The 72089-nt window shown below is 39.2% G+C and overlaps 4 protein-coding genes across 6 annotated transcripts in view; all 4 read left to right on the top strand.

Annotated features, from left to right (window-relative positions):
• Positions 1-17488: 17488 nt before the first annotated feature.
• Positions 17489-35155, top strand: hsd17b12a (hydroxysteroid (17-beta) dehydrogenase 12a). The gene is made up of 11 exons (XM_028585628.1): positions 17489-17989; positions 26946-26992; positions 27828-27903; positions 29322-29429; positions 30510-30574; positions 30775-30819; positions 31269-31303; positions 32085-32166; positions 32365-32430; positions 33171-33320; positions 33776-35155. The coding sequence occupies exons 1-11, from the start codon at positions 17812-17814 to the stop codon at positions 33914-33916; spliced, it is 993 nt and encodes a 330-aa protein (XP_028441429.1). The 5' UTR covers positions 17489-17811; the 3' UTR covers positions 33917-35155.
• Positions 35156-36116: 961 nt separating this feature from the next.
• alkbh3 (alkB homolog 3, alpha-ketoglutarate dependent dioxygenase) lies at positions 36117-48378 on the top strand. The gene is made up of 10 exons (XM_028585629.1): positions 36117-36242; positions 37276-37361; positions 37535-37644; positions 37749-37783; positions 37931-37978; positions 40209-40312; positions 42360-42448; positions 42690-42899; positions 43962-44060; positions 47102-48378. The coding sequence occupies exons 2-10, from the start codon at positions 37286-37288 to the stop codon at positions 47225-47227; spliced, it is 897 nt and encodes a 298-aa protein (XP_028441430.1). The 5' UTR covers positions 36117-36242; positions 37276-37285; the 3' UTR covers positions 47228-48378.
• Positions 48379-63222: 14844 nt separating this feature from the next.
• c8h11orf96 (chromosome 8 C11orf96 homolog) lies at positions 63223-64793 on the top strand. Its single transcript, XM_028585788.1, has one exon. The coding sequence runs from the start codon at positions 63627-63629 to the stop codon at positions 64005-64007; it is 381 nt and encodes a 126-aa protein (XP_028441589.1). The 5' UTR covers positions 63223-63626; the 3' UTR covers positions 64008-64793.
• A 5918-nt stretch (positions 64794-70711) lies between these two features.
• Positions 70712-72089, top strand: part of ticrr (TopBP1-interacting, checkpoint, and replication regulator) — a 16381-nt gene continuing 15003 nt past the window's right edge. For all 3 annotated transcript variants that reach the window (XM_028585982.1, XM_028585983.1, XM_028585981.1), the window contains exon 1: positions 70712-71839. In XM_028585982.1, the coding sequence (XP_028441783.1) occupies positions 71165-71839 (675 nt within the window). In that variant the 5' untranslated portion in view covers positions 70712-71164. The remainder of the gene's footprint in view (positions 71840-72089) is intronic.

The following is a 72089-nucleotide window of genomic DNA, read 5'->3' as shown; positions in this document are numbered from 1 at the left end:
TCACTTTGTCGTTAAGGTTAATGGACTTGCACACTTGCATATGTCAGGAATACACAATTTCACAAGTAAATTCTCAGTCGTATGCTGACGCACTCGTGCTGATACTTACTGACTCACTCTCACACTTTTTTCTTCTTCTTGATCTTTCTTTACTGTCTGTCTGTCTCACACACACACACACACACACACACACACACACACACACACACACACACATACACGCTAGCATGAGCACACACATACACACACACATAAAAAGACAAAATTTCATGTTTCACATTCATCATATTTGCACACGTCAGATGGCTGTGGGATTTGGGATATTTGTGATACGCTGTTGGTCAAAACATCACCACACAGGCGGCTCACATAAACACACACACACACACACACACACACACACACACACACACACACACATACACGCTAGCATGAGCACACACATACACACACACATAAAAAGACAAAATTTCATGTTTCACATTCATCATATTTGCACACGTCAGATGGCTGTGGGATTTGGGATATTTGTGATACGCTGTTGGTCAAAACATCACCACACAGGCGGCTCACATAAACACACACACACACACACACACACACACACACACACACACACACACAAACAAATGCACAAATACGTGTGAGAGTAATAATAGTTTCTACCTTTGCGGCTGTTACTTCTAGTTCAAGGACTCCTGAACTGTCGATGGGACAAAACAAGACTTCTAATTAAGTTGTTTCAATTGACTTTTAATTTAGTCAATTTAAACTATAAAGCAAATCAAAAACTGTACGGTATACCTTATATTATTTAAATTAATTTATATTTCTTTTCTCTTTTTATTTTTAAAATTTTTCAACATGAGCCCTTCATGAACAAGTTGAATCAAAAGTGATAACAAACTTGTTTCCTCACTTGGTCGTAAAGGTTAATGGACTTGCACACTTGCATATGTCAGGAATACACAATTTCACAAGTAAATTCTCAGTCGTATGCTGACTTACTGACTCACTCTCACACTTTTTACTTCTTCTTGATCTTTCTTTACTGTCTGTCACACACACACACACATACACACACACACACACTGTACAGTCGATTTTAACCCCAGTCTTGTTTGAACTTTTCATCATGTATTTGCCTCTCTCTTCCCCATTCCACGTAATAAATAATATTTATCTACATGAATGCAGATGCACACAAATGATCATTTTGAATTTCAAAATATACTGCAAACATGTAAAGTTACACTGCCATGTTTTATGAATCATTAACTCCAAAAAAATGTTTTCCTTTTCCAATTGGAACAGATCTGAATCCGACAAAACTCTTTTTTTCATTGATGAGATTTAAATTTTCCTCAGAGCATTTTGATTCTTCTCTTTAACATTTTGATAAATTCATGTGAAACCCTTTTACAATGCTGCATTCTGTACAAAATAACATTATTTTCATGATCCACAGGAATGAGTAATTCAGATTTGATGCAAATTCCAGAAGCAGCATCACATCTGTTTTAAGAGAAACAAGAATAAAGGAGTTACAACATAATGCAGATGCTTTAATCATGCACTGTAAAAACCAGTGAATGCGTGTGTTTTTAATTTAATAACGAAACTGAAAATCATGATGTCTGTTTCCCTCCATAATACTTTTTTTTTTTAAAACAATCATTCAAAACCAAACGTAAATGTAAATACATAGCTATTGTATTTGTTATCAGTAAGTAAGTATAAGTTAAGAGAATCAAAAACAAAAAATACACACAAATGTAAAAGCACAAAAATAAAATAATCCAACAACACAGACCAACCAAGATGCTTGAAAAGTGTTTTGACTTTTTATGAGTTGATCCTTATATACTCTTCATCCATAAACCTCATCCTACAACATTACATTTATCAGCTGCTTTACATCAGCACCTACAGCATAAGTTGTTGTCCACAACATACAGTTTATTTAACCCTCTTTTTATCACACACTTTGAAAAGTATATGTCTTCTTCTGATTAAAATTTAGATTGTACATCATGTAATGAAAGTTTTTAATTTCTGTATGAAATTACCTTGTAGTTATGATTTGGAAAAATGTTTTATACCTTTTTTACTTTAAAGTGCTTAACAGTTAAAAAAAACAACACACAAAAGAACGAGGAAATCTAGCCTTGTACATAGATTTGGTTTTATGTGTTGAGTTTATAAGATATCTGCCTCTAAAACTTGTGCCAACACCCCAATATAATGGATATGAGTGGAATTTTTTTTTAGGGCGCTAAAAATCATGTTTAAAAAACCCAAAGTCAGTGTGTCTTTCAATGTGTTTTTCTTGTGTTTCTGACACCACATGCAAACATTAGTGTTGTTGTGACCTCTAAAGTAGTACCTTTAAACTGACGATTGAAATTGAAAGCAAAATGTCAAATTTGATCCGAGCATGAAAACAAAAAACTAAAAGAATGAATCACACAAAAACATATGAGATGTGTGGAGAGAAAGGTACAAGAGGCAGCAGTATTACCGCATTAGAAAAGAAAAGAAAAAAAAATACAAACATGAAAACATAAAAAGTCACACAATTAAAACCTTTTAAACATAACTTGAATGTTTTGGGCTCAGTCCGAGCTGTTTTGCAGTATGGCTGTTGTTCATCGTCTGATAGCAATGACCTCTTCTGACATTTATTATGTGCTAACTAAACATTTTAGCATGTTGAAAACATGTCTTGTCTCAGTTGTCAGTAGTCAGTTGTTCCACACTTGGCAGCCAGGCATAAATCTGACTCCATTTTGTTGCCAGATGTTGAACTTTCAGACATGATTAGACAGGTCAGTATTGCAGTTGATAAGTCTCTCCTCCCTCCTTCAGCTCTTCTCTGCTAAAGTTTTTTCCAAACCTTTTATTTCACCTCTCACTGTGCTTCATCAACATCATCAGGTTTATTTTCTTGCTTCTTCGTCCTCTTAGTTTCTCTGAACAGTGTTCTCTGGCTGTCCGGCTATCAGCGTCCAGATGAGAGAAGATCTGAGTGGCCTCGAACATAGATGTCTTATCTTTATAGTTAAGGTTTTTGCATTTTTACAGCTCATATTTTGCTAAGAAGACGCTAAAATTGAACATTAGTATAAGATAAGACAGCAAAGCACAGTACATAAAGTCATAAAGTGTCAGGTGTATATAAAGGAAACTAAAAGAGAGTTTTTTTTTAAGTACTCATTGTGTGCCCCCACTTCTGAAGCCGAATGTATGCCCTTTTCCACCACTTACTTTAGATAGAGAAAAAAGATTTGAAGTGCCCAGTAATCCACTTAAATTGTCAGCTATTGTCAGACAAACTGGGAAAAGTAAAGCTAAAAGTAAAACAAAAATCAAATGCACAACCATTTCTAAGAATCAATTGTGTGTGTACCATGACCAAAGCCTAGATGAAGACACACAATTCATTAATTTTGCTCCTATTTTCTTACTCATTTACTCATTACTCATGTTCACTTCACAACGTCAGTAGAAAACAGGACATCAGAGTTAGAGTGAGAAAGGAAAAGAGAAAACATATGAACAGCATTCAGATATTTTAGGAAATTCTAGTAACTACAGAATGTCTTTTTTCCAGCTAAATAACGGTGTGCTTTTTGGGTTCACGCAATCAGTTCTAAAACAGCTTTATCAGCAAAAATGTTTCTCAACTGAAAGAGTCTGTAAACCAGCAACTGATTTTAAAACTGACTTGTACAGTGTGTGGCATCCCAAAACCAGATGCACAAATAAGAAATATGTTAGGGAGTGAAAGATATGAAGTAATTTTAACCAGACTGTGTTGATTAAATCATATTTTTACTATCACTGACACATTGCAGCTTTGTTAGTTTGTATCGTACAGTTAATTGACTTATGCCCAAATAATAATGTCCGCAGAGTTTCCACCTTTTCAACATATAACAACATATTTTCAAATTTAAATATAGTTTTGTTTGATTCCTGCAACCACACTCTGTAAGGTTTTAGATTCATTACAGTTAAGTGTGTGTGTGTGTGTGTGTGTGTGTGTGTGTGTGTGTGTGTGTGTGTGTGTGTGTGTGTGTGTGTGTGTGAATTTAGACACACCTAAAGGTATTGAAAGTTTGTGGACATTTTTACTTTTTTAAGACACATTTTCAAAGTCGTGCACGTTAACTCCAGAAACAGTTTGATTTGAAAATACAGTTTGCTGAAATGTTTGAATCAGATTGTTTCAACCTTTTTCTGGCCTGTTTTTGTGTTTTAGGTCCTTTTATCGTCTTGTTAGAGTGGTGCGAAAGAAAAGGGTGATGATCAGACAGGAAGCTGTTCTAGATTACAGCGAGCACATTATCTATTTCAAACCTATTCAATTACTGGTTTCAATGTAAAATGTATAAAGGAAATATCAATATATCAATATCACCACGTTTGCTCATCTGTGATCCACAATAAAATTGTTGTGATCAGGGCAGCGCTGCACTGACTTTGACACTCCAATCTTACAGCTGCTATTATGTTGGTGATGTACAGCAGCAGTTTAAAATAATTTAATGTATTTTCTTTCATTTGCAGCTTGATATAGAAGTCAGATGCATGCAGAGAGAAAAAGGAAAAAACTGTGAAACCAAACTTTGAAAAAACCTTAAAATCTAAATGATCTGCATACAAGTGGAAGCACTCAACCAGTATATACAGTGATATGATTACTATATGATTAAAAAAATTAACTTTTGATACAATTTTTGCTCAACAACAAACTCACACCAACTCAAACTGGGTGTGCATGACCTGGGTCTGCATGACCTGCTGCTGTACGCTTAGCACTCTTTCTTTTTTCTCCAAATCTAAATTGGTACGGTAAACAATTTGAATGGACTACTGTATGTGTGTGTGTGTGTGTGTGTGTGTGTGTGTGTGTGTGTGTGTGTGTGTTTGTTTTTAAATGATACAGAGAGGGAGAGAGACCCGGGGTATCGGTGTCTGTAAGGGTTCATGCACTTATAAACGTCTGGGTGAGTGTGTGAAGATGTTGCCAGGTGTTTTTCTTGCTTTTACAGCACATTATGTCTGTCACATTATGGGGCTTATTTTTGGACAAACCTCACATCATCGAGACTCTCTTTATTCATGGGAAGTCAAAAGTTCACTGTTAAAATACTCTCATATATGTCTCACCACTTTACATAGTTCTCTTCAAGTTGATTGTTCATCACTGATATTAGGTTTAATGATGTTCTTCTTCTTTATGCTTTTTTTTTTTTTTTTTTTACTTTAGCTAAAGCTTTGCAAATACTTTACTTGTAGAAAAAAGGGTATTTTCCTGGATACATTCTCAGAGTGAGTGCTGATTCTGTGTTTCCCATTAAATGCTTCAAATTTGTCTGATTGTGGGAATTTGATCAACAACTTTACATTTAGTCTTTTGACTAAAGAGAAATCTTAACAACATAAAGTTTAACTCTTCCAACAGGATCTGTTTAAACTTCTATTTCTTGGATGTTTTAAAGGGCTGGTACTGATGTTAGTATTTGTGGGTTAGAGCTGCTGATTGCTTAGATTTCCCTTTAAATGTGATTGTTTTGATGCCAACAAATGTCAAATATCAGTTTCCCCAAGTGTCCCTGTCTAACCTTGATGTTTATTCAGTCATTCAACAACAGCAGATACATCTTCATAAGTCACAAAAACCTTTTGAAACCTACACTGATGGCATTTTTGGATGTGCTTTAAAGTTTGTTTATTAAAATCAAAACCTTTAATTACTTTAACTGGCTGAGTCCTTACCTGCTCAACAAAAGCACTGAAAATTTGCCTGATTGTGAGCATTTTAATAATTATCAGTGTGTGTAAAAAACAAACAAAAAAAAGGGATAGATTTTCTAAAATGTTACAACTTTAAGTTTCAGAATTCAAATCTCTCTTCAGGACACATGAAAACAAAGAAAGAAAAAATTCTAACTCTACCTATAATACCTATTTAAAATTTTATTTCACAACTATTATGAGAAGAAGCAGTTTTAAAGACTAGTGATCTCATTTGTTTCATTGTCATCATCTAATGCACCAAAAACAATGTCAATCACAATCTTCCTGAAAGAAACCTTAGAAACTGCAGGTTGAGTCAGTTCAGACATCTCAAACGCAGCTTAATGACAAAAGCTACAAATGGAGGTAAAATCAGAGATTCTGCATTTTAAAGTGACCTCCCAGATATTTATTTAAACCTATATGTACAAGTTATCCTTCTAGATGCAGGTCGGCCATTTTGTTGTGACTACTCATTGGTTTGGCACTCAGACATGTGAGTTCTTCTGCTGAGAAATGATGAAATGAAATGAGAACTGAATGATAGCACCACTGTTGTTTACCACACACATGTTTTTCTCCATGTACGAGTGTTCTATTAGGCAAAACAGGTTACAAAAGCCTTCCTTTCATAAGCATTTCAGCCTCAGTGAAGCCTCCTCATGTCAGACAGAAAATGGCTGACTGTACAGCTGAAGGCAAAGTACTCCAGAGAGGCAGAGCAGCACTGCTGCATCTCACAGGCTGTTTGTTCAGAAGGCTGGTGCTGAAGAAGTGGTTGTCAAACTCTCAGAAATTTAAATTGATGGTATTTTAGACAATTCATGCTGTAAAAGAGAGGAATTAGACTAATGGAAACCCTTCATAACACAGATTATTCAACTTTGTTTTTTGTAAAATATAATTTGTGCAGTAATTTTTTTATCAATGCAATGCAAATATGTTTATCTAGCAGATTTTATTACACTATACTCAATGTGCTTTACGTCAAAATGCATAGAGCCGCAAGTAACAAGAGTATGTTAAATCAAATGTTACAAAAAAGAAAAAAATATGCAAGAAAAAACATCAACCCATTCGAAGACAGATACAAAGCTGTATCTGTTTTCGAATGAGTTGATGTTTTTTCTTGCATATTTTTTTCTTTATGCGAACAAAGACTCACAAATACACTTAGTCTGTTTTAAGTCTGATACAAATCTCTATGATCAAAGTATTAAAGAGAAAAACTATGGGACTAATATAAGAAATACATTTGTATATAAAAATTATTATAGACCACACCAACTATATTATAATTTAATGCTTAAAATATATTATATGTTATATGTGTGTTATATATATATTAATGTGAAAAATAAATTTTTCACCAAGTATGCATTTACCAGGAATTTGTTTTGGTGAAGGTGTCATGCACATCAAAATGAAGAAATAAGATTAGATAGCTGAAGAAGACACCAAAAAACCATACATTTGTAAATAAACATTATACGATACTATACTATAGAGAACTATACTATACTATACTATACTATACTATAAGTCCCATTTATTTTATTTATGTATGAGAGAAATAAAGAAAAAACAACACAGTTGTATATCTGTAGGTGTGTGTGTGTGTGTGTGTGTGTGTGTGTGTGTGTGTGTGTGTCGACTCATTCATTTTGTATTTCTGTGACATTACCTAACTTTATATTTTTTCTATGCATGTTAAACAGTGTGTGTTTTTTGACATACACTGTATAGACTCCATGTGATATATTCCTATTCATTTACTAATAATTTATTAATGTTTGTGAGTTTGTGAGTGTGTATCTCACCATAACGTCCCATGCAGAATTAGTCTTGCCAAAAAGGGGAACTGTGAGCAGTCTGTCCTGTGGGCCGTAGGGGTTGGCAAAAGCAGGACACATGCGGTTTGTGTACCGACCCCAAAAGAAGTTCTACCCCTGTTACCTGCACTCACACACAATGTTTCTCTAATAATTACAGTCCTAGCTCCATGCATGTGTTAAAAACTTGCTTCAGGATATGAAAAAAAACTCATTACTCACTGTTTGACTGCAGTATAGTATTTAACTTTGTGGATTTTTTCATGACAACTTAGTGTTGACTGGGTCATTTGTTGCACTCAGTTGTGTGTTAGTGTGCATGCATGCCACTTAAAAGTGTGTTCTCCATGATTTTTTTCTTGAATCTGTCATTTTTGTGTATTCTTAGGACCTCAATGATGATTGACGAATGAAGAAAATGGAAACTAACATAGCCGATGACACAGAAAGGAACAATAAAGGTTGGCAAGGAGAGGCAGCTGGACGGGCGGCCAGAGAGCTTGGATCAACCAACACCTTTTTTTCCAGCAGCACCACCCGAAACCCTGAGAGTCAAGCCCGTTTGAGTGAGACACACCCGTACCTCCCTGTCCTTAGGACCACAGAGAGTCGTCTAATCCCAGTATGGGAAGGTAAATGAGTTTGACTTTAAATATGAATGGGTCCTATTCAATAAACCTAATGATTTCAGATGAAAACAAAAGGGTATGCATACCGAAAAATTTGAAACATGACACCTTTTTTCAATGAACACAAGACTTAATTCAAGAACTTATTGTATGTGAGATGTAAGAGCTCCTGCAGGTGAAAAAAGTGGAGCAAAATTGACTTTATAAATGTCTAAAACTAGGCTTTACTTAATCTTTCAAAAAGTGTTAAATTAGGGCTAATATGATATATTACATTGATCTTTAGTTTGTCTTGTTGTGGTTCCTAACCAGTATCTCCTCCAGATGTTACTTGGAGACGGTTAACTGATGCCCTATGATCTAGGTATCAGACAGATTCCCATGTTCTACATACGCAGTTAAACATTAAGTTAAGGCCTGCTTAGGAAACATAAGTATGACTGGCTGGACAACCCACTTATTTCAGACAACTGTGTCCTAGTAAGTGTTCAGAACAAGTTTTAGGGGAGCTGGTAGTAGCTCAGAGAGCCTGAGAGAGACTCGAGCCAGTCGAAAAGAGTCCCACCTGGTTTAATGAGGCAGCATCGAGCCTCTTCTACCCTTTGTGTTAGTGGAGCAAATTCAAATAATTCAAAGCTGTAAAATAGTCAATTAAACGCAAACAATGAAAACTATACTCAGTTTCATTAAAATACTCTTAAACTGAGAAATATTTAAGCCAGACACGTCAACCTAAAAACCATACAATTTAATGCAAATACCCAAAACATGAAAATAGCTACTTAAAATCAAATATCTAAGACTAAGAATTCTTAATTCAATCCCAGCACTCTTTGGAAACATAGTTTATGGTGAAGGCCCCTACAGCAGCTCAGGCCGGATGCTGTGGTCTGCTGCTGCTGGGACAGAAAGAGCACAGGATGTCAACAGCAGGTACAGGCTGCCAGAGGTTGACACAGAGTTCTTATGTCAGATTCTTATGAGGCTCTTCTTCATTATTTGATTAATTGTCCATTTTCTGTATTAGTGAGGCCTTGAAGGGTTTGTCCATTTCCCACATAACTGGATCTCTAAACAGTCTGTGTATCTGCAGGTGGCCAAAAAGAGGAAAATAGATGGGAAAGAGCAGCAGAAAAAGGGGAATAGCTGGTCAAGTTCCAACAAGTACAGTACAGTGGCAAATCATTTCAGTTGTTAAAAAATTCGACCAACCAACCAGCTCATGTACCTGAATGCAGAAGCTTTTTGCTCGAGCTGAGCCTAAAAGCACACCTGCTTGTACCCATTTTTTAAACCACTTTTCAGACCTTGTCAGGATATTTGACATTTCAACCATTTAGCTGCAACTTGAAAGCATCAGAATAAGTGTGTTTTATGAATCACCACAATCACAAGGGTTCGGGAATCAAACAAGTGCAAGTTGATTAATTCTCGTTTAAGTTCTAGAGTGTTTTTAAAAAAAAAAGATGAGTCTTAGGATCAAACACAGCACACCTGATGTGACAAAAGGTGACATTATTGGCTTCTGGAGAAGTGTTTGCATTTGTTGTCACCACAACTTTGTTATAATATACATTAGCAAAAATGGTGCAGGGAATCATTAGGGGACCTTTGGGGGACTCTGGGAGATCCCTGCTGAAATGGGGAAGAGTTTTGTTTCCCAAATATTAAATCTGAGGTCTGTTTTCCTCAACTAACAACTTTTCTAAATAGGGTTATCTCATTTCTGTTGAGGGTTTGGGGCACAAAACTTTACTGGAGGACCCTGTTCTTAAAGATGAGAGAGCCTAAACCGTCCCAGAAAAAAAGCAACCTGTCTTACAGTAACAATGTAAACATCAGCTATCCTCACCCTAGAGTATTTATTGTTTTCACCTAAAATTGTAAAAAGAATGTCTCTTAACAAGAGTTTGTCTGATGAGGGTTTTGGACTGTCAGTCCCAGTATTAGTATTTCTGGATTAAATCAACTGATTGCTTACATGCAGTTGACAGTTTTTTTTTTAGATATACCTAGCTAAGACTAATGCAGTCAACAGTCAACAGATCAGCAATAAACCCAACCTCCATTAAGGTTATAATGTTCAGTGTTTGTCGATTAACTTTATGATCATTTAAGAGGATGTAGTTTGTGGTGCTGTTGAATTGTATTGTGTTATACAGAGAGGCCTTTATGATATTTAGCCTACCCTCAATGATATAAATGGGGTGGACAAAATAATAGAAACATCTGATAGTGATAGCCAGTTTTGCAGAGTGATACCTTAAAGCTGGTTCAGTAAAATCCTGTCCATCATATTTAAGACAGACGACATCAACAGGCTCATTCAGTTTTTATTTAAAGGCCAACATCAGGTGATATATGAGTCTAATCTGGATACTGTAGTCACTTTTCAGACATTTGATCCAACCAGTGCAGTTGTCCTAAATTATGTGTGTGTACAGTATTTGTCTGTGTGTTAGAAGCTTGTGTTTGCTGACTTGGAGGCATGGAGCCCACTACGGTGACTACAGTGAGGGTAGGTCACACAGTGTAATGGCGTTACAGGCTCCTGTTGATGTTATATAGGCTCCTATAGATTACATATCAAACTGTACATTAAATGTAGAATGTTATATTAAATGTAAACACACATGTAAAACCACAATTTTAACATGTTTAGCACATTATTTAAGTTAAAACTATATCAAACTTCCCAAGACATTTTTTTCTCTTTATTTGTGCTTTACCAGCTTTATCCTCTCTTGTCCGAGACGTGAAGGTGGACTCTCAAAACGTCCAATAGCTGTGTGTGTGTGTGTGTGTGTGTGTGTGTGTATCATCCTAAATAGATGAAATTGAGAGACACTTATTTAAACATACACTAACTATACATAAGATAACATACATAAGGAGGCATTTATATTTTAATATAATACATAATATTTAATGATTGAATACAGGTTTACAAAAGTAACTTTAGCTTTGTGTTATGTGCTGTTGTTAATTCTAACACCAAACTGAGACAAACATGACACTTAAATCTAAAAATTATTTTCCTTCTTTTCCTGTTTTATTTGATAACTGAGAGAACATTTTATAATGAAAATATTTCCCCTGCATTCTTAATAATCCCAGGTTTAGGCAGAATGACCCCCTCATTTTTAAATTTCAAGTAATTTTTTATGTTAATTTCAATGTGGATTTAGGAAAACAGATGTTTCATTCATTTTCATTTGAGATGATATTTGACAAATTCACACTTTATATGTTCAGGTATGCTTTTTGACGGAACTGTAATTCAAGGTCTAGTTGTATGAAAGATGCAAAAAGAGTAAATGTGGGAGTGTTATGTGGTGCTGTGTACAATTTGTGTGTGTGAAAGAGTGTTTGAGTGGATTTACATGTACATCTGTATGTCTACATGTTTGTGCAAGTTTATAAGTCTCATACGTGCACCATTGAGGTGTGTGTGTGTGTGTGTGTGTGTATGTGTATGTGTATGTGTATGTTGGACTTAAACATAGACCTATGTTGATTCCTTTTAACTTTTGGAATATGAAGGTGAGACTGATCAGACTGTTAAGACATCAGGAAACGTTAAATATGGTTTTTAGGGTTGTTTAGTTCTTTAATTCATGCTTGCATGTGTGTGTGTTATGAAAGTAAACCATGTAAAGCAGCTGTAACTGGACATAACATACACATGAACACAGGTATGTTACATGTTTCATGTTATATGTTATACAAAAACTAATCAAAGCAAACAACATATACTGTATAGTCTGTCAAACTGCACATATACACAAATTCTAAATATAGTCCGGTTTTATTTCAAACCTTAATTACTGAAAAATTTTAAAATATAGTTTGATGAAAAACCACAGCTAATATGAAAATATATCCATTGAGACTTGTTAGAGACCCACCAAAAGACTATCTTTTAAATTCCAACACTGTACAAATTAGGTTATTTCTCAGCTTTCATTTTATGAAAATGTATTTAGAAGTTGCCATTGAGTAAAAATTAAGAGTTTTATATTTTCAAAAGGCTGAAAATTGTCAAATAAAAACTCATATTTGGCTGGAAATGTGGCTGTCAAAATCAACTCAGACAACTTATATTGGCTGCAATGCCTCAGTTATATCTGTCAGTCATTTTTGTGACGTTACAGACATGAAAATATAAAATAATTGGTTCAAATGTTGGACTTTTTTTTAAATAGTACTGCTCTGTGAAATGAAGCTCATTTTGGTTCTCTGTAACCTTAGATGCAGCTGCTGTAATGATACTGTGGTTGTCAGATGAAATAGGACTATGGGTATGCATTAAATAAAAAAAACACAAACCTCAATTGTAAATGACTTTAGTAATATTGTTGAGAGGATGCACTGAAGCTATGTCGCTTGTCAGATACCTTTAAGCCTTTAACTATGACTCACTGGGCAGATTTTTATGAAAGAGCTGTCATTATTTAGAGTTAAGAAAGGTAAGTTAGATGGTGACATTATTTGGGGGTCCACTGTAAATCAAGCAGGATTTCTTCCTGTTAATGTTGCAACTATCACAGCTTTTGGAAGTAATTTGGCTGGGTGTGTTGTGTTGATGTTACTTCTCTTGAAATGTTGTTCTCTAAGCTGATACAAGCATGCTGTGTGACAGACGTTAACGGTGAATATAATCAGCTAAACGGGACCAGGAGTAGTTACTGCAGGGTGGACAGATGTGTGTGAATGACAGGGCAGGAGTGGGCTGCTCACTGATCGTTGTTAGGTATGTGTTTGATGCTCTTGCAGATGTGGAAACCCATGTGCAGGACAGAAGTCAATCATTTACATTTGAGAAGTTTTATAAGTGTAAAAGGAGGTTTGGTGTGTGTTCCGCTGTCCACTTCTACGGTGCTGAAATGTGCGTTTCAGCACCACAGAGATGGACAGCATCACACAAAAAGCAGATAATTAAACCACGTTAATTGACTTCCCCGTAAACCTGACAAAGTTTGTGTGTAAACTAGAATATTGGCAGCAAAACTTCAGTGTGTATTAACGTAATTAACAGCAGTTGCTGAAAACAGTCATGGCAGTTGGGATGTTTTTTTATTATCATTTTGTCCGTTTGAGCAATTATCAGCACAGAGGAAACATTAGTCCGAAACGCTGGTGTGACACTTTTTATATTCTTTTAATTTATAGCAATTTTTGCTCACCTTAAAAAATGTATTTCATCATGAGTAGGCCTACATTTAAATAAATATAATATTTAGATTAATGTATGGACAGACAAGTTAGCAGTAACGCAAAGAGCGGAGTAACTGATTTGTCATGTTGCAGTGTTAAAGTGGACGGTCTGATTTTTAAAGGGTGTGTGTGTTAGTGTTGACTCTGATGGAGTGGGAGAAAGAGTGTGTGTGTGTGTGTGTGTGTGTGTGTGTGTGTGTGTGTGTGTGTGTGTGAAAGGAGAGGGAAGAAACTTAAACAGCTTGGTGTTGCAGGATTTAGGGGAGGTGGTGTGTGTGAGTGTGTGTGTTCAGGGCTATCGATGCAAGGAAGGGTACATTTACTTTGTGTGTATAAAAAACAAGAAATGTGAAATTAGAGAGCAGTAGAAGCTACTTTTTTTGCCTCTTATGTGTAATTAATATTAGAAGAACCCCCCCCACCACCACCACCACCACCCCCGCCGAAAGAAAAAAGAGGCGGTGGACAAGCTAATATTCCAACATGTTTGTGTACTTTCTCTGTGTGCTTTGCCTGTTGGAATGCACAGAGACATGTAGAGATTTTCACAGGGAATTTTGCTCAATTAAATCCACATTTCCTCTCTTGTCCGAGACGTGAAGGTGGACTCTCAAAACGTCCAATAGCTGTGTGTGTGTGTGTGTGTGTGTGTGTGTGTGTGTGTGTGTGTGTGTGTGTGTGTGTGTGTGTGTGTGTGTGTGTGTGTGTGTGTGTGTGTGTGTGTGTGTGTGTGTGTTGGACTTAAACATAGACCTATGTTGATTCCTTTTAACTTTTGGAATATGAAGGTGAGACTGATCAGACTGTTCAGACATCAGGAAATGTTAAATATGGTGTTTAGGGTTGTTTAGTTCTTTAATTCATGCTTGCATGTGTGTGTGTTATGAAAGTTTACTGTATGGTAACACAATGCGTTTAAAAGGGTTTGTAATGTCTCTATGTTTTTTCTTGTTGCAGGTAAAAAAAGGATGTTGTGACAGCAGCCACCATGAAAAGCAGCTGTAACTGGACATAACATACACACGAACACAGGTATGTTACATGTTTCATGTTATATGTTATACAAAAACTAATCACAGCAAACAACATATACTGTATAGTCTGTCAAACTGCACATATACACAAATTCTAAATATAGTTCTGTTTTATTTCAAACCTTAATTACTGAAAAATTGTAAAATATAGTTTGATGAAAAACCACAGCTAATCTGAAAATATATCCATTGAGACTTGTTAGAGACCCACCAAAAGACTATCTTTTAAATTCCAACACTGTACAAATTAGGTTATTTCTCAGCTTTCATTTTATGAAAATGTATTTTGAAGTTGCCATTGAGTAAAAATTAAGAGTTTTATATTTTCAAAAGGCTGAAAATTGTCAAATAAAAACTCATATTTGGCTGGAATTGTGGCTGTCAAAATCAACTCAGACAACTTATATTGGCTGCAATGCCTCAGTTATATCTGTCAATCATTTTTGTGACGTTACAGACATGAAAATATAAAATAATTGGTTCAAATGTTGGACTTTTTTTTAAATAGTACTGCTCTGTGAAATAAATCAAGCAGGATTTCTTCCTGTTAATGTTGCAACTATCACAGCTTTTGGAAGTAATTTGGCTGGGTGTGTTGTGTTGATGTTACTTCTCTTGAAATGTTGTTCTCTAAGCTGATACAAGCATGCTGTGTGACAGACGTTAACGGTGAATATAATCAGCTAAACGGGACCAGGAGTAGTTACTGCAGGGTGGACAGATGTGTGTGAATGACAGGGCAGGAGTGGGCTGCTCACTGAACCACGTTAATTGACTGCCCTGTAAACTCTGACAAAGTTTGTGTGTAAACTATAATATTGGCAGCAAAACTTCAGTGTGTATTAACGTAATTAACAGCAGATGCTGAAAACAGTCATGGCAGTCGGGATGTTTTTTTATTATCGTTTTGTCCGTCCGAAACGCTGGTGTGACACTTTTTATATTCTTTTAATTTATAGCAATTTTTGCTCACCTTAAACGGTCGGATTTTTAAAGGGTGTGTGTGTTAATGGTGACTCTGATGGGGTGAGAGAAAGTGTGTGTGTGTGTGTGTGTGTGTGTGTGTGTGTGTGTGTGTGTGTGTGTGTGTGTGTGTGTGTGTGTGTGTGTGTGTGTGTGTGTGTGTGTGTGTGTGTGTTGAAATGAGAGGGAAGAAACTTAAACAGCTTGGTGTTGCCGGATTTAGGGGAGGTGGTGTGTGTGAGTGTGTGTGTGCTCAGGGCTATTGGAAGGGTAAATTTACTTTTTGTGTATAAAAAACAAGAAACGTGCAATTAGAGAGCAGTAGAAGCTACTCTAATATTCCAACATGTTTGTGTACTTTCTCTGTGTGCATTTCGTGTTGGAATGCTCAGAGACATGTAGAGAATTTCACAGGGAATTATGCTCAATTAAATCCACATTTCCTCTCTTGTTTTCAGCTGTTGGACTGCGAGGATACGACCGAGACGTGAAGGTGGACTCTCAATCGTCCAATAGCATTGTGTGTGTGTGTGTGTGTGTGTGTGTGTGTGTGTGTGTGTGTGTGTGTGTGTGTGTGTGTGTGTGTGTGTGTGTTTCATGTGTGAAATGTAATGATATTTAATGCTATCAGTTTAAACACACTTTGAGGCTACTCTCTTACAAAACCGATGTCGTTTTGATGACTGTTGCACTACACTTAAATGCTGTTTTTAATATTGAAATTGTTGGCAAATATTTGTGTGAAAAACATAGGTACATATTAGAGCCTGATACTTCATATATGTTTATTAAACTGGAGATCAATGTATAATAATGACTGTGCAATGATGTCAGAGTATACAATCGGTGCTGTAAAAGTATTTTTTGTAAAGATTATTTTGTGAAAGATGAAATTTTGTAAATATATTTTACCCTGCACATTATGACTATGACTGAGAGACAGCTGGCCAGAAATACATTTAATTTCACCCCGTTTGATAATTGTTACACAACGTGCTGCTCCTTCCTCTCGGTGTCACGTTGACTTCGATCCCTCCACTTGTGTCAAAGAATGCGAGCAGCTGCATGATGACTGTCAGCATGAAGAAACATTTTTATACTCTTGTCCCTCTGCTGAGTACATGTCAGGCTTTGCTTTGTGCCACAGAGCCTCGGTGTGTCAGAATATCATGTTTAGTTTGGGTGTGAGAGAGACATGGAGCATGGCGGCAGAGGGGGTGAGTTGGAGACCAAATAAAATGCTGTTGCAAATTGGGTCGGAGTTGGGAACAGAAATCACATACTGCTGAGGAGAAAATCGGGACAGCTGGTTGTGCTGAAACATCCAGCGTCTGTAAACATGTCTGGCTTATTCATGTGCATAGGAATGTTAAAAAAGACGAAGGAAATAAATCGATGGAAATTCACATGCCTGTCTCAGTGTTTATGTAACACACACATCTCATCTCATTTCCCCTCAATGTTTGGCATGAGGAACTTACTACGATAGGGGTACTCTCGCGAGAGTCTGAAAAGCAAAAGTTTGACTGGGGATTGTAGTTTTTTTTCTCCATTTAGGTAGCCTGTACTCGCGCATGTTGCGGCAGAGGCGAGTGGGGAAGAGTTACCTGGCGCAACACGGGTGAATCTATGCGCCAAAATGTCTCACTGCACCTGTTTCCACTTTTTTAGTGGTTATCAGCAGTATGATGCAAACAGAATACCTACAATAGACGAGTGAGTCATGCCTAGGTGGGAACAGGCGGACCTCACCACACTGACACCACTTTAGCCAATAAACTCTCTCCTATCGCACCCCAAGGGGCGGGAAGACGTGCACATGTTTTACCAATGAGAGAATCCTTTCATTCATAAAGTGGTGTGGGCAGTATTTTTCCGAAAGCGTGGGTTTTGAGGGTTTCATAATCCTGACTGAAACCGACAAACCTGCTCTGGCGAGAGCCAATGACGGACCCCGGATGGGAGCTGCCGTAATGTTTGCCCAATCGCTTCCCATCCCGGTCTCCCTTTGACCCACCCTGCTTCATACAGAAAATCGAATGAATGGGGGAAGCTCTGGAGTTGATTGACATGCAAATGCTCCAACCGGCGGGGTGGATCAGCCGAGAGACAGCTACTGCAGCGAGTGAAGAGCAAAGGAGAGCGGGGCAGAGTAGGAGGTGCGCGGTGCACTTTAAATCAGGCTAGACAAGTGTTGGGGGAGTGTGTGTGATGCTACAACCTCCTTATAAAGGGACTCTCTCTCACGTTGTGGCTTGGAAATTAGAGCACATTGCCTAAAATTGAGGTCTCCACACTCTCACACACGCCGAGTCACCGAGAGCCGCTGCCATGAACTGGATGAACGCTGAGGAGACGCTCCGCAGGGCCGAGACGCCTCTCTTCTGGGTCGGCGCGTTCACTGTGGCCTCTCTGGCGCTGTGGCTGCTCTACAGGCTGCTCTCAGGCTTTAGGATCTGGGTCTTGGGAAACGGGCAGCTGCTCTCTCCGAAGCTGGGCAAATGGGCAGGTGAGTTGGGTCACATCAATTTTCACGCCACCTACATCACGGTCACGAAGAGGGCAGCTCTAAAGTAGGCAGGTGGACTCGACGTGCAAACACCAGCAAGAGGTTATTGAGCTCAAACTTCACTTTGGCACAAAAAAGAGCGCATTCTGGAGCGGTTTTGTGGCTTAATTCAAGGAGAGGTTGGTGTTGCGTAACAAGCGCAGGTAAGCAGCTGATTGACTGGTGAGATAATGGTCCTTATTAGCTCAATTGTTTTTTTTTTGCTCTTCTCTCGCGTCAAACTCAAGCACCTTCTGCTGCTACGGGCTCCATTCAGCGTTTTCACCCACATTTGGAGCAGTAGGGGGGTGCCCCACATTGGTGAGCCAGTAGCCAAATTGCGCAGGCTATGCGCACTTTTCAGAGATCTGTTTTATGTGGGTGAGCTCTCAGCCAGCGCACTACTGAACCACATTAGCCCATCCGCATGATGTAGGACAAACCCAAATGTCCAATTAAAACGTGACCTACATCTAGATAATTTTCATAGCTTTTGACTCCTCAAAATATGTCCCATGGAGGTAGATTGTCCAACATTTGGACACTAGTGTTAATAATATTTTACCTCACTCTGCATATGAATATATTCAGGCGGTGTTTTGTCATGCTTCTGCTTGTGTCGTTGTTTCTTTCGCTATCATTCCTTGCCACATTACTTGTCCCATTCCGTTTGCCCTACACGTTGTTAGATACGATTAAAACGTCTTTAATTGGATTTGACACTAAAATGTACTTTTTCAACGTGCTTGGACAAATGGGAGCGAGTTGGCAGTCAAATCTAAGTATTTTGGTTTGGTAGAGACTAGTCTCATAGGAATCGCCCTGCCATAGCTTGACCCACTTCTCCAGTCTCCTATTTGGAGAAGACCGCTGCGTCTGGAGCCTCTTGCTGCGCAATTTGCCGATCGCTCCCCTTTGCATCAGGATAGGTTGAGAATCTTTCTCAAACACTCCTAAACCAGACCACCCGGATGATTTCAATGCTTATAGTGTTTTTTTGTTTTGTTTTTTTAACCCATGGTCATCTGCAATTTGCCTCCCAAATCGTTTTTTTTTTTTTTTTTTTTTTTTTTAAATGAAGTGTTTAATTGATGCCATTTGCGCCATAAGAGGGAATGAACTCATGACTCGAAGGTAGGGTGCATTTAGGAATGTGTAATGTACCCTTTTTTGTGGTTCTGCTGGAATATGCGGAGGAATACCGGTGCACACCGATGAGTCATGCGCTTGTTCATCGCTTCGTCATCCATTGGTCATACTGTATAGAAACTGATCCCACCACCACATTCACTCCACCTTGTCAGATATAGCTCTAACTTCGCACTAGATGTTTCCTTCCTGCGCTCTTAAGAAATTATTCCTCAGGCTTGTGCCCGTTTTTGGTGCAGTAAAGAACCTTTTTCTCAGGCTTTAATTGCATCAAGTATTAAGAGTCAAATGAAACCCCTGTGATTCTGTAGAACTCAGTTTTTAGAGTCCAGGAAATGTTCTAAATCTTCAGGTTTTTTGTTTTAGAAAATAATCTTTTACTAATCTATGGGTTAATTGAAACTATAACTTTTCCACACCAGCCACATTTATTCTTTTTCTTAACGTTTGAACTCTCCTGACACTCCCTGAAACCAGTTTCTGGCAACAGTCTGACAAGCCAACGGTTGAACCCATGGCAGAAAGTGAACAAGTGGAGGAGGGTAGATGTTTGCTAGTGATGAGGTGTCCTCCTCAGCTGGTTGTACCAGATGTGCAGGTCTGACCAGCTCAGGCAGTTCTGTGATTTTATTTCGTACTCTTACGTTAAGTGGTGCGACTCGTGTCTCCACCTTTTTCCACTAAAAAAACCTTATGCACCTGTTGCAACAAGTTAAAACTATTCATTGAATAGGCTCGGTGAAAATGTAATGCTGTGTTGAAGCTGCTCCACAGAAAATGCTGTTTGTAGGATTTTCAAGCATTTACCTATTTTCTTTCAAATCTCCCCTAAATATTTTTCTTTCTTTCAGTCCCATAATACCTACCAAACCTTTTGTATCTACCCTTGGCAGTACATATTCACTCATATAAAGTGTCATTGAGTAGGAAAACATTTGAAGCTTCTTAATGCTATATCTGAATTGTGGACTGAAGAAAAATAGACTTTAACATCAACCTACTGTAATTTGAAATGCATAATTTTAATTGGTGTTAGACTAAATAATAAGTCTGTGGGTTTGTATTTTTACTTTGACTTTATGTGATAAAGTAAGGGGAAGATATTGGCTAGTCAAGCAACCATTGAACACTTATTTCAAGAAATCGCATTTAATTCACCTGTAGAAAGGGTTCTTAGACTAACCTGTTTAAAATGTGCCACGTTTGCTAATCCACGTGGCTGTTATTGCAACACCGAAGACAACTGGCATTTCCTTGTCAGACAGGTTTGTGTGTGCAGGTGAGGTAAAGCCTGGTAACCACTAAAACTGGATCACAACGAGTTAATTCTTCCCATAAGTAAATTTTTTTTTTTTTTTTTTTTTTTTTCTTCCACGTTATAACTGCACATCTTACTGTGCTGAAGCTCTGCAGCTCCACATGCAGAGGAGAGCACGGATTTCTCTGGAGTTCCTCTGTTGGTCTTCCCCTTAGTGGAGGAGACTCCTAGCGGCAGAACGGCAGCACTGCAGAATGGGTGAAGGCGGCTTCCCCAGCCTCTCTACTGCACTGGGTATCCACACACATACTTACCCTCCTGCCAGCCCAATCACGGTCTGCAGCTCAGTTGTTTTTTTGTTTTTTCCTAAACCTTGAGCGAAAGCCTGGCTGTTCTCAAGAACAGGCACATCTGTATCCGTTTAATTTCTTAGCAGATTTGGAGGAAGACCAATGGGTGCATCAGAAGGGTAGATTCCTGAAATTTTAAAGATATTTAGTCTTAGAGTTTACTTTTTATTTTTTTGTAAGTATTTTATGGTATTTTAGTAGATTCTTTATGATGCAGTGTTCAATATCTATGCTTTTATTTCCAGTGGAGCAGCTTTTCACTCTTATATGTAGTAGTGCCCAGTTTTCCACACTCTTAGCCTCCAGCATCTCATATTATATAAGAGCCAGTGTCTGTTCTGTTGAGTGTGTGAGAAACTCCATTATAGGGAAGTAAATTAGACCAAAGGGAGCTTTTTGCGTGGGTAGTGATGTGACATGCGCCTTAGAAGTGCCGCCCTCCTCCCTTTGACATTCTAGTTTATTGAATGGTCTTATTATATAAGAATGCAGCCACTCATAAGAACCGCACAATTACAAAGACTTGGGTCACCACCCTGGGTGGTGTTTTAATTATGGGAGAATAAATTTCAGTTTTTAATGAATAGCCATTAGGTTTCATTCATGGTAAGAAAAATGCACACGTGAATGACATTTCTGTTTCAACTTCTTCATGCTTATGAATGTGCTTCCCCCTAGTGCTTTGTATTGGAGAGTGTGTGGAGAGAGAGAGAGAAGCGTGGTTCATGTGATAAACACGCTCTGTGACACGTGCCAGAACCAGGGATGCTGGGTAAAAAAGAAGAGAGAAAATCCTCAGCATCTCTCATTTCAAGCTCTCCTCAATCCCTCCCCCCTCCCTCACTCACTCCATCTCTCCATTGTACTGTAGAAAATAGTCAAAGCCTGTACAATTTCCTGAAGCCCAAAGTGGCATCTTCAAATTGCATGTGTCCAACCAACAGTCTAAAACCTGAAGACAAATCGGGTTAATTATCGTATAAGACGAAGAAAAACGGCAAATACTCACAATTTGAGAGGCTAGAAAGAAGGAAAATGTTTGGTGTTTTTGCTTGAAATAATTGCAGATGTTTGTTGATCAAATAATTGACATTTGTTTTCAGCTATTGAGTGATTAAGTGAACTGGTATTGGCTTGAGTTCCTTAAATGGATCAACCTAGAAAAGGCCCCTTTTCAGCATTATATTTCTAGTTTAAGCACCAGCAGCTCACAAAATACTTATCATTTACACTTTTGGTCTTTTTAAACCATATACTTTACAACTAAATAAAGTTTAATGACTTTCCAGCTTAGCCACATACCCAACCAACTTAATGAGGGCATTAAGTTCAGTAGTGAAGATGATGCTTGTCTTGTTTTCTAAACGCAAAATACTGGACCACCAGCATACTTGGAATTGGTGGTTTATTGGCTTCTGTAAAGTGACGTCTCACATCGGTTGCAGTCTAACATGCCAGAAAGGCAAGTTTGTTCAGTTGTGAGTATCTGTTGAAATGTACTTGGGAGGTGTCGCCGTCAGTCTTTTGTGGGACAAAGCTGAGAAGAATGTATGAAGTCATGTTCTGATCTAAGTCATTACCCAACTTGGGATCTCACACACACAGAGAGAGAGAGAGAGAGAGAGAGAGAGAGAGAGAGAGAGAGAGAGAGAGAGAGAGAGAGAGAGAGAGAGAGAGAGAGAGAGAGAGAGAGAGAGAGAGAGAGAGAGAGAGAGAGAGAGAGAGAGAGAGAGAGAGAGAGAGAGAGAGAGAGAGAGAGAGAGAGAGAGAGAGAGAGAGAGAGAGAGAGAGAGGCAAGGGATTAGTAGTTTTGAGTAAAAATAAGTTTTTGTGCTGGGTTGTTTCTTTTTTTTAAATGTGAGGTTTTAGCAGAAACCTTTTTGAAATGGCATCTGTTAGATTAGTAATCGGCAGCATAACAATCATGGTGTACATTTGTTGCTAAGACATGTTTCACAGCATTATCCAAAGGAACTCTGCATACAATGTATCCACTAATATGTCACAAATGCAGGAATGTAAATGATACAACCGGCCTTTTCAGTCGTGCACCATTGAGGGCTGAGTGTGCAGGTTTTCATACTTACCATTAAAGACAGCAGGTGATTTCACTGATTAACACTCGTTCAGTCAGAGGACGTGAAATCACCTGCTGTAGGCTCTGTTTGAACTGAACACCTCCAGTGTACAGTCTGTCCTTAATGGCACATGGTCAAATTTTTTTCCTTGCTCAAAAATCTCCTAGTCTCAAAAGTAGTAATTAAAGAAATTTTTGCTCTATACCCAAATATAGATGCTGCTTCTATCTTGGGAAGCTCTAAAGTACATGTTCTCTTTTTCTGTCTCTCACCCTCCCTCACCTTATTCCTCTCTCCCCCTGGCCCGATCAAGCTTTATTTCTGTCAACTATTATTTTGTATCACCCATGTGACTTTTCTCCCCTGCTATTTAAAGCAGTGTGTTTGTGTTTTGAATGCGCACGGTGGGCGGATGGTGTGTGTGGGGGAGAATCTTTGGATCTTCTGCTGCATCCCTCCCTCCATCTTTCTTTCTCCCTCTGAGGTATGAAGTGCTGCTCGTTGATAGGAGAGTTTGGGGTGCGACAGATTACATAACTGTACGTAACGAGAGCAGGGCATACAAGGACCGCAGTCTCTCCTCACTGAGAATCTTAATTGGGGATTTGGATTTTGTGCTCATTTTAGCTCGGTCTCGCTCTCCCTTTTGCATTGGAAGTTGAATCTTCCAAAAAGAACTCCTGTGGGTAACTGATAGTTGAGACCATGCCAGCTTTCTCTACGACCAAACACTTATCTTATTTTACTGATCGGCATACCTTCATCTTGAGAGGGAATAATCAGTGAATTAATGGAAATCTGAATCTCCATATTCCTAAAGACATGAGGTTTTCTATTGTCTTTTTAATATGAACTGCTCATCCTCACACACGTGCCCTTCTCATGCAGGTTCCACGTTAATCTAAATAAAAAAAATCTTCACATGTATCAGTGGCCTTTGTGATCACCGTTTTCTCTTTTTCCACTGCTCATCAGATCTTTTTTTTTTTTTTTTTCCCAGCCTGCAGTGCAGTGACATCTGGGCTATAGGTGGAGGGCTGAGGATGCAGCAGCGGCCTGGTCGTCGTGGTGATGGTGGTGGGGGATCTTGTTGGTATTCAGGTGCTGCGGCAGGCAGCTCCCAGACGAGGCAGTGCAGGCGCGCTGCTATTTTTACTCCTGCTGCTTTTTTTAGACCCTCGGAATAGTGAGCAGGCAGGGGCTGCTCCACTGCTAGGGAGGGAGGGAGACAGAAAAGGCTGGGGGATGTCAATACCACTGGACGTGATGTGCAGCACTAAGCAGAGCTGCGGCGCATTTGCGCCACCGTCAGGGCACTTCAGAGCCAACATGGTGGACCAGTTCTCTTTGAGGCGCTGGGAATTGGGGAAACTGGGTTCAGACCATTGTTGCTGGGAATGAATAAGAGGCAGCAGTGCACGCATCCTCTCTGCCAACACACACATTAATACTTTCATGGATTCACATACTCCTCTTCCCTGGCCTCTCCCAAATCTCGATTTATTTTTCATTTGTACACATTACTCTCGTACGTAGCTGCCCCATCAACCCACTTTTATCCTTTTTTGTTGTCCGTGTGTGCGCGTCTTCTCTCAGCGTCAGTCAGGTGCTATGTTGCGTATACCCTTTTTGTTACATTACATCTGTTCGTATCAGATGTACATCACATGAGGGGAATTAAGTTCTGCTGGGAGCACTGAGGTGTTGTGTGTTTTTGTGACTGAACAATGTTTGGACGTTGTGTTATGCTTATTCATCAGTAAGAGTTGAATTGGTGACTTATTTTTCCTGTTTTCTGTAGTGGAGATTTTTCATTGGAGCCTTTCTATTTGAAATGCAGCAGACTTGGCTAATGGGAAGGATTTTACCCGTTTAGTGATTTATTTAATTTTTTTGGTGGGGGGAGGAAATGAGCCTGAAGAGTGGATATAATACAGACACTACTTTTTGTTTTCTTAAAATGCATGGCATGCATAGCCTGAACATATAAGTACAGCCTGACACATAACACACAACTGACACATGGCCCACTGCTAAGTACCAAATGTTCTTTACAAACGTTCATATTATGTTTTGGCACGTAACTCATTCTTGCACGCTCTCCTCTCGGTTAAAGTTCAAATGTCGGTGATATAAGTGTATTTTGACATTCTCACATGCAGGTGCAATTCTCTGCACCTGAAACTCGGTCATGCAAGCGCGTAACATCCCAGCTGCCTTTCTGTGGGGTTTGTGTGACCGGAATGTGGTCTGTGCACTATTCAGTATGTCTCAAAGGCTGTCTTGCTGTCACCATCGAGAAACCTTGTAACAGTCATTTTGGTTTTATGTTCTAAACGGTTCCATTCTCATTTCTTGTTCGTTTTACTCAAACTCATCAGAAAAATTAAAAACTTGCATAAGTAATTTCTGGTGTTATTTTGGCATACATGTTATAGATTGGTGTGTAAAGTATGAACCCTGTAGCTCAAAACAGTCTTATTCACATCACTAGATTATATTGGAATAGGCTTATGTCGCAGCGGTTGTTGTCCCCCCCTTCAGCCATTTTACTTTGCAGCGAATGTAGCCTCTCCCTCCCTCTGTTTGCCCCCCACCTGCATCTGCAACGAGAGCCTGATTTGGTCCAGCCTGTGCCCATTGAGGCTTTTCTACCGCTGAGCATTTCATTCTTAACACGGGGAGTTTTAAAAATAACCAGGGATTCTGCTCTCTTTTGACTACTCCTCTTCTCCCTTATTCACTCACTTGATCTTCTCTCCTCCACCGACCTCTCTATTCTGTTTCTTTTTCTCCTTCACTCATTCATTCTCTTGCTTCGCTTGCTTCCAGTTCTATTTTTAGCCACCCCTAGGATCCCTCCTCACTCCCCCTCCTACCCCACTTCACCCTCCTCCTTCCTCCTGTTCCATGTTCGTCATCACTCCATCCTCTCTGCATCCCCTCTCATCTTGTCTTTTTCCTGCTCTCCAGCTCCTTGCCAGAGAATGTCCTCTACCTCTATTAATCTTTTATCAAGCCTTGCTTATAATATATTCATAATGCACAACTACATTTGTGTCTTTGAGTACCCCAATCCTTCCTCACCACCACCCTTTTTATTTTTTAAGTCTTGTGTCCCCCCTTTGTCAGTCATGAAGGAGCTGGGGTTGACAGGCAGTGAATGTTTAAAAATAGCCCTGCTTGCTTGACAAGGTGAGGAGAACTCTAAACACAGGAACATCAGCTCCCTCTCTCGGTCTTAGTCTCCCCACGATTCAGCTTCTTTACCATCTTTTGTTCTTCTATGAAATCTTTCCTCTGATTTTGCCAAACCGTTCTGATCCGGTCTGGTTTTTCACCATTCTCCTCCCTCTTTGTCTAAACTGCAGATGCACTTCATTTACCAGTCAGATAAACATGATTTTAAAAATCCTATTTTGCATAGCAGGAGCTGCTCCCAGTGAGGTAGGGCTTTGTGAATCCTTTACTGTCTTCTAACTTTGTTCTGCTTTAATCTATACCATCTTATCTCCGCCTCTATACAATCTCCTTCCCCTCTGTTGTCTTTGTAGCTTAATCTTTATTTGACTCATATTATCTTGCATTGTATTGTTTGCATATCGGCGCCAATATTGAACTGCACACTACCTTTTGTGTGTACTTTGAGAATGGATGCCATGTAAGCATCTCATCCAAAAGAAAACTACTTGACTGATGAAAGAGCTTTCATTGTAGAGCTTAGAGAGGCTTTTCTAAATGGAAGGTGAATAGTATTGCGGGGTGTGGCCCAGAATGGATTTGCTCAATGTTAAAGCTTTCATATGACTGTCTCATCTGTCACCCGTAAAGAGCCCCGGGCTTATCTCCATGTTGGGTCACTGAGCAGCTATTATGGTGACAAGTGGAAGTGGTCAAACCTGATGTGAAGGTGTGTCGTAAGCCTGTGAACAAAGAGGATCCTATTATTATGTTGTGTCACAAAATGCAAAGATAACAAACAGTGATTGGACTTTTAAGAAGATTAGTTGAACAGACCCCTGCTACAGTGAATGCTATATCGAAAACCAATGCTAACCTCTTTGTCTTCTGTCTCTCTCCAGTTGTGACTGGAGCCACGGATGGAATCGGGAAATCCTATGCGGAGGAGGTAAGGTGCCTCTGCCCATATTTTTCATTCCTGGCCCCCCACACACACACACACACACACACACACACACACACACACACACACACACACACACACACACACACACACACTCATAGGCCATGGTAAGGTAGAGCTCTTACAGGCATATTAACATGGAAGAAGGTCCTCACACATACGCACACACACTTGAGGCTCATCAAATAGAGCTCATACAGAGGTAACAAGCACACATTGAATAGGGGCTACCCTGCCACGTATTTGTATCCTACTAGTGTGGGTGTGCTAGCTGTATGATGTCATGTAGGGCATTTGACTCATACTGTAGCTATTGGTGCTACAGTGGGGCTAGCCGCTTGTCACGCAACCGTAGTCCACCATTTATGCTGCAGGGTTTTTCGGCATGTTAGTGTTTATGCAGAAATGCACGTCTTGAATTCTGGTGTCACCTGGAACATGATAAATCCACCTCTGTGCCCTAAAGTGCATCCAACAAGCATGCTTCCAACAAAGTGAGCACAACTGAGTTTACACATGCAGACAGAGATAAATGATCATCTATGGCCACTGCATACATTTGGTTTATCTGTTGGCATTGCTCTCCCATCGTCTGATCCAGAGTTGAAGCATACTCATCGAAAGTTGAGAAATACAAACTTAATTCCAACACTTTACAGAGTTAGAATATTATATGAAAAGGAGACCGAAAAATGTCTCAGATTTCTGGGCACTAAAGTTAAAACATGTCGGTCTCCTCTTGCTTCCATCTGTAGTTGCCAGCACTGTATTTTAATGTCAATATATTCAAATTATTACAAATTTGGTATTTCCTTTCCAGCTGGCACGTCGAGGATTTGCCATGATGTTGATCAGTCGCTCCCAGGACAAGCTAGATGATGTGGCCAAGTCACTTGGTAAGTGTGTAAAGGGGTGTGTGTCTGCACGACCTCATGGAAATCTTGTGTGTGTGTGTGTGTCTGTGTGTCCAGACCTGCCAGTGCCAAATCGGTGCATCCCCTCAACCATAAGGATTTAGTTGTTTAACAGAATTTCATTTTGTGAGCAGTTTCACTTTTCAGATTTATCTTAAATCCCTTTTTTCTCTCATGCTCTAAACCTCATTAAGTCATGCCTTTATTCTGTTTGAGTGCTGGTGAATTGGAAACATGCAGCCAACATAGCAGGCTGTGTTTTTACTTCCTCACTGTCGATATGAAGAAAAACAAATGAAATATCTGGTTTGATTTTTAAAGAAACGTATTAAGAAACATGTTCATCTGAGATATTTTGTTAGAAACCAACCAGGTGTTCTTCATTCAAGTCTACACAAATGGAAAATGAGCTTCCATTTCAAAGGAAAAACTTTTCCCCCTCCTCCTTTCTGGCCGGTCTCCAGATTTTAACAGACTGAATGGTGAGTGGCCTCCCCTGTTCAAATAGTGCCCTCTCCTTGTCTCGCTCTCTTTCAATCTATCTCTGACGTCTCCCACAGCGCAATTTCCCCTGTCGTGCTTCAAGTCCACAGAGGGGGCTGATGGGTAGTCACGAGCGGGATGCGGCGTGCCAAACTCTGGCACTCCTCCCTCACGAATAGTCTGACAAAACACCTCCTTGGCATGTAACCGGGCAACCCACCCTGTCCCACCTATAATTTTACTGTCAATGTTTCTCCTCTCTCTTATGCAAACTGCTCTTGACTTTTGATCGCACCTACCAGGCAACCCCAAATTACTCCTCCATTACTCAGCCTTTTATATTTCTGCTTTGCCACCATGTACAATGCAGCTTATATTATTTTCTTTGACATGGACACAAAGTGGTTGTGATCACTAAAAAGTAATCTGGATATAGATTTCACGGAGGCTCCCGACCCCTAGCACCCCTTTTTGTTTGTTACTTGCATTCCTTTTAGGTTTCCCCTCTTCATCTTGTCTTAACGCTGAATATACCTTGACACGCTACTGGTCTTTGCAGAGGCACATCCCAAGAATTTTGCTTTTACATCTCCCTCCGCCACCTATCAGCATGTGAGTGAAGGGAGGGTAGAGGGGGAGAGAAGATCACTCGGCTGGTTTGTTGGTATGCAGTGCCCTCTTCAGTTCAAGTCTGACAGTGACTGTGTTCAGGAAACTGGGGATTTCTCTGTTGTTGGGCCATGTAATGCTGGCTTATTTGTGACACATGAATGCGTGATGTGAGTTTTGTGTGAATGCAAATTCATTACCTTTTTCCTTCTAAACTTTGGTCTTGTCTCATTCCTATAAACACTTTTTGTCCATTGCCATGTATCGATCATTGTAACCTTAAAGGACACTTGTTTCTCCCTTCACAGAGGACCAGTTTAAAGTGGAGACCAGGACCATTGCAGTTGACTTTGGCAAGATGGACATCTACAAAAAGATCGAGGAGGGGCTGGCAGGTCTTGAGATAGGTGTTCTTGGTAAGAACTGGTGTGGTTTCAGGACAGTGTTCATTCATCCTTCTTCTCTGTCCAGTGATGACTTGCAGGTACCAGTTGCATGTCAACATATTTGATTTGACATAAGAAAGCTAAATGGTACAAGGCAAACTATATAAATCACTTAACCACTTGGAATACACTTGTGTATTCAAGGGGCAGTGGTGGCCTAAAGGATAGAGACACAAGCTTGTGACCGAGAGGTCGTCTGTTCAATCCCTAGACTGACAGGATAAAATCTGGGTGGGGAAAGAACCGCACTTGTCCCTCCCTCATTACCCTCCAGTGGAGCTGCTCAGTGGCCAGCAGATCAGACTGTGGTTGTACTGGGCAGCTTCCAGGTATGAATGTGTAACTGTGTGAATGTGATCAGGGCGAAAAAAAACAAACATGAGGTGCAGGAGGAAGTGAGACGCTTGTAGTCAGTACTATTCAAAATTGGACATAATTCATGGGGTTGAAGGGTGTTGTCGCATAGACAGTTTGGCAAACCTCCCTTCTGGATTTCGCTACATGCATCGGTCAAATCATTCAACGCTTATTGTGGAAATATAAGGTGGTGTGATTTCCTGACTCTCTGAACAGTGGAGCAATTTGATTCATTTGAAACTCTTAATTTAGATACTTTGTCAACTTTGCCTGACAGAAAAAGTATGTGCACATTGACTGTTTTATGATGGTGAGATTATACCAAAGGAGACCTATTACCAGAATGATTAGTGTCTACAGTTTGAGCTTTCAAGACTTTATTTTAATACGGATATCGGGACTCATGGTATACGTTTAAAGTTGCACTACAAGTTTATAATTGTAGGCATTTAGAATCCTGTTCACATCGTTCATTTTGGTTGGAACATTTAAGGAACTCTTTGTCCTTTTTTATTATGCCAATTGTTCTCTACTGGTTGTAAGGTGTGGCTGTCTAGTGTGGTGTAAAAGCCTGTTTCTATCTTGTTTGCTTTTGCTGCCACCTTATGGTAGAAATTTTAGCTTGTTTGATTTCTCCAACATCAGGTTATTTTGTGAAAACAGGAGAATAATCGTTTTTCTTGTTTTCAACAGTCAACAATGTTGGTGTGTCCTACGCCTACCCGGAGTACTACCTCCATATTCCTGATCTGGACAACGTGAGTTTTCTTTATTATTTAGCAAATGGAAATTCTGATAGTGTGTACACTCTCAAAATAATGGAGCTGACTCCTAAGACTGTGGGGGGGGGGAAGCAAATTAATTCCCATGCCCCATAGTTTTATCCAATACACCAATCATCTGCTTTCTTTTATATTGGTTGTGATAAATTTTAGCTGACCTGTTTTCTGTGTTTCAGTTCATCACAAACATGATCAACGTCAACATGACCTCAGTGTGCCAGGTAATTTTCTCTTGAACGTGGTCACACTTTTGCTCTTCATGGACGAAATATTCAAAATACCTTCAGCCCAGTGATTGCAAGCTACATCTTTTTATATCACGGGCCAAGTGTTTGTTTAAAGTTTGAAACTCATTCATGGTTATCACTTTTCTTATCACTTTCCCCCCTTTTTGTTCTTCTCCTCCTTTTTCTGCTGTTTCTACCATGGTACCTGCAGTGTCTCAGTTGTTCCCAAAGCAACGGTGGACTACACCAACGCTGTCTGTACTTGCCACCCACGCAACACTCTCTCTCTGTTGGTCTCTGCCTGTCTCTCTCTCCCCCTCTTACTTTTAGTCTTTTATTTATTAAATAAAACTGTTTCCCAGTCCCCTTGTTCTCCTTCATGAGTTTTATCATTGTTTTTTTGTTGACTGCTGATAACTGAACTTGTGGTGTTGTTTCTTTAGATGACCCGTCTGGTGCTGCCTAGAATGGCTGAGAGGTGAGTTAAATTGATAGGCTTCCATGTTTTGCGACATGACTGCAGTCAAATATCAGTGTCGTAAATGAGGGATTGTGGCACAGAGCTGCACAAGGAATCTCAAAATTAAACAACCTTGTTTTCCAAGAACCGTATTTGGTAGATTACACTTCATAAAGGTGACTCTTTTATTGAGAAGGGAGCTAAGAAATCTTCACCAAGCACTTCCATCACTGCATTTCTTTTTCTCTCCTCCTTTGTTCGCAATGCTGACAAGCTTTCAATTCACACAAAGTGCTCTTCCCACCCGATTGGTTGCTCTGTTCCCATGTGACTCCTGCTGGCCAATAGCAGCGCAGGCACATTTGGTGCCGTGTGAGGCTAGAGTGTAGCTCCACTACATCACTGCAGCAACAGGCTGCCATGGCAACACACACGGCCCCTACCACACTGTGTTTGTGTGAGCATCACTTTGTGTATTTGTAAGTGACTTTTGAAAAGAATGTACTGCACTGATCTGGGATCAGTGCTACACATCTTGAGGAAAGCCCTGTTATGTAGATTGTTGTTATGGCCGCAGCATTTTTAAATTGAGGATTTTCAGCAGGCTTTCTTGATTTGACAAAATTCCAAGTGAACAATGAAGCCTCTGTGATGTGTAATTTTGACCACTGCCACATCACCAAAACATGAGTTTTGAGTCCTGGAATTTAATTTAGTCATCCAAAACTCTGTGACTGACTCTTGCCATCACAACAAAGTAAAGTTCTTGTCCTAAATCAACCTGTTGTGTTTTTCTCAGGTCCAAAGGTGTTATCCTGAACATCTCTTCTGCCAGTGGCATGTACCCCCTCCCTCTGCTTACAGTCTATTCTGCCTCAAAGGTATGTGTTACATCGCTACCAAATAAATAAACAAACCACTTCTCTTTGGAAACTGAAATGTGTCATAATATTGGTCAGTATCTTGCTCATCAAGCAAATCCTTCCTTATATTGCCCTATTTGGAGGTTCTGATAACAGACCAACATTTTGCTGACTTATGTATTAAATGTACAATCTTTCATCCTCCTTTTTGTGCAGGCCTTTGTGGATTTCTTCTCTCGTGGCCTTCAGGAGGAATACAGGCGTCATGGCATCATCATTCAGGTGAGTTTGGGGCTTGTCTACTCCTCTCTTCCACCCTGCATGTGATTTTAGTTTTTTCGCCCAAGATGTTCTCAACTGTTGGGACACCTAAGATTAAGCTTTTTTGAGCAAGACAGATTCTAGGAAGAGGGAACTGTTCAACAACACGGTTTCCCCTAACTTTGAAAGACTGTAGCACAAACCATACTTTTTTTTTTTTTTTTTTTTTTTTTTTTTTTTTTATAATAGAAACCTTTGCTATAGATTACTCAAAAGTTAAAAAAAAATCTAACTTGTTGCTCTCAGCCAATCCTGCTTAAAGGGCAATGAATGACTCGTGCATTTTTACAGCAGAGGCATTTTTGAAAATATGTTGTTCCACATGAGACTTGTTTGTTCTGTTTTTAGCAACCTCTGTAGCATTCACTCGTGTGCCACCTGATGGTTGAAGTGTGTACAGCAGTTTCACCTCAGCAAACCCTGAGTGTATTTTCACCTGATAACCCCAGTCATCAGGCCAGTCAACAGCAATGATTTTATGTATTTTGAGTGCATCTTGCAGTGCCAGTGGTTGGGACACATGATGCATCTTTGTTTGCTGCAAATCTGGAGTTCAACTGTGGGAGTTAAACAATGTTAACCTAAGGAAGGCCAAGGAATTTGTCTTTCAATTTGTGGTTGTGTGTGTTTGGTTTTTTTTTTTTTTTAGGGCTTGATTTGTTTTTTGAGCTCATCTCACATTTTCCCTTGTCTTCCTGCAGAGCGTGCTGCCCTTCTTTGTGGCCACTAAAATGACTCGTATCAGGAAGCCCACCCTAGACAAGCCCACCCCAGAGCGCTATGTGGCAGCTGAGCTCGCCACTGTGGGTCTGCAGGGCCAGACCAATGGCTATTTCCCCCATGCTGTCATGGTAAGAAATGCAAACCTCAAAATACTGAACCTATCCAGGAATACATTAGGGTGAACTTTAACTTGTCTTAAACTTGATTTTAAATGTCATACTTAAAACTGAACTTTCTGGTTTAGGAGTTGATTTTAATCCCCCTTGAGGACTTTTAATGAAATGAATATCCAGTTTCAACAAAAACATCCAGGCTGCTTGTCTTAATCAAACAACTTGTAGAAACTATTAAATGCTGTAAAATAATAGAAATGGCAGCATTGGATGTTGTGTGATTTGACTTATTTCTTTCCATATTTTATGTTCTAAGCAATTAGAATAAGTTGCATAAAACCTTTTTTTTTTTTTTTTTTTTTTTTTTTTTTCTTTTGCAAATTCATTTTAAGATTAAATCCTGAAAGCTATATTGGTCAAGTTGATTGTAAACCCACACACCTCTTTTGTTGTCGTTTCTCTCCTTGCAGGGTTGGCTGACCACCAAGCTTGTGCCAATCAACCTTGTCATCTTCTTTGGAGCCCAAATGAATCGTCAGCAGCGTACCGGATACCTGCAGAGAAGGAAGCTGCGGGAGCAGAGGAACGGACAACGTCTGAAGAGTGAATAGGAGACTGGCTGACGAATCTGCAGGCAGCCACTGTGTCCCGACCCGGTGCAGCGTCTAAGGAAAGGAAATATTCTCTTTTGTATCTCTGGTTTATCAACAAGGTTTGCCTGATATTTCACATTTGCACCCTCAATAAATGTGCACATAAAAGCATGTGTATAACTTGGTGTTTAAAACCAACTCTGATGTGATTTGTTTGGAAAGAAATGGCCAAATAAGGCAGGAGCTGAAGTGATAATAAAAAGCTGCTCTTGGCCAAGGACCTATAATACATCTTGACACTGATGGTGGAAATAATGCAACCAACAAAAAAAAAATAAGAGTGCTTTGTTAGCCCTGCTGTTGTAAGCAGTGGATAATGGTGGTGGGCATTTTTTTTTATGTATAAATATTTATTTTATATTTGAACACACGAGACAAACTCAGACCTTTTCAACCTAGTCCTGTTTACAAATCATTGAGCCATTTAAAGTTGGCAATTTCTGCTTTTTTACATATCTGTTTAATTGTATTACTGAACTGCTATTATCATGAATTTGCTCTCTTACCTTTTTTCTACAATATTGTGTGTTTACAGTATATTTAAAGATGATACTTTGTGGTAGGTTGTTGCTGCCCTTGTTATAAACCGTTTTTTCACATGGTTATTAGCGGTTTCATTCATCACAATCCCTTTCTACTGACATGAATGTTGAAAATGGTCAGATTCAATGAGCGGGTGTTGACTGGTTTAAAATGTATTATGAAAGGATGTAATTCAGCTGGTGCGATGTCCATGTGAACTACACCGTTGCTCTTATTTTGTGACTTTTTTTTTTTTTTTTTTTTTATTCAAGATGTAAATCTTAACTGACAATGGAAAACCTCTTAACCGCTGCATATTTACAGTGGCTCCTCAAGTGTGTTTTGAAAGGAATTCACAGGAATTGAGAATATTCTCGATTCATTGTGGAGCAATTATCCCTCCAGTTGAAGTTAAAACAAATGTGAAGGTTTTGCATCATTACCTACAAATTGGTTCACATACTGTTTGCTTCAAAAACAGAACTGCTCCTCTTTACACTGTTGGTGCACAATTGGATACCCCACATGACTTGGTCTGACCTGTGCCTTAACTAAGATCTTGTGAATGCTTTTGTAACAAGTTGTTTAATATGCTTGTAAAATGCACAGTTAACATTTATATAGCTGGCATCTCATGTTTTCTACTGTTTAATAAAAGTTATGGTGTAAAGAAAAGTGTTGTGTAATTGTGTGGTGTGTTTGTTCGTTTTTTTTTTTTTTTTTTTTTTTTTTCCCTAATAGTTGACTAAAGGCCAGCTTTTGGGATATAATATTGGCTCAGTAGCACAATAAACCCAGATCTTTACAGTGTTGGAAGAAGTACTCATTCAGTAAAACTATTAGTGTAAATATACTAGTGTCTGGTAAAAATCCTGCGTTAAACCTTTATCTAAAATAAATTGGTAAAACAATATAGTTATTATCTGCATACTATAGCCTATCATTATCAAAGTAGGCCTATGCAGAATAATCTCAAATGTTGTGTACTGTATTATGCTATTGGATTATTTGTACTGTTGCAATAATGCAAATATTGTTGCTCATCAAGGTGAAGCTAATTGTAAGTAGTTAGATACGGTTATGTGTGTATATACTGTAAAACATATCATTAATGATCATGTGTCAAATGGAAAATCTTAATCTGCAAAGAAACTAGTAATGGCTGACAAATTAGTGGAATATTTCCTACTGTAATGTAGTGGAGAAAAAGTATGAGTAACTCAAAACTGTCATTAACTGTAGCCTTCTTCAGTAAATGTATTTAGTTACTTTCCACCACTGGATCTGGATCACTTTAACACTGGGTTTTGTTGTGATCCAGATCCAGCAGTGAAAAGTATATACATTTACTTAAGTATTATTCTTAAAAGTGCTTATACTGACATTAATTGCTACTTTATACTTCTCCACTACGTGACAGTAGGAAATATTCTTATTTTTTACTGCACTAATTTATTTGTCAGCTATAACTAGTTGCTTTGCAGATTAAGAGTTTTCATTCAACACATATGATCGTTAATGAAATATGATACACTGTTGATTCATAGGGAATAAACTGAGCCGCTGCCTTTGACAACCCAGCCAAATATTGAGACAGAAAGAGACAAAGAAAGTTACGGAACCTATTTACTCGTCTCAGTTCCGGGTAGGATTTGTTTTTTTGTAACACACTTGCCATGGCTGTCAAAGCGCAGGTGTCGTAGTTTATGTAGAGTTGGCTCTTTTCTTTTTAGCTGTAGTGTTGCGTTTTAGCAGCCATTTGGTAAGTATCTTCGTTTAAAGATTCAACATTAGTTAACTGGATATTATCTTAAAATGGTTATTTATCTTTAAGTAGGCTATCTAAGCTAGCATAGCTAGCTAGGAATCAGCCAGACTAGCTAGCTTAACACTTAACTTTAGCTGAAATACCCATTGACTTCAGAAATTGTCCGATTAAGTGAAGAATGTGTTATCGATTTTTGTTGTCTGTAAACATGGCACCCAAATGCAATTTAAGCTAAGCAATTATTAGTACCATAATTATTAAATATCCAGTTGCTGCTTATTTGATTATAGAACAAAGTCAAAATCAATGCATGTCTTTCGGCGAGTGTAGAAATGAAAAGTCAGGGTAGATGATAATACAAATGCTACTAGCTAGTTCGTAGTATTATGCGACGTGTACATTTATCGCCAATCCTGTTTTTCTAAATGTCAGTAAGAACAGCATACATCATTTTCAGCGCGATGTATAATGTGCAAGATCTAAGCTAGTCTAGTCTTACTTTTGTCAGCAGCTCTTGGGGCAGGCTATGTTTCTTTGTTTAAAAAAAACAAACAAACAGTAAAGACAAATATCAGACAGACAAACTACATCAAAGCTGATGCAGTGGAATACAGCATAAATGAAATGAAAGCCATTATAAAACATATCATGACTTTAAAATAATAAACTAAGCATCACAAAGCAAGACAAAACTTTAAAGCAAATGCACGAATCGATTCGAGAAAGCATTTGCCATAGCCCTACTGCTGCATAACTCTAAATCTGTTTTTGGTTCTGTCCTGTTTAAAAATTTAAATGAAAAAGTTAAGAAAAGCAAATTAATATTTGTGGGTTGTCATCATTTATTGTGGAAAGACTAGACTCCCATAATTCCTCGGGAAGCTCTTGGTTTAAGAAATACTAAGTGTGACTGGGTTTCTTATGAGAAATCTAGCACAAGTGATTAGCTTTCTGTATTTCTCTTAGTTTATGGATAATCGGTTTCCATATTGATGAAAGCTTGGTCTTCTTCCTTGGTCACCCGCAGATGTGATGCGATGTCAGATAAGCGTCAGCGTGCCAGAGTCCAGGGCTCCTGGGCAAAGCAACTGCCAAAACCCTCTAGACCAACAGGTAATTTTAGGGCCAATCAATGAATATACTGTTTTGTTGTACCTGCTACTCCCTGAATGACATCATTTTTTATATTTACTTATTCATGGTCCTGTTAACCTGCCTGATGTGTAGACAACTACTACTTATTGTTATAAGACTACCTCTTATTTTTTTAATATTTCTTTTACCAGGTGCAGTCCCAAACAACCAACAACCCAGAAATGTCAATCCAGCCCCTAGTTCTTGGGGATGTGGGCCACAGAAAACACCTAAGACATTTGAGTTTCACCAGCCTACCAAGGTAAATATAAAACGTCACTGTTGAATTTTAGGATAATTAGCCTGTTAGAATGGTTTATAAGGAAGTGTTTACTCTTTCTCTGTTCTGACTATTCTACACTGCAGCCAGTTAGAGATATTCCACCAGAGAACGTGATGGAGTAAGTAACACATTTCTGTCTATACTTTATATTTGTGTTATATGTGTTTTTGTCTCTTTTCTTATGGTGTTTTTGCTTGTTATTTGGTTCTATACGCCACACATGTTGGCTTACATTTTTTTCATTCATTTATTTTGTTCTGGGCAGGCAGGCAGGTGATCATGTGATCAGCAATGGACCATCAGGAGTGTCCAGGTGAGTACAGTGTAATTGTGTAGAAGAAAAAGTTTAAACCAAATGGAAAATAAGGGCATAAACATACCAGTGTGTTTAGTCAGGATAACAAATATGTGATTGAGTTTTAAGTCCACTAGATGGCAGTCATCCCACAAGCAACAATGTATAAAGCTTTTAATGAATGTCATGCCTACTGCCTAACTTATGTTACCCACTATGACACTATAGACACTGAATATGTAGTAACATGTGCTGTACATGTTGCATTCTGGACAATACTTTTTTAAGGCATTAAGCTGGTGCTTTTATCTAATATACCTAGTGCCATTATATTACAGACAACCAAGAGCAAGGAAAGAATGGCTCAGAGCCATAGTAACCTTAGAGTCAATATTCTGTAATTGATTCTGGGACTGTTACCTGGATTAATCACGTATGAGCTTTGGAAAGAAGTATAAAAGGAGAAAAAGGTGAAAGATTTATATTTCAATTCCGATTTAAATCTGCTGTGGCTACAAAACCCCTACAGTAATTTCTCAAGAATAGGCAAATTGCTCTTTTGCTAATTTTTAGTCTTAACAATAATGAGAATTAGCTTTTAGACTACTTTGCATCCAAGCCATAGCGGGATAAGATTTTGAGGTTCAGGCTTCTACTAGTCTTGCATCGCCAGACCTTGCTCCACAGCGCTGCTTGCTCTACAGGCTCTGCAAAATGCTCTCGGGAAGAAAACTGCACATATAATATAAAATTAAGTTAACTGTTAACGCAGTACATTAACGTGAGCTATTTAAATTAGCTGGATACATGGTTAAACGTAATTTGCTCTACCAGTGTATCGCCGTATGTAATGTTACTTCCAGTTAAGCAATCCTGCCGCAATCGGTCCCCAAAACATCCCATTTGGATGGTAAATCCCGACAATCCAGCATTCACACCCACTTCAAGATTCAATACTTTATTGCCATACAACTCGGTGCAAGTTGCTAGGAATTTGCTTCAGTGTGCTCATGACATGACATCAACACAATACAACAAAAAACATAGAGCTAATATATACACATATGGTATCCCACATGGGATCACACTTGACACAAGCAGATAAAAAAGGGGACACCAATCACTACATACCGTATGTAGTGTATATGCAAGTTTAAAGTGACACGTTGCATAGGGATGCATAGCGCAAATCCACAACTTTGCAATCAATAGATAAATTACCGCTAGCATGGTTGGCATAAAAAGTAGTATTAGAAAACAGGTGTGAAGAGATGTACAATTTATACAGGCACGTTAGGGGAACCTTTTTTTTCATGAGGTGCTGGTACAAAGATGGAGAGCTGTTTAGAGATTTAATGGCTCTGCAGTATGTGCTTCACGCCATCTTTGGCCAACTGTTCGTAGGTGAGAAAGGAGCCATTGTTTGAACTTTTCTCTCAAGCTCTCCTTTTTTCATTTGTTACACAACTATTTGTGGCACTTTTCACGTGAACAACGGAGTGCAGAGCTATGATGGTCTTCCAGCAGAGACTGAAAATGTGCGCAGCTATCCCCATACTTAAATTATATCATGTCTCGCCCCTCTCTATGACTGCCGGCTTTTCACTCTACCTTCCAGTGTAGCCTTTTGGACCAACTATAAACACTTTTGATTTCCGACATGGTTGGACAACACGTCTTCAGAACTGGTTCTGATGGAGCATAAACCGACCCTAAGACCAGCCATTTGCCAAATCGTTTTGGCTGGTTATTTTATATTTATTTATACTCTGGTGGGTAAACAACCAGCTATGCTGCTGTTATACCAGTATTTTGGCTGAAAGATTCCTTTTATGGTCATTCAGCAAAACACAGACATGTAAAGCATGAAGCAATTACAAGCACGGCTCCTTTTTAAAAACACAGATAAAAACAGGGTAATAAATAGAGCTCTATATAAAAACAGAATAAATAATTTCCAGCATAGTATTTGTCCGTATGACTATTTGCACACAAGCCTCTGCCAATTTATTCTTGACTATCCTTTTTTTCTTTCTTTGGGAATTTTACACATTTATCAGATAGTATAGAGATGACAGTAAAAAGGTTTATGACTTGAACCAGGTATTTTTGATTGCCTAACCTACCAGGGTGCCGCATTGTGGACTATCCTGTACAAATGCTAGATATATGAACTACATGCTTCATATTGGCACCTTCATTTTCTGTGTACTATGTCTGTGTGTGTTTTGTCTTTCCATCTGTCCAGACTGCGGCTGCTGCCTGGGTTTCTTCCCCCAGAAGAGGCTGACTGGATGTTCAGTAAGCTGTTAGCAGAGCTGCCCTGGTCCCAGAAGACCAACTACAGACAGGGTGTGTACCAGGGGCTTAAGGATAAGCAGTATAGAAGGGGTGAAATGTGAGCCTATGATGTAAGGTGGAGGGTGAACAGAGTTCCCCAACTGCAGCTGGCATGCTGTTGGGTTCATGTCTGTTCGAGTTTTGTAATAGTGCAGTGTTGAACTTTGACATTTTTATGATATGTATAAAAATTTGAAAGCATTTACAGAGTACAATGTGTCTGCCAACACTGCAAAATCATCAATTTTTGTTTTACTTTAACAACAAAATGTGTCACATTTTCAGTGTGCATCCAGATATGTATATTGATAGGTAGTTGTTTGGTACTCATGCTAGATTTTTTTTGTTCATCCACATTAGCAGAGTATAATTTGAGAAGACAAAAGCAAAAACTGCAAGAGTTGTGCAAAGGCTTCATTTTGCAAAACAGCATTTTCCTTTTTAAAAGGAAAAAAATAACTCACACATTGTACCCAAACAGACTGTATACAGCGAGCATGTTGAACTTCTGCCAGACTTTGCCTCCGAATCAGCCTCTCTCTCAGCTGGCTCTTGTCAATCTTGTGTGTTACTCTGCAATAGCTTCGTAGCAGACAAACGGCAGTATAAAGACAATTGACCAAGATGATTTCCAAACACCGATCATAAAGTTGTGTCATCGCAATCCATCACTCCTGAGACTTTGTCAACAAAACCCATGTGATGTTTAGGTTAAAGAGGAAGTAGTGGAACGCCTCACCAGTCATCTCTCCTATGTACTCTGTCATTTGTCCTGTCTTGTTTTAAAACCCTCTGGACTCAGTTTTTTTCCGACCATTGCTCACAACTCTAAATTGGAGCCTGTGAGTGAGTTAAGGTTTTGTTTATCTTTTCCCCCTGATACCATCTTTTTTATGAGAAGGGTAAGGCTTGTGAAAGTTGAAAATGACCACACACATTTATAAGTATTAGCTCGAGGGGCCCTGAATAATTCAGCGCCATAAAAAGCGATGGCTGCTTGAGTAATTTGTTTTAGTTTCACCATGTTCTCGTACCAGAGGTCTGGCCAAAATACACTAATGGCAGAAAATTGGTTCTTGGAAGGGATCTTGTGGTTCCCAGAGAAAGATACACCAACAACAACAGATTTAGAACAATAGAAATTTAGAACAAATTTGATTTAGATATTTACTTTACCTTCTGCCTGAAATAGATTCTGGTGCAGATGATCATTTTACATGTGGTTCACGCTGGAAAAGGAATACATTAAGAACAAAACTGTGTCAACTTTCTGCCCTACTTATAGTTGTCATTCAGCAAAAAAGAGGTAGCTATGAAAACAGACTGGATCTATTCTCTTTTGAAATTGAAATTGCTGTGACCCAATTACTGATGCAATAAAGAGTTGGTCCACAGCTGCTGTTCTCCATAAGGAAGATTAATGTTATAGTGTATTTAAAGCCTGCAGGGTTGAGTATTTGGTTACTCAATAGAGAGCGTATCATGTTAATGGGCTGCAACATGCAGTACCACCATTATGGCTTTTTTGTCCTTAAATTCATCAATCAATAAATCACTACCACATTCATTTTCAGATATCATCACTAAGGCTGAATATTGAACCTTAATACTATACTAGTATTGACTGGAATGTGTCTGTAGCATAGCAAGTATCAAAAATGGGTGTGACATTTTCTGATCTAAATCAGGAAACTTTTCCATATTATATTTTATTTAGGCAGCAGTGATACTGGCTATGGTCAGAGTTCAACCAGAGAGGGCAGTGAAACACTGCTGTTCAGCCTGGTGTTAACTTATTCTTTAGGATTAATGTATTGAACAGTTTGGCATGTTTTTATAAAATGGGAAAAAACTCTGACAAGTTTTTCACCAGTATTAAAAATCTTACAATACTCAGCATGCATAACATCCTCTTTGTGACTGTAAGTAAGGGACTTGTGAAATATGGTTAAAATGTTGAGAACTGTATCCAATCACTATGTACCTGGCTACAGATAAAGGCTGCACAATGTCTGGTTCTTTTGAGGTAAGGTGTATTTTTTTGTGTGTGTTGGTCCAGGTGAGGCATACGAGGAGCCCAGGCTGACTTGCTGGTATGGAGAGTTGCCCTATACATATGCTCGCTCCACCATGGCTGCTAACACACAGGTTAGAAAACTCATTAAACCTCCAAGCCCCCAAAACCGACGATAACAACACATTTATTTTACATTCATGTTTTTCTTTTTTTGTTTCTTAATTTCTCACTATCGTGCTTTTTTTATTATGTACTTTTTCTAAGACTATTTTGTTGCTTGTTGTCTTGTTTGTTTTAATGCTGTTTATTTTGTTTCATTATTTGACTACATTAGTTTATGTCTCTTTCTTATTCTCTTTTTTCGCCTCATAGTGGCATCCATTGCTGTTAACCCTTCGCGAGGCAGTGGAGCAGGTGAGCGGATGCAGCTTCAACTCACTGCTGTGTAACCTGTATCGGGACAGCCATGACAGCATCGGCTGGCACAGTGACAACGAGGCTGCCTTGGGTACCAAGCCCACCATCGCCTCCGTCAGTCTGGGCGACACCAGAGTGTTCGGCCTCCGCAAGCAGCCTCCACCGGTGAGATGATGAGCATAGAAATCGGTGTCCATTCTTACATTCAAATTTAGCCTTGTTGACACCAGACCCTTGGGTCTGGAGAAGGTTCATTCACAACCCATTTCCAAAGGGATGTCACCAACGGATGCCGCTCAAATGCCTCTGGGTGCAATTGGATAGTCCTTCAACCAATCAGACCAACGATCCGGGAGACTTAGCAGCAACCGCGGCATCAACGGGTTGCTGCGCTACAGTTGGCTATCATGTTGAATGTAAACAAAAAGCTGCTTGCCGTCGCTGCACTATCGTCAACGGTTGTGATTGATGCCTTGTTTTGGAAAAATTGGAAATGGGCTTGAATGGGTTCTTGGCCAGACGGACTTGCAGAGCAAATCTCAAATTTGCCAGAAGTTCGTCAGGGTGTTCCCAGGCTAATTCAGATTAGGTACAGCATAATACATGTTGTTTAGATACTTAATAAGTATATTATCAATAAGTATATTATCCCTCTGAGCACTGAATGTTCTTATATTTGCTTATATGCTGGCTTGGTTAATTTAGAAAGAAAGTCTTGTTTCATTATTTTTTGCTCATCCAGCTCCCAGTATTCATTACAGTGGTCTCATAAAGTATTTGATTTGGCCTTCTAAAACCTGCAGACACTTTCTGACCTTTTGCTGTTTCTCATGAGTTAGTTTGTTGGTAAGACTTGGCTCACAGTCAAGGAGGCTTTCTCCTGCCTCTACCGCACGCTACTTAATAAAGCAGAACTGCTGTGCAAATCTTAATAAAAAGAAGTGACTGAGGGTGGTGGAGTGCAGAACATCAGCCGAGGTGAGGTAGTGAAAAACTGGTCAGGGGAAGGCTTAAGTCAGGTATTGTGTTTAGACTCAGCAGAGTATGTAGAGGCCTGCATTTAATAATTGTCTGTTATTTTAAGTGTTAAAGTATACACTTCTTAGGAGGCAGGCTTCATTGGTCATGATATAGTGGCATTTAGTTGTAATTTGCAGGTAACAAAAATGTGTGTGTGTGAGAGAGATTATACATTGTGCTTTGCTGTCTTTATGTTCATGGGTTTAGGAGGAAAATGGGGACTACACTTATGTGGAGCGGATTCGTGTTCCTCTGAGTCACGGGACACTTTTGGTGATGGATGGAGCCACACAAGACGATTGGCAGGTAGGCTCCACCAATAAAATGCAAGGGCCCATGCAGGCAAAATGGCCACTCATAAAAACGCCAAGACGGATCAGAATCAGGCAGAAATTAAATAGACTGCTTTAAAAGTGTTACTGGTGATACTGGTTTTGTTTTTTTGTTTTTTCTTTTTTTCTTTGTAAACTTTGTTCCCAAAGTTTACTTGTCAATCAAACAATTTGAGCGTTAATGTATGTCTTGTTCCTAATATTTAATGTAGTAGTTACTACTTGCGCTAACTTCTATTTATAGCAAATAAACTTTAAAACTTTTTGTCAAGAAAACAACCTACCTCCCACCACATGTTAGAAACCAAATTAAAAGCTTTTATTATATACTTAATAATCATGTTAAAGGTTGACTTACAGCTGTATTTCATCACTTAGAAATATAGAATAGTGAAACCGCAATGTAGACGTTATGTAATATTACTTTAAGGCACTCTAACAGTATCTAATATTATGGCATATTTACTGTCAAATTAAAGAAAACACTCCAGTAAATAATAACAACAAACTAGAAGGGCACTCTGAGAGTGCAGACCAAGGCATGCCCTATCCCACAATGTAAATTTATTTATTGAACTTATTTTTCTGTATATTCCGACACCACATGATTGCAGCACAAATGCCCTTTCTCACAATGCTAACAAAAGTGAAAAGATTATATGTGTATCTGCCCCGTGATATGAATCTGCTTCACAATTTTATGAGTTCTATCTTGGCCCATGCTCCGCCCTTCCACCAAGTTTCGATAAAATCAGGCCAGTAGTTTTCCATAATCCTCCTGACGGACAGACATACAAACAAACTGAGCTGATTTCTGTACTCTCTCGTACCTGCCTGATGTTTTTAATCATTGCAGAAATAGTTTTAAGACGTTGCACAAAGCTATCCTTAACTATGATTAAAACGGATAAAATCTGTTTCTTCCTGTAACCTTGGACATTTACATTTACATTTGTGACTATGTGTGTGGGTAAATGTTTCCGATTCAACACACGGGAGAGAGTAGACCTGTGGTGCTCAGATTCCTCCCCTGACTGACAGACAGATGGATGGAGTGGCCCTGAAAGAATAGCAAAGCGTTAGCATAATGAGGGTCATTTGTTTTACAATCAGGGACAGCGGCCAGGTTTATATGAGAGCATGAAAGAGGATGAAAAGTCTTTGTGTGTGTAATAGAGTGTGTGAGTGTTTAGCTGGTTTCTGTTAAAAGCATTGGGCTGTACACAACAGTGAAATTATGTCATATTACAATAGTTTGAATTTAATATTGACTGAATGTTTTCAGCCTTTGGAAGAATAGATAAAAGCTCCACTTGTGTGTGAAAAAGGTCATACTATTTAGCTTATGTTTGAAAGGAGTTCAGATTCACCAAAGTCACACAATAACACAACAAACCAACCGATCAAGACAGCCGTAGACCAGCAACTCCGTGTTGTTGTTTTTGTCAAAGGAGTCTGGTGGCTTTAAAGCGAGCATAGATGGATACTGTATAATGGCTTCACTTCCCTGTCGGAAAGGGCTGTCGGGAAGCAAGGTTAAGCGGTGAACATATTCTAAACATAGCATACACTTGAACCAATATTGATTTTTTTTTTTCAATATATCCAAACTATCCCTTTTAATGTCAAATAAAACAGAATTAAAAAAAACATACTGTATGTCTGTGAGTTTCACAAGGTGAGTCAAATTCATTTGAAATGTAAAACATTTTTGAGAGCGATACTGCTAGAAAGATAATCATAGTTGTATCTCTTGTGTTAAGACAATCTAGCTAATCAAGCTAAAATGTAAGTTGCAAATTAAAAGGAGTGAAAGAAAAGCAAAGGGGACGAGGGGGAATAAAGAGAGGGAGTTTGAGCAAGTAAAAAAAAAAAGGGAGAAGGTCACAGGTGGTTTATGGTGACGCCTCCCTGAGTATCAACAAAGGTTTCATCTCTCCTTTAAAGATCTTGCCAGAGAAAGAAGATCACACCATCCATTAATTCCTTCTCTGTCAGTACAGTCCTGGTGTACCTAATAAAACCTCCTGGCTCAGCTAGAGAGGGTTAGAAGTGAGTGCTAAATATTTAACTAAACGTGTCAATCCTGCTAAAGTACTTCATTTGTTTGAAAAAGGATACAGGGTTTAGGTCTGCCTGTTCTGGACTCTTTCTTTTGACACTGTTGTAGATAACCTTTCCCCTCCTTTTGAGATGTAGGGGAAGGAGGAGTGTGTGAGCATATGACATAAGTCCAGACATAAATGAGTTCCAGCATTGTTTTTGCAAAGGGAAATACATTTGCCTTTTACCCCATATGTGAAATTGTAAGAATTGTTGTCTGTTTTCACATTTTCTGGTTGACCTGTGTATATAGTGCAGAGGTCAACAACAAAAAACAAAAATAAGCCTATGTTTAGGAAAGTCCTGAAAATGTTAATCTTGTCTTGTGTTCTCATATCTGTTTGTTTTTTCTTAGTTGCATGAGTATATGAGTCAGTGTTTTAGACCGATAACAACAGCTTATTTTTTCTTTTTACTTTAGTTTTTACCACATAGATTAGAATATATTTTGTGGCTGAAATTTAATTTTTATTGAAAATTATAATTGATAAATGTTGTAATTACAATGTGAATACAATTTCAAATTGTCAGTATTAACAAATGCTGCACAGATAAGAAATGTTGACGATGTTAATGACCACGGAACAAAAATTCAAGATATTGCTGGACTTGGTAAAGCGTTATCAAATTGGAGAAGGAATCAATAGGGTTAGAAGTTACAAAACCTGAAAATAAAACAACAATAACAATGAAAAAAAAAAAACTAATGACCTGACATGTTCATTCTTCAGCTGGTTACAGGTTGGATACCTAATAGCATCCAGTGTGTCTGTTAATAGCCACTTGCCCATGAGAATGTAGAGGCTCTAAGCCACTACCTCCTAACTTTATATAAATCTTTCTGGATAAAAGACCAACACGTAGATATTTGACGTGTAAATGTAAAATACGTCTTTTATCTTTCTCCACCAGCATCAAGTGGCTAAAGAGTACCATGACCGAGGCCCGCGCATCAACTTGACCTTCAGAACTATGTACCCAGAGCCAGAGGGCTGCAGGCCGGGAACCAAGCTGGGATTCACACCCAGCCAACCGTAAACTTCCCTCAGAGTCAGGTACTCAGGGCTCATGAAACAAGTGTTTTCAAGTACCGATCCACACAATGTGATGGTTGAAGTGTGAACAAGGCTTAAGCTACGAGATTTTGTCGTGTGTGTGAACGTCACTGAGTCATTTCAGCTGTTTGAAACAAGTCTTGTAAACACATCACCATTAGTTACAGGCCACAGTATGAAAAACAGGGAGATTTGCTGCTCTGTCTGAATTGAACCATAATAAGACTGCAGTCGTGACCGGTGGTGATTATCAGATACCAGTGTTTTCAGAGAAGCTAAACAAAAGAATGGGTGATTATGAAGGTTTACTGGCTGGATAAAACCTCAGCCCTGCATATTACTTTGACTTTATTTATTTGTTCAGCACAGAGAGCTGTTTCTGTTCATTTCAGCCAATAATTCTTTGTTTTACGTGGCAAACTCACATTTTGACCCAAATGACATGTCATGAAAGGTGTCTTTATGAAAGACAAGGTCCCGTTGACTTTACAGCAAGTCACTGTTAATGTGACTTTTGGTGAAATGCCTGAAATGTAATTTATTTCCTGCCTTGTTATTTTGGGGAGCTTTTTTGGAGAGAAAATAGTTGCTATGAAAAGGAAAGGAAGGAAGTAAAGTTGCCACTTAGGCCAATTACAGCTCCATCAGGACTGGAATTAGTTAATTTCCCTGTTGAACAAGATTAGTCTAATCAGTCCATCAAAGAGATAGTTCAGTTTTATTTTTTTAAACCTTTAATATATCATAAACCAGAATCGTTAACGTCCATCTAAGTTGAGCTTACACAAGCATTTTAATAAAGTGTACGGTTTTTCATTTTCAACTGAAACACAACATATACTGTGGATAAAATGTGTACTTGATAACAGGAAAACAGTACAGCACTGCCCAGGTAACAACCGGTAACCAAGGCAAATTACTTGCATACCCATTTTATTATTTAATTTGCAATTATTTTTTTTTGATTGAATGATTTGTTTCAGTGACAAGTCCCAGCAAACATGGCTGCTGCAACAAGCAGGCTTAATATGTATGAGCTTCTTTTTTGCCAGAATTCTGGTAATTGTTTGCTTCGAGCTTCAGTTTTCTGTATAATTAACAATTTTCTTGTGGAAATAAAGGATAACAAATTCAGTCAAATAGTGTGTCAAATAACTGAACCCACTTCTCTGGGTGATTCCTGATGATATGTTATTTGCTATTATATTTAGGCATTAGGTCACTGGCCTTGTAATATCAACTTGGTAGCGCAAGTCCAATCGTACCCTCTATGCAGTTTATTAATAGTTGTTTATGTAGTATGGATTCCTCCCATCTGAAGGTTCTTCATGGCAAAACGATCCTGTGGTAGATCTATAGATAGGCCTGACAACGGTTTCTTCCCGACTGCTGGGAGATGGGAAGATTGTTTTGATATTGAAGCTTCTTGTAACAATTTGTTCCAGTAGATCAAGCTGTCTTGGATTGCAGGACAATTTGTTCTAGTAGAACAAATTGTCCTTCAATTCCAATAAAGATGTTGTAAATGGGGGTTTTAACAGCCAAGACTGGCACAAAAAAGGCAAAAAAGTAAAATAGAATAAAGACTTCATGATATAATTAGCTTACCACACACAGAATATCACACTTCCCTACTAGTCCGTTGAACTGGGGGGAAAACAGTGACTTCAGCCTCCACCTTCATTGATAGCCAAGATGGTGGTTCAGAGTTCTATTTGTTTGGTCTGCTAGCTAAGCTTAGTGAGGCTTCAGCAGATGCAGAGGCAATGGAGAGTAAATAAGTATAATAAAGTATGTGAACTGAGTGGTAGGTAAGGAGGATGTAGCCTTTATTTTCCCCAAACACTGTAACAAGTAATAATACTACTGCTAACTTCTTTCTTATCCACAAGGCAACATTATTTCTCTAGAAAAAGGCAAATAATTACTGTTGCAATGAACATTCTAGACTAGGGCCAGGTTCAGTTGATGGTATAATAAAGTGACGGCACATATATTATAATTTACTTTCTAAAAAAAGTGTATTTAGTGTTAAGTTACTGTAAGTTAAGACCACCGAAGTGTGTACTGTTCAAACCAAACACCACTTAACACTAACAAGATACTGTAACTCACAGCAGCCTCAATTTCCCAAGTGCCTTTCCATCAGTACAGCACTTACTGTAACCATGACAACTTCTTTGGTTGCCCCATCTGACTCTTGCCTTACTTTGGTCTGCTGATGTGTTATGTCTTACTGTACATGTCAGCCGTAATCTTTCCCCAAACTGCCTGAAAATAATTATATATTACCTGACACACACTTTTCCATTATTTCTGAGCAAACAGCGTAGGTTACACATGACAGAATAGTAGGCTGCAGGATGTATTTTTGTATATATAAAAGGGGATTCGGGGTCTCCTACTGTGTAATAGGGTCAGCAAGACCCTCTGTGTGTGTGTGTGTGTGTGTGTGTGTGTGTGTGTGTGAGAATGAAGGGGGTCCGTTAATGAGGAAGACCCACAGTGAGTGCAGCAGGTTGTATAATAGGTCATAGGCCTTTTGTTGGTGCAGTGCAGATAAGAAATGTGCCATGCTGTGCCCGACTTTTGCTGGCTCCTTCATGTTGGGCCTCCAGAGGCACCAATTGGGACATTTTGTACCAGACGAGAACGTCACACCGCTGAACGGGAAACAGGTCTGGGCTGAATATTTGATTAAGTTTTGGCACAACGACTTCTTTTCAAGTCATTGGGGCTAGCGTGTTTGTTTTTTGGAAATGTTCTGTTGCAAATATTGCACCTGCTCGCTGATCACAGGTTGTTCTGGTTGATTCATAATCAAAATAATTATAGTAAAAATAGGAAGAAAAAAAACTAAAGGTCCTCAATATTTGTAAAAGGAGGTCGTTAAATTGTCTAGCGAACACCTGCAGCTTTCATTGCTGCTCAGTGATTTACAGTGATTCAGCACATTTTCTTTTATTGTACTGTGCTGTTTATTCTATATCAAATATTTTAAAGCTGCACTAATCAATATTTTCACATCACGAAGGATGAAATACCATGTCTTATATCAAAGGTGTCACTCGTAAAATGATTGACTGTAAGGGAGCATTTTAACGTCTTTAGGCTTATTGTTTCCGTTTTACGGCCTGCAACGTTGTGGTTCAGTCTCTTGGGTCTCATCAAGCAGGCAGCTGTTATAGGAAAAGCTCTAATAAACCTACAGTATCTGTATGCTGTAGCTTGTTCCGCTGCCCCGTGAACCAAAATAAATATACATTTTCAGAATATTCAGAATCAGATTGTCTTCTTGTATCTGCAAGCACTTGCCCAGCTCTGTCTTGTTATTGTTGATGTTTTCCACTCTGCCCAGAAAGGAATTTGGCATGGGACACGATAGCTAACTAACAAGCTGCCAGGCATTCCTGTATTAACCACTGTTTGGTTGTTTCAGATCCTGACACCTGTTGTGCAGAGCAGAAAACATTTGGGTTTACGGGAGCTGCATCAGAGCTGCGGTTGCTGCTAACTCCTTTATAGCTGTCTCTGGAGCCACTGGAGCCACTCTATGGTTACATCTAATTAGGCCTCAGTCCAGCGACGTTCCTGTCCATGCTGTTTACTTGGCCACGTGATCTCCAGCCACCAGCCTCTGAAGTCTCAGATTAGCAGACAGTAAACTGTAAACTGAATAACTGTGTTTGATTACAGAGCTCTAGATAGGTTGCGTGGCATTATAAAGTCCTGATTCACAACAATATTAGAATTAATCCAGTGGGGAATATATAATTGTGTATATTAAGTACAGGTGCAACAATGATACATAATGTTATAGTAAAGTAACAAACTGACTTGCATAATGATTTTTAATTAATGCTAGCTGTTTGATCATGTTGAGCCTATTTTTGAATATGGCACAATGTGTTGAATATACTGTAGAATAATCAGCCTCTGAACTGTTGAACTGGCACTTTCATAGCTATACATGAGTATTTTTTGATAGTATTTTAACCAGTGAAAAGACCATTTAGCTTGAATCTGTGGTGGTGTGCTGGTAAAGCTGTAGTGTCACATAGGAAGTAAGTGATGCATTTTTATGAGCCACTCTAGTCAGTTCACCACTTTGGTCCAGACTGAAATATTTGAACAAATATGAGGTGAATTGTCATGACATTTTCATCAGGATTCCCAGAGGGTGTATCCTAATGACTTTGTCGACTCCCTGAGTTTTCCTCTCGAACCATCATGCAGTTCAGACATGCATCTCCCCTTTAGGATGAATTGTAATTATTTTGGAGATCCCTTGATGTTTCTTCCTGCACCATCACCAGATCATAATAGGTTTATGAAAATAAAATACCTGCAAAACTAGTGACATTCCTATCAGCCTCAGCTGTACTTTGTGTTTTGTGATCATTAGCAAATATTTGCATGCTAAAACACTAAATTAAGATCATGAACATGCTAAATCACAACAAATCTCAACAATTAGCATGTTGAGATTGTCATTTTGAGCATGTTAGCATTTAGCTAAAGTACAACAGTGCATTTCTCGATCCACCATTATCTTTAATGTCAACAAATGCAACATGTTGGAATTGAGAAATTTTATTTATTGTCCAGCGTCTCTCTATTGTGGCAAGTTATCTATCACATAGAGCTTTAATCTCGTTTCACTTTTTCTTAGTTAAAACCTGAACAGTGTAAAGGGATAGTTATATACTGCAGAGAAAAGCAGAAATTACATCTATCTATCTATAAATTGCAGGAACGTCTTTCTGTCTGTGTGTGTGGGTGTTAAGCGCATATCTCTTGAACCGTTAGTCCGATGGATTTCAAACTTGACAGGTGTCTTGCTACGGGCACGAGTAAGTGCAGGGCCAATTTTGACGTTGTATGGATTAGAAATGCAAAAGATATCGTTAAATATATAGGTAAAAGAAGCACACATTGGCTTTTGCCGCTCTAGCCGCTGGCCACTCCCCCTCTCACACTGAGGACCAGAGACAGAGAGCAGCAGAGCTTTGGCAGCTAAAATGTGGCATACACCTCAGACCCACAAAAATGTGCAAAGTTGCACTACTTTGGACTGTCTTTGACTTTGAATAAACAAACGACAATTCCCGAATTTAAAGACGTATCAGAATCCCACACATGCAAGGCACAACCAGCAACAAGTGCAGACAGAGCGTGATCCCACTTATAGGCAGGCTATTTATCTTATAAAGCGAGACATATCTGTATATAATGTATGTGTGTCCGTGTTTGGGGTGAAGGTAACCTGCACATCAGCACACACCACATGCAGAACGCTTTAGAACAACGGGGGACTCTTTTCCTGCTATTGTATTAAATTGCTCTGAGCTGACAGAACATAACGTCTTCTTAATCTTGGAGATTATTCCTTTACATAGCGGTGCAATGTGAGAAAATCTCAGAGTTGAACCAGGCAGATACATCAGTTTTCATCAGACTCACCCTGGGTCGGGTTAATTAAGTCGCCAAAATAACTCCGCAAATCAAATCCCCTACTTCCCCGTTAACCGTCAAGCCACTAAACCTGTATGAAAATGAACACCTGCTGAAATGTTAAATTTGTTAACGATCCGACACAAGACAACACCGTCTCTCTCTCTCTCTCTCTCTCTCTCTCTCTCTCTCTCTCTCTCTCTCTCTCTGCGCACACACGGTCTGGTTCTGGTGGTTGATGAACACAGATATGTGCTGATTAGCGCTTATAACGGGCCGGGTGGGTTGCACACTGCCGTGAGTCCATGACACTAATGTCTGATTACTGTCTGATAGTTTGTGATTACATTCTGAATCTGCAGCGTTCTCTGTCAGGTAAATACAGCAGTACAATGTCTTCCTCTGATGTAGAAGTAGCCTACACGGTAAGTCAATCGTAGGCTATACAGTGGAGTTGCATATTAAGTGGTTTGGGGTCCTTTTGTAAGTCATTTTGTGGTACAATTTGGTTTTGATGAATTCTACAAGCAGCAATACCACAGGCCAAGCAATCGCCCGTTCCAAACGGGCACTGCACAAGTATATCAAATGTCACAACCGGAATTTGAAGCCTTGTTGTCACAATTACTGAATTTGCTACCATAAGTAACACTTTTTCATAGTTTGTGCTACTTTGTTTTGCTAAAAGGATGGGCGATGACACATATCACAGTTTAATAGTTAAATAACAATTGGCCATTACAGGAGAATGTTTTCCCAGAAGTCCATAGTTGTACTATGAGGGCCAGTCTTGACCAAGCTGTAATATTGGTATTACTGAAAAGCTTCAGTTGTTTAAACAGTAATACATTCTGGTTGTATGGAGTGCAGCAAACCCATGTCTTCCTTGGTAGGGCTAAACCCTAAAGTTAAACACATTGTCAAAAAGTTAAATGGCAGTGTCCATTTAGATGAGAACAGTCCATGAGTTTCCAAGTGTTTAGGCAGGATGTTTGCAGCTCAGTAACAGCTCAGCACTGGAGACTGTGTCACATTTTCATTCTGGGAAACCTAAACTGACTTGTGTCTTCCATGAACTGTATGAATTAGTGAGTCTGTGAGATATTGTCTGTATGTCCAAATGTACACATCCAACTGTAAGCTTTAAGAGTATACACTCATATATCTGTGTGTGTGCGTGCGTGCGTGCGTGTGTGTGTGTGTGTGTTTAATATAGTCCTAAAAGTGCAGCCTGAAGTCATGCTGTGATTTTCTGGGAAGCTTCTCTGGGAACGAGTTGACCGATTCACTTTACCCTCCCAGCTCCATTCCCCTCCCCTCCCCTCCCCTCCCCTGGGCTTCAGTTCACTCTCCTTTACTGTGCCTCCTCCTCCTCTCCTTCTTCACCTATTAGCCTCTTCATTTTCACCTCCCCATCCCTGTCTTCTGTCACCTTTTCAACTCTCTTTTATCCGGCTTGGTCAAGTTGTCTTGTTGGTTCGGGTCATATTGCAGCTGCCTCTCTCTGGTCGACCACTGAGAGAGATAATATATTTGTGTGTCTCTCTCTCTAAATGTATTAACTTAGGACTTAAGATACATCACTGTCTTTTACCTAATACTTACATTGCTTATTAGGACTTACAGGGAGTCACTATGACATCTTCCTCCTCTCTTCCATCCTTCACTCCTCCTCCATCACAGTCATTTTCTGTGTCTTTTGTACAAGTTTGAAGTAAACATGTTTACTGTGACTGTCGGACAAAACAAATATTTGCCTTCAGATAACCTACATTATAGCCTATTTTGTACATTAGGTGTTCTTTTCTACATAACACTAAGTGTACAATACTATGTTTGCAATGTAAAGATGATGACTTAAATAATCTATATTTGGAACATGTATCTTTTTTTTTTTATGAAGGAATGTAGTTTATAGATGGATACACTTTATCAGAAGTAATAAGCCTCACAATAATCTTCAAAAGTAAAAGCCCTTTTTGCTTTAAAGCAATATTATTTCATCTGTCAATCTTTAATGTTTTCATTTGAATGCCTTGTTCTAAGTTTGAATTTAATGGAAAACATAAACTCAGTTGGTCTAAATGCGTCTCCCCTACCGTTTTCAATATCCGCCTCCTACCCTGTGAGGTCACGTCTTTCCTGTGTGAATTATAGCCGCTGGCTCTAATCTCGTGTTAACAGGAAAGTCATTAGTGGCATCTTGAGAACATAACGGCTGATTGTAATGCACCGCCAATGTGGTAACACTACACAAACTGTTGAAAAGGATACTTCCTTGTTTATTGCTATAGACAAGGAAGTATTTCAAAAGACAATCCTGAAACCAGAAGGTCACAGCTGTGGGTCTACTAACAGCAGCTTCTTATCAGCAGATTATTAGTCACAATAACACTGGAAATAAATCTGTCTAATGAAGACATGTAGACTCCTATTCATTTATTTAAGACTGTGTAATGTTTCTCTTATGAACAGTTTTAGGAATCTGTAGTGCAGAGACAAGGCAAGGCAAGGCAGCTTTATTTATATAGCACATTTAATCAACAATGCAATTGTTGATTACACGGCAAACTGGTGTTTTTTTTTGGACTGCCTGGCACAGATGGGGGTACCGCTACCAGGAATCAAAGCCCGGGTCTTTGCAGTGGCAGATGGAATTTTTACCCCCTCATCACCCGTGCACCCCTGACAAAGTTGCGTTGAGCTAAATTCCGATCGGATGGTAGTACCCTGTCTGTCTACTCATGTGTTATGAGTGGAATAAGATGGATTGTGCAACCCCAAGTTCAAACAAACTGCAATTCAAGTATATAATCAATAATTATCAAAACACCACATTTAACAGAGACTTGATACATTGCCAATGTGGCAAAAGCTGCAAGTCTTAAGGTCTTGTGCATCAACTTAAATGTAGTAAATAGACACATCTAGATTCTTTCTGAATTCAAATGTAAAACAGAAAAAAAATCATTATTTACTATCTCTGACACTAAAAATGTCTTTTATCTGTGGATGCATGTGGTGGTGCAGTGTAAACAGACACAGTGTTCCTGGATGGGAATCCTTCCCAGTGTCCAAGTCTCCGTCTATATATAACCATGTTGTCCCTATCGTTTCTTACTGACTCAGTGTCAAGAGAGGGAGGGTAGGGGAACCCTGCCAACCCCCAGAGGATGTTGTGTTTATGATTTACATCAACTCCCTCTGTTGCCGTCTCATGTATTTTCAAACAACTACTAAAAGTAAACCAAAGCCACCTCTCTTTATAAAGGCCCTGACACACCAACCCGATTATCGGCCGTCGGACAGTCTGGCGAGGTCGGTGACTCGAGTCTGTTCGGTGTGTTCCGTGCCGTCGTCAGTCAGAGGAGCTGCCATTTTGGCCAATTTGACCTGTTGACTCGGCCAGTGGGCAGTCGGACTCAGTGACCAATCTGATTGGTGGAGTGATAGCCCTTGACTAGCGAATCAGTGCACGAGAAAACCGGAGCTGACAGCGCCAGTATCTTCTTATTACTAGCCATCGTATTTTCTTCCATTCAGCGAGTAATAACAACAACAATCCTTCTTGACTACGATCAACACTCTGATGAAAACAACGACTGACGACAGCTCGCTCTGTGTTTACTAGGTCTAGAGAGATGTTCCGTCATTTCTGGTTTAAATTTTTTGGGCGACTATACAGATTAGCAACGCCTGCTGTTATGGAGATGTATTACATCTTGCGCACGCGCAGAACGTAAGCTCAAGTCGGCGTCGCTTCGGTGTGTTCCGAGGCACTTTTTTGACCTCAGGGAGCCGACTGATTAGTCCGACTGCCTTTTCTGCCAACGGTCAGCCTTCGGGTTGGTGTGCTTTAAAATTACACCAGCGGTGGCCGGGTTGGCTCAGTGGATAGAGCAGGCACACATATACTGAGAGGTTTATGCCTTGAGGCAGAGGTCCAGGGTTCAAATCTGACCTGTGACGATTCTCCCCTTTCTCATTTAAGTTGTCTTATCAATTAAAGTTGGAAAAGCCAAAACATTATCTTTAAAAAAATTACACCAGTGAGTGATGCTAGTTATCCATATACTGCTTACTGCATTGAACTTCCTAAATATAAACTATTGTAACTATATCTACTGTATTTAATGAAATGTGGGGGGTGATTTTGTTTTTTAGCCAGCAAGCTAATGCTAATCAAGTTAGCCAGCTAACAGTAATCCTTATATTCATTATATTGCTTTTACCTGCAGTTACCAAACTCATTAGTTAAACTGATTAAGGTTTATTTGTAGTAATTTCTCAGGGCAGCGTCACATCCAAGAAAATGTTTGTCACACAGCAATCATGCAAACTGATCAATGTAGCCTTTTTAACACTTATTTGTAGTTTTAATATTACAGTCTTTAGTTACAGGCAAATAACTTTGCGTGGACACTATATGAGAGATGCAGAATGTAAAACAGTCCAAATAATAGCATATAACCTTATAACCTTAAGATTATATTATATTTATACCAATACATTTTCAGAGGTGTTATACGAACAACAAATTAATCATATAATATAACTCGGTGTGATAACATTTTATTGGGCTAAGAAAACATTCAGTTGAATCAGCACCTCTCAGATACAGCTGCTGCAAAAATACCGAATAATAAATTACTGGATGTTGTGCACAGTCACTGCGCCCAGCTGTTGTTCACTAAGAAATAGTTCCAGTATATAAGGTCTCCTTAAAGACTTGTCGTACAGTGTTGTAAGCGTGCACACATATCATAGTTCTTCAGAAAGGAGAGAAGACATACAGTACCTGGGCTGCCCACCAACTTTGGTTCCCCTCCTCTCCGCTGTCCCCTGACATTTAGGTTGCTATGGTAACAAAGGTGACCCATCATGGTGGGTACAGGGTGATTTGCTGGTACGGGAATGTGGCCTGTGGCGTGTACCTCACCTCTTGACCCGTGGACTTGGATGATGGATTTGCCTTAATTCTCTCTCTCTTTCTTTCACTCTGTTTTTACACACTTAGTGAAAGTAATTCTTTTGGACATTTTGTTACAATATACAGTATACATACTATTGTCTGATTTTCTTCTGTTTGCAAACGAGCATATAGTAAAATACTGTGCATTATTATATATTCATACAAGCTAAAAAAAACTGTACATTTTGAAAATACTTAAGTCATTCAATCATTTATTTTTCAAATATATTTGAGCTTTCAAATTTTAACAGACCCTGCTACAGACCCTTTGCACTGAAATCCACCTGAACAAAAATATCAAAAACTCATGAAAACACTCACACACAAGAAAAACAAAAAGAGTTTACATGTTGTCTCTGTATGCATGTGTGTGCCCTTATAAAAGTATGCATGTGTTAAAAGGGCACTCAGTTTCTGCCAATCCGTCCAGTAGATATATTTATACATTTTTCATCATACAGTTTTCTGCTAGCTAAGGTAAACTTGTTTGGTTTGGTTCTTTAGTTGGTTTATCAAAGTGGTGAGCTTGAACCATAAAGTAAACGTGCAGTAAAAACAAATGCAAAAACAAAGAAATGTACAGAGGTGTTTTTCATGTGACCCAGTTAATGACCATATATGTATACAGTTTTATGACAGTCAACTCCAAACCATCTTTAATAGGTGTGTGCATATGTGTGTGTTTAGGGTGGGACAAGGGCAGTGTAGGTGATCAAGGAGGGGATTGGAGGGGATTATTTCTCAGCTGCCTCTGACAATACTCCTTGAAATGCCATCAGCTGTTGAATACAGGAAACGGGATGGGATTGAACAATACAACACCAAGGCTAATGCCTACAAAATACCTACCTTGGTTCGACTAGAAACAAAGAAAAGATTCCACCACCCCTACACTGAAAAAGGGACCGTCACAGGCAGCAGCGCATTCCGGGATTTACTCCAGGATTTTCCAACCAACCAAATAATAACCACATTACAGAACATTAAAAGACATTTAATTAAAAAAAATATATACAAATAACAGCAAGCGATAATGTTTTAAATGAGGTTATGTTTATTCTAACATGGATTGTGATATTTTTTAGTTCTTTTACTTTCACCTCTTTATTTTAAGTGAAGCTTTTAACAACGTGATTGAAAGACGAGTGCAGTGCAAATGTTTTTTTTGGGCAATATTTTTGCCAAACAATGTCCTTGTGTACAACACATGCAGCCTTGGCAGGCTCTTTTTTAAAAAAACAAGGCATCCCCAAGGACAGACACAGTTTTTGCGCAATGCACTCCCCATTCCCTGCAAGCATGTCACAAAACACGTACGCTAAATCAAATGGGTGATGATATGAAATGAAAAAATCAAGCATGCATACATTTATGCATGGTCACGCACTAGAACCACACACACACACACACACACACACACACACACACACACACACACACACACACACACACACACACACACACAGTTAAACAGGAATCACAAATTTCATATGATGTCACTTGACTAGCAGCTGCTGGCTTCATCTTGGGTGACCTTAGATCTACTTAAAATAGAGCAAGGAGGTATTTGCAAGTTCAAGTCCACGGCTTACAACCCTGCTGAACACGTGTGTGCTTGTGTGTGTGTGTGTGTGTGTGTGTGTGTGTGTGTGTGTGTGTGTGTGTGTGTGTGTGTGTGTGGCTGTATTAGACAAGTAACAGGATGACCTGGTGTCCGTCTCCCCCTCCTGAGGTGTCATCTAAGGAATGCGGGACAAAATGGTGGAGCTGTCACTCCTTTAAACTCTGCACACATGGCAAAGGAAAGCCCATTAGGTCAACCCTTGAAATACAAAGTTGTCACCTCAGTGGGATTGATCATTTGTTGCATGATGTACATGCTGTCACTGTCACTGTTGGCGACACTACAATTTCATATTAGTAACTATGGATGACACTCGGGTTGCCATGACCACTGTGACACTGACTTTAATTATGGACTGATGTCAATTATCGATCACCCTGCCATCATGGAGGTGCATTTGAAAGGACTATCTCTTTACTTCATAAACCATGTACAACATCCTAAATTAATATCTTGGTGACAGTAAGTAGACAGCACAAGAACTAAGCAGAGCGATCACACTAATTATCACAAAAGTAGATAAAAATTAAATGTACACAAATATATCTCTTTCACTGAACCCTGCTTTATATGAAGTAAGTAACAATATTCCTTATAGTGTATAGTTTATTTGCCAGACTTCTTTGTATTGCACCAGCAATTAATGATCCTATCACACCCACCCTGTGCCGTGCAGAAACAAAAGTTGCTCATTTTCATAGCAGCAGTAAAGATTTTTGTCTTCAGCGTTCAAATTAAAGTCAAAAGTGCGTTGAATGGCTCAGGAAGTGATTGTGTCAGCTGCAGTGTGAATGTAACCAACCCAACTGATCTACACCAACCCTGACATGCCCCTGTCAGCGGTGACACTGATACATTTAGTCATTACAGTTACAGTTAAGATGACGTGACATGTTGACTTGGATGATGTTGGGACTGCTGATGAGTCTCTGGTGTTCGTATATCTGTTTCCATGTGTGGCGTGTGACCTATAAGGCCAAGCTTCCTGTGTGACTGTCCATAACCTGTTTTTTCTAATCTGCAAATTTAGTGGTAGTGCAGTAAGTTATCTTAAATAGCTGGTTTTACTCTTACATCAGCAGCTATATTTTTCAAGTGATGGAAGTTTAAATCAGGATAAGACACATTCATTTAATTATCACTATTTTTGCTATTGTGTAGTTTTTTAGTGTCAATATGCTGCTCTTTATTAAATTGTTTGCCATTACTAATTTAAGTTTAAGAAATTTAACTGTGAACGTTTGGGCTAAATTTAGTTTGTGTTGAATGAATTAAAGCTGGGGTAGCCCTTTGAGATGACATACTGTGATTCGAGGCTCTAGCTACATAAATATGAATTTGAATTAGCCACCGCTGTGAGCCTTTGGTTACGGTCAGTAGAAGGCTAAAGTATTACCAGCATTTTCTCTGAAAAGCTTCACCGATATTGCAGGTTTTCTTTTATTGTGAGACTCTCTTCCATTTTTTTGTTTTGTTTTGAAAAGTCTATCTTTTTTTGGGGTTGCTTTGCAGTTTAGCCATGTATTGCCAATGCTGTAATAGCAATTTTGCAAGGATTTTCTGCCATTGAATCAGGCTTTCAACCTTCTGAAGTGACTTGCATGTGCATCTGCATTTGAAGAACAGCAAATACTGAGGAGGTGCAGAAGTGTTGTTTTCTATCAGACCACTCAAATTAAAATATGCTTAAGGGTTATTATGGAATGTTTGCCTAATAATGCAAAGAAAACACTGCCTACCCCAGCTTCAAGATGCTATAATGTGACATCAATATATCATTGAAAAAATCATAGTGGTGACTTGAGTATTACAAACAAATAGGCCATAGTGAAAGTGATTAATCACTTTTATAATTCCCAGCAAACGTTGCCTCTCCCTCCATGGCATTGCTCATGTGCTTGTCTTTGGTTATTGTGAAAAACAACCCATCTCATCAAAAATGTGCAAGTAGACATCATTTATTCATAGACTTCATTTGGTACACCGAGACACTTCCACAACATTGTAGCCAAGGTGATTACAAGAAATCATTCCTGCCTTATTCTATAAAACTGTACAACAATTCACAGCTGTGTGTGAGATAACTCACATTACCTCACACTATTATGTAATATCTAATATACTTTTTTTTAATTTTGTGATATCTACTATGTATGTAGGTTGTGAATTTTATTCTACACTTGTATATACATGTACATTCTTGTTCATTCATCTATGTATATTTTTCAGTAGTTCTGGCATTTTTATGTTATTTTATTTCATCTTATTTTTATGTTATTTATTATTTCTAGTATATTTCTTGTATTTTTGGTTTGTGTGTGAGTGAGTTTGTGTGTATGTCCTTGGTAACTTGCTGCTTGTAACAGTAATTGCCCAATTTGGGATTAATAAAGTCTATCTATCTATCTATTTATCTATCTATCTATCTATCTATCTATCTATCTATCTATCTATCTATCTATCTATCTATCTGTGGTTGAATGTAATAGATGCCAAATGTCTCATGGGAATGCTGCATAACACCAGCTGTCTTTAAACACTTTAGATTCTAAATGATGTTAAACGTGAATGCCCTGCTTCACACCTGGACCTTTTTTTTGCATGTTCTCTGGGTATGTATCTGGATTTCCTCAGGGTCCTCCACTTTCTTCCCACAGTCCAAAGAATCCAGGTTGATTTGTCTATTTTTGATTGTGCGTTCAGCTTATTGTTGGTCTATGTGTGTAAGTATGCATGTAAGGCTGCCACACTTACAAGAGGTAAGAGATGGGGTGGTTGTACCAACCCAGGGACTCTACAGTAATAACGTCCTGACATTGTTTGTCTCTTCTGCAGTCCTGTTTACATTATGAACACTGTTAGCAGAGCTGCCTGCCATGTTTCCCTCTAGACTCACATTACGGTGACTCCAGATCCACTTTAACCACACATTTCATTTAAGTGAACAGAGTGTGCATCTTTTAGTGCATACAAAGCAAAATCCATTGTCGGGCTCGTAAGTATGTCTGTCTGGCTAGACCATAGTTACTTTGGCAAGTAACCAACTTATTTGATCCTGACTATGCAATTGGCTAGTGAAATATTAAAATTTCTAGCTCCAGCTTGTTAGTAATGGTGCAAAAAAGAAGAAAAGGAAATTGAACGTATAGTGATCCATACAATAGTAACTACACCCATGGCTGCATATTGAAATGATTTTTTTTCTTTTCTTTTGAAGCTCTTCAAATGAGACTTTGATTAAACTTAATTTGGCTGGTTGTTCTCAGCCAGACTCTGAAAATTCTGGCAAACTGTTCCTGAGCTGGAGTTATACACGTGGCAATGCATAAGTCAAAAAAATGAACATCTCCAAAAAATAATGCAATTCTATACAAAACACCAAAACCTGCAGACTCCAAAATTGACACAGAGTTGACTCAACACCTCTGTAACGGATTCCGCTTAGGTAGTTAAGGTAGTTGTTTCTGGCAGAGCTTTGTCTAACCCCTGTCCGTCCCAAGGACTCTGTCCGACGTTTTGTGATTAAAACGTGATAGCGTTTCAGTCTCTCAACCTTGACTTTAGTTTGGTCCACTTTTCTCCCTTCTCTAATTCTCTTTGTTGTCGTCTCTGTTCTGCATATTTTTTACGTCTCCGTTTCTGTCTCGACTGTCTTTCTTTCCCTCTGTCTCTAAATCTCTCTCGCCCTTACAAATCCGTCAAAGCCCCATCACCCAAGCAAACACACTCACACACACACACAGATATTCTCTCATGTGTTTATTTTGGTGGGATGACTCTGACTGGCTGACTGCTCTGAAGGCCGGAACTATGACGGAGATGGAAGGAAGGGAGAAGGAGGGACTTGGCAAACAGGGATTAGGGAGGGAGAGAGAGAGAGAGAGAGACTGAGTGGGTAGTGAGCTGCTATAAAAGAGTGTGCTGGAGCTGTCGGTGACATTAACCTCAGCAGACTGAGATTCACACACACAAAACGAGAAACAGCCAGAGAGAAAGGAGACATCAGGCACCAGCAGAGTTGAAACAGAAACACTCACATTGAGGAGTGGAGAACAGAGGCTGACCAGAGCAGCTCAGTTGTTTCTGTAAGACTGGTCGTCAGTGTACCTGGACTTGGAGGTTTGAGGAGTGTTTGTTTGGCTTGCCTTTGGACAAACTCTTGCTTTGGTTCTCCTGAGAAAGACAGATGTCTACTTAAATAGGACAAATCACCAGGAAGAGCAAGGAAAGAAAAGTTGAAGACGTGCACAGCCAGTCAGCTGTACACTTTCAGCCACACTTGGTGTTACATTAAGATTTAATTTCATACCTACTTGGGCTTCTTTTCTACCAATGGCTGCTGTGCGTCAGATGGTTATGGAGGCCTCTGGCTTTCACGTCCTGCCGGCTCACCTTATGGCCTCAGCCATGGAGGAGTTCCCCCAGCAGCTGCCTGTTCCCAAAGGCCCAGCAAGAGGCAAGAGCCGCTCCCGCAGACCTCGCGAGGCTCGCTTCAAAACACAGCCTGTCACCTTTGCTGAAATCGCAGAGGTAGAAGAAGAGGGTTCCTCACCCCTGGAGGAGGAGAGGGCACGTCGTTCCTTCCTGCAGTCCCTGGAGAACCTGCGGCGGAGCACACAGACCCTCCATTGCCCACCGGCTGCCCATCACAGCTGCAACCCCACACCTACACAGGCAAGCCTGGACTCCAGTGACTCGGACTCCACCCAGTGAGAGGTGGGACATGCCCCTTTCCTGGCACCCATGTTCCTCGCTTCGCCTTGACGCCGCTTTGAATGGAGGCCAACTGAACTGAATCAAACTGGCCTGTCTGCCAGCCTGCCTGTGTGTGTGTAAGCTGCTGCTGTCTGCATTTAATATATACTAACATATCAACATACAGTATATAGCTCAAAGATGCACTTGATGCACATCTGTAAAGATCTCAACCAGGCTGGTTATACTGCTGTATAGATATGATGAAGTAGCAGATGACGCTGTGTTGAACACACTCTTCAAATGTATTCCTTTTCTACTGTAGATGTCTATGAGGGAAAACTTGAATGATGAAAGTTGGCTAATATTTTTCCATTTTAAAGTTGTATAGGTATTTTTTTTCAATCCAGATTTTTCTACTTGACCTGTCACTATAAAAAAGACTGTTAAATTAGTATTGTGACTTACTAAACTGTATATACTTGACTAAGCAATGTACTGAGCATCAAAAGTGACCTGGATGTCACTGAAGCAGTTTAGTCCCATTACAAAGCTTTGTCAAGAGTTCAAGCTCTTCTTTTCCAACTTCACAGTTAATGAAATCTCTGCTCTCGCTTTAATTCCTAAGCAAAATTGCCTTTCTAAATGGATTTATTTATTCTATTATTTTATTCATAACCAAGTGGAGTTGTAGTAGTGATATTTAATTGCTCTTTCTGACTTTTAAAGTCACTTTGACGTTGTGGAAAAACATAACCTTTTTACTTTGTATTTGTTATACTTTATACATATATGTTATGTTTGTTATATGTACTTTAATAAATATTTTCAAGTATTTGGAAATTTCTTTTCCCGTTTCTTTTTTCATTTCTATTTAGGAAGTGTGCTGAAACAAAAAACTGTAAGTCGGCATTGAGTTGTGTGTTATTCAGAAATGTTTTAAATCAACTGACCTGACACTGTAATCCAACCTAATTTACAATCACTTACAGTCAACTACAGTGAAACTTAAACAACACGTGCAAAGGTCAATATGTCTCAGCACCAAGACAATGGGGACAACGTGAGAAAGGATAATGACCTAATCAAGAGAAGGGAAGTTACGAGACAGTGGGTGGTGATATGTAGCCTTTACTGGCTGTCCATCTCCAGTGTTATTGTTAAGATAAACTGACGCCTGACCTATATGTAAACACTCAATACTTGAGCATAACTTCATGCTTGCTGGGCGGGTGACGCACTTTCAGCAATGTCAGGTTGTCATTAGTGAACTCAGCCACAAAAACCACCAACCTGCTGAGAGAAGTGCCCTCTGCATCCATCCCTCCTGTTGCTAATAACCCTACTCTCCTAATCCATTCGGTGACAAGAGAAAGGTGATGCATGACTTCCATCCCAGTGCGAGTCAGCAGCTTGTTGCAGACTGAGACAATGCTGCAGAGACTTTAGTTGAGCATGTGGCTTGACTAAAAATAGACTCTGATTAAATAAATCTCCAAGATGTGACTGGCGTTCTCTCCAGACGTATCATGACTTAAGCGTTGGACTGTGATGCTTGTGCCGTTAGGAGATCACAGACGGACGCAGATCGGAGAACGCATTTGTGAGGCAGAAAGGGGTAGCAGCACTGTTGTAGTCTATACGCAGGTATATGCAGTATACCCACTAAAGAAAGCTCCAGGATTTCCATATAGGTCTACCTACTTAAAATGTCCAATGACACTCAACATACTTTCCATTATATTTTTGATATATTTTGAATGTCATCTGTGTTCTTTTTCTTCGCATAGGCTAAATAAAGGTATAACCAATGGCGAAGATGGACAAAAACCAGCTGGTAGCACACGCTCTCCATACCTCTCTTCTCATCTCTCACACATAAACACACATTAGTCATTGTTTGTCTAGTGACTGTAAAAGCTGTCATACTTAACCACATCCAAAGCAGAATTACGGTCTGTTTTCATGTGTGACAATGCAATTCTGGAGGCATTGCGTCACTAAGATTTTGCCAAAGGAGAGTGGGACAGTTTCGAGAAAGCGAGAGACTAAGATAAGAGAAACATAATTGTCATTGTGTGCTGGGGTGACAGAATTATCCGGTTCATGCCTCCACTTTCCGCGTACTTTTTTCAGCAACCTAGTTTTTTTGTTGCAAAGGAGTTTAGGGCGTGTGCAACAACATCACTGTAATGAATCATAAAAGTCCCCACCAAATCTTATGTACGAAGATATTTCCCTCCTGATTAGTTTTACTGTCTGATTCTTTTCAACATGGCAGACGCTTAGGGTCCTAAAGCTTGAAATACATGTTATAAAGACTGATAATAACCCAAATTTGGCCAGAATAGTGTGACTTGTGTTCTTGCCTTAAAATGAATAAAATAAAGCCTGTTGCCTGCCTTTGTTTTTTCTAAGCTCTGAGATTTAAACTCTGATTGCACTCTAGTTCATTAAAGGTTTACAAGATCAGAGGTAGGAACTAGACCTGAGCTTACCTCTAAAATCAATCAGTTAAATCTTGAAATCAATAGGAGAACAGTGAAGAGGTGTCTAAAGAGGGGTCATGCCACTCTGTGACGTGAATGGTGTCTTTGTTAGGAAGATGTGATTGCATAAAAGGGCAATCATCTGTTAAATAGGACAGGCACATGTAACAAACTGTATAAGCACCATGTTTGGCCAGCCCTCAAAGCATCAGAATGACTGAGGTTACGCGTAGGCTGAAAACACTTGTTAAAGTGGCTATGTTTTTTTCCTATTATTATAGGTGGGATGCCAAGATGTTTAAAAGGCAACATCGGTGCTTTAAGTGCACTACTGTAATGACAGTGTGTTAGCTGGAGTCTGACCAACCAGACAGGATAAGACACAGTCGACAACACACACACACACACACACACACACACACACACACACACACACACAGTCTCCCTCTGTTCAGGTTTTCTGACATTATGATTATCCAAGTGGAAGTGAACACATTTCCTTTCATTTTATACATGAAATCAACAGCTGTAAATTACTAAATGATCTGTAGGAAACACTAGTCTACAGCAAAACATTTTTTTCTATATTAAATGGTTAAAGTAAGATTGTTGCATTTTTCCATCCTTAATAATAATCTGTAAAATACTTGCCTGCTCATTTTTCAAATAATACACAATATGCTTAATTTGTTTCTGATGTCTGCTTTTAATCACTCGCTATTTGATTGTTTTTATCAACAAGTCAATTTTCCAAAAACAGTATGGTCTTGAAAGTATCTAATGGGATTAAAGTAAGAACATGTCAGCTAAATGAGAACCAGGCATTCCATTTACTCAAAATGTAACTTTACTAAATCTGATTTGGGCCTCTCTCTTCTGAGACTTTTAAACCTGTTGATGTGTAACAGGGGAAAGAGGAACTTACAGTTTAGTGGCATAACAACAGACATTATATAGACATCATAATCCTTCAACATCATGTATTACCTTCCCAGACTTTGTTTACCATGTGTGTGTGTGTGTGTGTGTGTGTGTGTGTGTGTGTGTGTGTGTGTGTGTGTGTGTGTGTGTGTTTGTGTGTGTGTGTGCGTGTATGCGTGCTTACATGTGTGTGTGTGTGTGTGTGTGTGTGTGTACGTGTGTGTGGAATTGTTTTGATTATGAATCACAGACCACTCTGATAAACTGGGCTTCAACAAACAAAACAAAAAGGATCTAGCTCAATTTATTTTGTTATGACATGATATGATGATTGTCTCGTTTGCCCGGGCTCTCATTATTCTAGCTTTTGTATAATAAAATGTACCTATATATTATATTCTCTATTTTTCCTCTGTGTCCAACATATTTAGATTTTTTTTTTTCTTTCTTAATTAAGCTAGCTGTGCACTCGATTTCAACAATTTGGAAAGCACTCTAAGTAACACAATATTACAAAATGTACCAAGTAGAACAAGTCAACAAGTCAGTTCTCTGCCTTGTTTGTAATACAAACGCAAGCCAGGAGATGGGCCTGCAGGGACTGATAGATTTTTGTTTAGGGTCAGTAGGATCAGAACATGGCACTGCATAAAGATTGTCCCACTTCAGTGACGTAAAGAAGACTTCAATTACATCTTGGCAATGCTATTCTAGTGATGTGCACTCGTATACAGGTCAGTATGAATAATATCTGGTACCATATTTGCTTATCTGAGAGCATCTGCTCGGTGATTCCACCCACAGTCTGGAGAACATTATGGTAAGCAGCCTGTTGGTTGTATTGTGTGTTTGTGCTGTTTCTGTCTCAGAACTCACATCCACATGCTCGCCCTAATTGCATTTTCATGAATCTATTGACATTTATAGCAGTGGGTGTATGATGACTACTTGCCTGGTTGGTGTCAATTAAGGTATGCAATGAACTCCAGAATGACCTGCTGAATATTTCGAACCCTTAAAGTCGGAAGGCAAACAAAATGATGGATGAAAAATTAAGACACAACTTTGCTTAATATTAGGCAAGGCAAGGCAAATTTATACCTAAAGGTGACTCAATGCACTTTACAGATTACAGGTAAAAGCAAAGAAACAAATGATAAAAATAATAAAAGTAAGCAACAGCACACAGAATAAAACAATAAAAAAAGGACAAAAGCACAAAGTAAATAAAAAAAACATAAGGTAATTTAAAATAAACAGGCCTGGGGTTATCATCTGTACAGTGGCTATTTTAGGACACATCAGACTTGTTAGGTGCAGCATTACATTGTCAGAATTTGCTTACATTTAATCAGTCTAAGCAGTACTTTGTTGGCCTCTGTCGCCAACTCAAGATGGCGATTGCCAGTGTTACAATAACGAGTGTAATTTACCCACTGAATACATAGTTATAGAAATATCTGTTAAAGTATTGGACTTTACCAAGGTCATCAGGATTCTTCCACTATAGAGCAAGAGGGGAACTACATTCCATACCAATCCATCCAATAGTTGTTGATTTCACTCTGGACCACAGTAGTTACTGTACCATAAACCTGTGAAAACATACAAACCATATAAGTGAAACCATAAAATGTCCAACAAACTTGTGGTCCAAATTTTTCTTCTTTTTATTTACTGCCCTTGTTTTTGTTTTACTCCCCAGGCAGTATTTACGTTGATCATATCTTACTACAGTTAGGCTACACATGAACTTTGACCCCTGACAAAGATTAATCATTATAGGGATATTGAGAGAGCCGGAGGTAACCGACAGTGTTAGGAGTGTGTGTGTGTGTGTGTGTGTGTGTGTGTGTGTGTGTGTGTTGTGTGTGTGTGTGTGTGTGTGTGTGTGTGTGTGCACTTTTATGCACACAATATATGTGCATCTATATGTGTAAGTGTGTATTTAGTCTAAGCACCAGCAATTTCCTAAAAGCATCCCTGACCTACATCCTTCATGATTTAGGGGGTGTCTGGTGGGACACAGAAAACAGTCTAGAACATTCAGCATGGTTCTTTCATCTCTCTCTCTCTCTCTCTCTCTCTCTCTCTCTCTCTTTCTCTCTCTCGCTCTCTTTCTCTTTTTCAAAGCTTTTCTAAGCTCTTCATCCCCCCCTGGTGCTGTAGAAAAGTGGTAAACACGGTTGCGAAACAGAAGGTGACCCACATACCTTCTCTCGCAGTATTCTATTTCCTTAAATCTTTCTTTTTCTGGTTTGCCCTCAAGCCCTGGGGAGTAGCATGAAGATGCTATACTTACCCCGTCCACAAATTCCCTGAAAAACAGAAAAGCTGGGTCCATGTAATTAAAGATGATATTGCCTGTTTCAAGGATTTTGGTCATAGCTGTTTTATTATGGTTTATTATTATGCATTGTATACCAATGCTGACAAATCTCACCATATATCAAGTAATAATATCAAAGGTGTATGTACTAGCCTATGGTGAGTTATCAAAATGTCATTCACAGTCTTATTTACACTAACATTTGTGTAGTCATTAATTGATATACCAATGACACACTGAGGACATCCTTTTATATATGTCAATGAGGACATCATTATATGTCAGTTTTCTAGTTTTGCTAAAAGCTTGAGGGAACATTGACCAGTGAGAAGACCCAGACCTCCGGATCAAAGCGAAATGTTGCTCTGAATGAGAGTTTTTCCATTTTAGGCAGTGAGAGACAGAATGGTTGAGAATACCAAGCTCTCATTCCAATGCTTTACTTGGCACACCAGAGCAAGTGAATAGTCATCTATGGACCAACATGATAAAAAAAAAGTCTGAGTCTGAGTCCTTTGCCCAGTTTTTATTTGGTCTCTTTCCTATAAACAAACAGAGCAGAAAGCCAAGTGTGGACATTGCATATTTATACTTGCACCTTTATTAATATTTCATCCATAAATGTAGCCTACTTCTGCATAAATTGTAGAGGAAGAAAGGAAGTGGTTCTTGGTGTGTCTCTAGGAACAGCAGCATCACACAATGCTGTAGACTGTAGGGTAACTAGCGTTAGCTATGCAGTGCAGTTAACTTAATATATAATAATAATAATACTTTACGAAAAAGGAGCTTTTAAAAGTTAAATGCAAGTGGTGCCTCCTGTTTATGTAGTACAATATGTGCAGGTTTGATTGACGGTGCATTTGCCCAATATAAAATTAACATGAGACTTGTGGCGAATCGCCGGATAGCTTACGCCTTCTTTCGGACCAATTAGGTTGTTGTTATTACAGGATGTAACCAATCACAGCGAAGGAGTAGGCTCCTGTTCAACGAGCGCGAACGGTTAAGGACGGGACAGACGGCTAAGAGAAAATGGCGAATATGGACGAGTTTAGGTACGGGAATAACGTTATATGGAAATTTTAAGCAGTTTTGATACCTAACGTTAATAAGCTCGAACGTGTTTCTTTTCTACCTCGGTTGCAAGTTATTTCGAAGTTACAACGACAAGCGCTTGCTAAACCTAGGCGAACCTAATTTGTAATTACGTTAATTTAAGTCTTGGTAGTTACGCTAACGTTAGCTGACGTTAGCTAGAAACATGAATTGTCCTTAGTTGGCAGCAGTAAATGGCGTCCTTGTGCCTACACACTATGAAATGACAACGGACCTGAATACATTTGAGCAACGTAGACCTCCAGTTTTCATGGCTTTTCGTTGAGTTAAGAGTTCTGTAGCCACTCGCTGTCTTTGGGGACACTGCAGTTGACGTTATGGCTTTACACAACTTGGTTTTTGTTATCGATGTGGATTATGGTGATCACGATTCAGGAGATCAACTGGATACCAGAAATCATCACGTGAAACGAGGAATATTACAAACCCTGCTGCATTTCGGCTACAAATATGGATTTGACAAATTGCGCTGGGGTTATAAATTCTTTCAATCCAAGACTGGCCGCAATGCAAACTTCTTATCAAGGGGGTCAGACTTCAAGGAGCTTCGCCACAAAACTTTTGAGGACTTTGAAATAGAGTTTGAAGCCAAGTTTGACCTGAAGGATAAACCGTGCCCTTCTCAGCAGAAGCAGCTATCCAATCATTCTGTCTCCGTTCAAAATGCACTTAAAGAAACCCTGCTGGACTTCCAATGGGACAGACCAGACATCACCTCTCCCACTAAACAGTCCTTGAGGCCGCGGAGGTCGACCCGAGCTGGAAAGCCCAGTGTTTCACAGGAGGATGATATGTCAAACAACGGGAAGAATGTGGTGTTTATTGTCTCGGAGTGTCCACGTTCCAGATCACAACTTGTGGACTATCTTTCCTTGGGAAACCGTGATCTGCCTACAGATGTGACGGAACACATCATACCCAGGGGCCTTCACGACATGCTGGCTCAGCGACAAGTTGTCCTGCACTGGATTGACAGTAGATCACATGTCCAGGTGAGTACAGCACAGAATACGGAGTACAAAAACAACTGTACAGTTTTGACAAAATCACAATAGCTATGAGCCGGTAAGTTCATAACAAATCATATGGATGTAAATATTGTTGGTTTCCTGTGTAACTAAGTGGTAAAATCAGAACAAAATCATTAATATTGTAAATGGCAGTTAAGCAGGTAAGTGGCACTCACTTTTTTTAGGTAGCTAATGCAATCGTAGAAGTTCATAGAGTTTTTAAACGACGTAT

The sequence above is a fragment of the Perca flavescens genome, chromosome 8 (assembly GCF_004354835.1).
Source record: "Perca flavescens isolate YP-PL-M2 chromosome 8, PFLA_1.0, whole genome shotgun sequence".
NCBI classification, from domain to species: Eukaryota; Metazoa; Chordata; class Actinopteri; order Perciformes; family Percidae; genus Perca; species Perca flavescens.
The sequence above is the reverse complement of the archived record's forward strand: the minus strand, read 5'-3'. Positions and strand labels throughout refer to the sequence as shown.

Coding starts and splice junctions, on each gene's coding strand:
- alkbh3 (XM_028585629.1), top strand. CDS start 37,286: ATGTCAGATAAGCGTCAGCGTGCCAGAGTCCAGGGCTCCTGGGCAAAG. Junction 40,313..42,359: donor GAAGACCAACTACAGACAGG/GTGTGTACCAGG, acceptor GTGTTGGTCCAG/GTGAGGCATACGAGGAGCCC. Junction 44,061..47,101: donor CCACACAAGACGATTGGCAG/GTAGGCTCCACC, acceptor TTTCTCCACCAG/CATCAAGTGGCTAAAGAGTA.
- hsd17b12a (XM_028585628.1), top strand. CDS start 17,812: ATGAACTGGATGAACGCTGAGGAGACGCTCCGCAGGGCCGAGACGCCT. Junction 32,167..32,364: donor CAGTCTATTCTGCCTCAAAG/GTATGTGTTACA, acceptor CTTTTTGTGCAG/GCCTTTGTGGATTTCTTCTC. Junction 32,431..33,170: donor GTCATGGCATCATCATTCAG/GTGAGTTTGGGG, acceptor GTCTTCCTGCAG/AGCGTGCTGCCCTTCTTTGT.
- c8h11orf96 (XM_028585788.1), top strand. CDS start 63,627: ATGGCTGCTGTGCGTCAGATGGTTATGGAGGCCTCTGGCTTTCACGTC.